A 67,875-nucleotide genomic window follows, 5' to 3' on the forward strand; every position below is an offset into this window, starting at 1 on the left:
TAGGAATTTATCTGCAGTTAATATTTTGGAAATATATTTAGACTGTATCAGTTACCAGAAGGCATTGAAAAAGCGGGGAAATGACTTGAACTGACTTATTCATTTGGCCTCTGGCTGGGGTATGGAGGATTGACTGCAGGGGCAGCAAGATGGCAGGAAGACCCCTCACAGCATCCCTTTATCTCCTGGTCACACAGCCTTGGATGGTTCTCAGATGTGGCGCTAACGCTCCCTCTTAACAACCCATTCTCTGGCGCCCTTCAATGACATCCTCATGCCTCCTTCACCTGCCATCCTCCTTCACCCTTACCAGGGCACTCCTCAGCTGGTCCCTGCCTCTGGGGAGCAATCCACATCCCCCCAGTCAATTTACACTCACGGGGATGCACTCTATATCCTCCCTAAACCAGAAAATACCACCAGGGCATTGGAATATTGTAGAACCTGTTTATTTCTTATATTTGACATTCCTTATTTTTCAGTGGGCCTAGAATTTCAAGCTCTAAGTTTCAAACACCCAAGTTCAATGAGCATGCATGGAAACACAATTTTGTTTTAGTATTGATTTTAGAAAGTTTTAAATAAAGCAGATGTTCTTTCCTAAACTTTTATATCAAACAATCTTAATAAGGACACAAACTCACTAGAAAATGAAGACATCAGTTCCTGAAAAGTCTTGGAATTTTGCCTTAATCCATAGCTCGAAAAGGCAAGCAGGAATGTTACAGAAACATTCCAATCGATTTTGCACAGGTCAGGGAAAACCACGTTTTTTCAAACATCTTCAAACATCATGTCCCTTATTTATTTACAACGCCAGATATGAGCAGACTTCTGGTGTTGGTGGAATGCAGCTGACCCCATAGAAATATTTCTGGCTGCTCAGTTACACTTTGAAGTCGTTAAAATTTTCCAGAGCAAATATCCAAAATTTCCGATAACGTGGGGTATGTAACGTACAGCAAATACACTAGGTTAAAACAGAGTCAAGTTCTTAGACACAAAATGGTAGTTTTCAGTTATAAAACCTACTACTATTATCCTTACTGAATAAAATGAAAGTGGCCGAGGCGGGGGAGGCTTTGAAAGCAGGATAAGATTCCTCATGACTTCCCTTGTGAACATGGGCCTCAGATCAGCCTGCAGTGGACATCAGAGAGATTCACGTTACCCCAGTGTGATAAATAATGAAACACAATGCATAATTGTCAGCAAGTTCTTAGAACCTTCTCAGACCCAAGCTACCATGCAGAATGCATTACCTCAGGCTCCACAGGGTCACGAGGGAGGTAACCAAGTGTTGAGAGGAGTAAATAGACAGTATTGTACCAAACTCCTGTCGTTATAACAACCCTCTAGAAAAACTGGAATTCCATTTTGCTCAGCTGCTTTCCTGACTCTGTTGGAAAAGAATAAATGGTCTTTGCAAACAGCAATCCTGAGCATATAAATTTAGCTTCTAGTCTTAGTTCGACCATAGACCTGGCGGCTTCACTTGTGAAATACTTTATCTTTTATTCTCACTTAACCTGAAAATATTTTCGTAATATGGAAAATGCATGACAAAATGGAATACTCACCAAAGAGAGGTAAAGACACAGAAGGCCCAATTATGTCATAGCTGTTTAACCAGGAGGGACTCTGGTACCCAGAGCGGAAACAGAACTGAGTGCTTCTATTGGGACAAATGTCAAACTCTCCTCCTTCAGGGACCAGGGAGATATCATAACTCTAAAGATGTCCCAAATTATGGACAGGTGAGGGAAGTCTGCCTCCTGTTCCTCCCGCCTGTTCGACTTCAGGCGCAATGTGGGACCTGATAAAAATAAATGTCATTTCCCAAAGTGCCCAACTAGTTTTCAGGAGCAATTCACAGTTCTGCCCATCTAGCAGTTTACCGCAGTTAACACAGCGCTAGCTCAGGAGGCAGAAGACGTGAGGATGGCCGTGACTCACTAATGACAGGCTATGTGACCAAAAGCCAGAGCTAATTGTCCTATTTAAGATCATTCTCCACTCCCCCTTAATCCCGAAATGCATTCTCTTTATTTCCTTTAGAACAATACAATTTACAATTATTTTTATTTCCTTATTTATTTGTCTCTACCTCCAAGACATAAATTACATAAAAGCAGATAGCATGTCTGTCTTGGTCAACTTTCTGTTTTCCAGGCTCTACCTGGCACTTCGGTGGTACAAAATAAAAACTTAGTGAATATCTGTTGAATGAATGAGTGAATGAGTCTTTGAACTCATTTTTCTCACTTGTGAATTGGGGGAAGGGGGATACGATCTACTTCACAGGTTTTTTAAAATATCAAATGAAATACTTTTTTTAAAGATTTATTTATTTATTTTGAGAGAGTGAGAATGAGAGAAAGAGAGCACATGAGAGGGGGGAGGGCCAGAGGGAGGAGCAGGCTCCTTGTTGAGCAGGGAGCCTGATGCGGGACTCGATCCCGGGACTCCAGGATCATGACCTGAGCCGAAGGCAGTCGCTTAACCAACTGAGCCACCCAGGCGCCCTCGAATGAAATCTTACATCTAAAGCATTTTAGGAAGTAAAGGTGTGTAATTAAAATGAGATGTTGTTTCTATTTACTTCACAGGAACACCTTCTAACTCTAGAGAAAATAGCATTCCTTTCTCTATAACCAATAAACAAATATTCTTAACGTTGTTTACTGTAATAGAGAGCTGTTAAACATGGGTTTACTAAACTTCAAAGTTAAAAAAATAATTTTATTACAGTAGGCAAGCAGATGGGAGAAACTTGCTTATTTTATATTTTATGATTTTAATTGATATAGTATTTGACTTAATAGAATGCAGCACCACTATCAGGCAATCTTTTATCTGAGTTCAGACACAATTCTTCATGAATTGAGGGAATGAACTTGAACACTTATGGCACACCATTTTTTTGTCTCAAGTTTATATGAAAATGCATTTGGATGCCTTTTTAGTTGGAAACCAGATGTTAAATTTTAATTCAGTATCTTTTTGGAAAGGAAAGACATTTAAAATACAAACCAGTATTTTTAAGCCACATTTGCTAGTGGCTTGGATGGACTATTTAAAGATTTCCTAAGAGCCTTGAATAATAAGACATGTCATCCAAAAAAATCTTTGTTGTCCCTTTGGGAATTCAAACTATTTAGGGTTACATAATACTACTTCAATACATATGAAGCCAACTGCTAATAAACTGCACAAATGTCACCATTTCAGCTAGACGTTCTCAGAAGAAAACATAAATATCTGAGATAGGAAAATAATTTTATTGCCACAACAACCCCGGCCAGATCTACGCTTATCTATGTAAAAGACCAACTGCATAAAGAAGTTCCAAATTTTATTTTTAGGAGACTATGAGAAAAGCATTCAAAAGGACATGCATGGGACATTTCTCCCACGTTTTTATTTAAAATTGGCATTTCACTGCTTAAGAGTTTAGTTATCTTGTGTATTCTGAATAATATCATTTTGAGAAATGCTTGCTGGAATTAGTTGTATTTTGTCATTAAAATCTGTTTTGGGTCAGTTCCATTCCATTGAACAGAAACATTTATTGGGCACTTACTACATGTTAAGCACTGCTCTAGACAGAGGGTAGGGGATCGCACAAAGAAGCTTGCACTGTAGTGGGGAGAAAGATACGCACTTGATGTCAGGACAATGTAGTTTGTGCAACCTTAGAAGGATAGAATGCTTTGGGGAGGAGCGTCACTGTCCTCAAACTAAGCAGATGGAGAAATACTTCCTGGGGCAAGAGCATCATCCCTGTGTCCTGGAGGACAGATTCGTACTGAGCCCCATATGGTTATTATAATCAAACAATCCCATTACTTTACCAAAGCCTTTCTTAATTACATTTTAAAAGCCCATTTTCAATATTTAGATCTTTACATTTCCCCTTCTCATGTTTTCCTTGCCTGTGTCATGATTTCAGGCACAATATTTCCAACACATGCAAACCAATAAACTGACTATTTCCTCACCACTCCTGCTTTCCACTAAAGGAGCTGAAAGAATGAGGTTTGGTTTGCCTTTGTTTTGCTCTTCTGATTGTTGCTTGGGTTGCTGGAACCTTCAGGACACATTGAAAGGCTCCTGGAGTTCTGGACAATAACAGAATTAGATTTACTAAGCCTCCACCCAATTCTCTGGTTATTCTCAGCTCTGCCTTCCTTCCTCACTCGACTGTTTCTCCTCCTGTTCTTACCTTTGACCATTCTGCCTACACACAGCTGCAGGATTCTCGGGCATTCTCACCCTCCTTGAGAAGGGTGAAGAACACGAGACATGAAAAGAGTATTTTTAACTAGTGTTCATACTCTAATGCTTACCTTTCACACAAGCTAAGATCAAAATATTCTTGGCTCCCAACACTTTGCACAGCAACAGCTAATAGTGGAATGAGGCTGAGAAAAAGTGGCCGGTGATTTGAAGTTGTGAGAACTGGCAGTCTAGTGATGACTCCAGGAGGACTGTAAAGAAAATGATAAGCAAATCTTTTTGTGCCTGAGGACACGTGCATTTTTTCGGAAGAAAGATCCATAGCTCTCATCAGATTCTCAGAGTGGTCTAGAACATGGGAAAATGGCTGAGTCAGTTGACTGGAAGTCATGATGCTCACATAATTCAGGGCACTTAACCATTCATATGGTGATGTTGAGGCTCCATCTTTCATCAAGTCCTCCTTTCTCTTTCAATACTTATTTATTTTTCTCTTTCTGGCATTAATTTTTGCCTCCTACTAGTCATGAGAGCAGCCTGGGAGCCAAAAAGCACATAGGTGCTGGCAAATCTGCATGATTCTCAAGGAATGATGAAGGGTGACAGAAAAAAGACTTGACTACAGAAGGACCTATGTGATCCATGCTCTTCTTCATGTCCCTTCATCCGTAATTCGGAGTACCTGCAGAGGGTCATGTAGTTCCTCCTCCTCTCCTGAACGATGCTTTGCCTCCACAAATATTGCCCTTCAGTTGCAAGCAATGCACAACAATCTTATAAGTACATATCCTATACTGCATCCCCCTCAAAGCACTCAGATCAGATGGGAACAAAGTAGAAAGATGGCAGCACTTTGGAAAACACACTTCAGCATAAATCTTCACATGTACATGAAGTTCTTCCATCACAGCACTCACCTCAGGATGGCTCATTGCTTGAAAGCCTTGTAGAACATCTTCAGATCTCGTTTAGTCTTATTAGTACAAAGCGAAGGTTCTCAACATTGGCTACACTTTGGAACCACCAAGGAAGATTTAAAAATTGTTGACACCAATGTTCCAACGTGAAGAGTCTGATTTAATTGGGCTAAAGCGATGGTTCTTACTCTAGGTCATGCAGCAGAATCACCTGTGGCTATTTTTAACTGACCCATTCTCTAACTCCAGAAATCTGAATATGAATCTCTGGGAATGAGATCTATACAACTGTAATTTCCAAAACTTCTCAGATGATTCTAATATGCAAAAAGGTGTTGGGATTCACTATTTTGCATTCACACTTCGTCATTGGTCCAAAATATTAATAGCCTGCTCTTTTCAAAGAAATAACCTCCACATGGATCCCGGTTTTTTCCAAAAACTGAAACTACCTCTCAGGATTTTTTTAAAAATTTTTCACAGACCTTCCCTAACAATATAGCAAAAATAAAAAAGCAGCCTCCGTGTGAATCCATTTAAAACCCTCCTAGGTGATTTCTTTTAAGGAGCCAACATTCTACTGGTTGCAAGTAGATATTTCTGATCAATATACACTGTTTTGAGGTCTTTTAAAATTACCCAAATGCATGGATTCTGCCAAAATATATGGCTTCTTCCATAAAATATATAATAGAATATGAGTGAACAACTATAGCGCCACATGAAAGAATACCTACAGGACAGTTCATTCAGGATTCCTCACTAGCCAATAAAAATAATCAAAAGTCCCCAAGTCCATGTCCTAATTCCTGGTACTGATGACTATGTAATCTTTCATGGCTGAAGAGACTTTGTAGATGTGATAAAGGTTAAGAACCTTGAGATTGCAAATCATCCTGAATTATCTGGGTGGGCTCAATCTAATAGCATGAGTCATTAAACGTAGAAGAGACAGATAAGGGGATTTGAGAGATGTGGCTTGAAAATGATCCTACTCACCTTTGCTGATTTTGAAGATGGAGGAAGGAATAACGAGCCAAGGAGTGAGGGCAGCCTCGAGAAGCCAGGAAAGGCAATGAGTAATTTTCTTAGAGCCTCCAGAAAGAAACAGCCCTGCTGTCGCCTTGACTTGAGCCCAGGGAGACCTGTGTGGGACTTCTGATTTACTATACAACAATGAATTTGTGCTGTTTTAAGCAACCTAAATGTGTGACACTTTGTTCTAGCAGCAATAAAAAGCAAATACAGATATAGTCCTAGTTCTGCCATCAAAGCACCGTTAACTGCTAAAGAAATCTTCAGATCACAATGCCTTCAACTCTAAGAGGAGATCATGATGTTGCAGTTTTCAGAATAAATATATTCCTTTATTAGTTCTAGTGATTTTTAGTAATTATATGCTATTCTTTACATTCAGCTAAAACTATCATCAATCGTAACATCAGTGGTTATGTTGTCATTTGTTTAAATTCAGCCACTCTTTGAACTCCATTTTTATTGTTATTTCCACGGTCCATTGAGCAAATGTTGACTGAGGGCCTGTACTTGCAAGGCATTTTCATTAGGTATAGATGGAGGTTTCTAACCTGTAATGACATATTCCAAAAAATAGTGTTTCTGATCCCAAATAGAAGAAGAAACTTAAGCCATTTTCTTTATTTTTCTAAGTTTCACCAATGTAGCTAGGACTATTAACTGGTTGGTAGTTTCTTCATCTCTTGTTTATTTAAAATGAGAATATGCATCATGAATTTAAAACACTTATTTTATAACATTGATAAATTAAAAAAATAAAGAAGAAGATAGCAGGAGGGGAAAAATGAAGGGGGGAAAGTCGGAGGGGGAGATGAACCATGAGAGATGATGGATTCTGAAAAACAAACTAAGGGTTCTAGAGGGGAGAGGGGTGGGGGGATGGGTTAGCCTGGTGATGGGTATTAAAGAGGGCACGTTCTGCATGGAGCACTGGGTGTTATATGCAACCAATGAATCATGGAACACTACATCAAAAACTAATGATGTAATGTATGGTGATTAACATAACATAATAATAAAAATATTTTTTTAATTTAATAAAATTTATTGTGACCACTGTTGAATATTAGTGTGGCAAATTGTATATAAAAATAAGGGAGCAGCAGGTGTGGTTATATAGGGACGGGATTGGTTGTACGTTGATGTTGGGTGATGGATTCACTGGGGTTCATTATAATCTTCTGCTTTCGTGCAGGTGTGAAATTCTCCACAATATGAAGTTTTTAAAAATACTGCACAGGAGGAAGCATGACCATATATTTTTTAGTTAATGCCAATTTAAAGGAAAGTTGAAAACTCCTATGAATTGATTCTTAAGTTTGTCCTTTCCTTTTTATGTTTCCCGTCCCAGCCACTATAGCTCAGATATTTATTACTTGATCCTTAGATTCCTGCAATCAAATCCTACCTAGTACCCCTTATTTCAACACCTCCCCAAATCCATTCCTCTACAACAGCCATCTATGCTTTACGCCATTCCAACATCAATAAACTTTTCAAGGGCATTCTGTATGTAAGTTCCTCTGTCTTATTTTTAGTTTTCCCACCCTTTTGGTACAAACTCTATATTTCATTTCTCTCTAACCCAACAGATTCTAGGAAGTCCAGTTTCTTTATTCTTCCAAAGATGCCATTCATTCTTGTTATACACGCACAATCTTTCTCCTCTCTATGTATTCTAATTCTACAGGTCTCTTAAGATTGATTCATTTCCCTGAATAATTATTTTATTTTTGGACATTGAAATAAGCAGAGGTATAAAAGATATATATATATATATTTTAAATACACATATAATATACATATTTTTATCTTAATAGGTCTATGGTATTTATTTAATTTGACCAACTTGATAGTGTCAATTACTGAGGAATTGGTCATCTGAATATGCAAAGTGAAGGGACCTAATAGAGTTCTTTGCTTTTTTCAATCTACTTTTTGGCATTAAATCTAAACCAAACTTGATAAATTCTATAATTTTGAGGAATTATGTAGAGGTAGTGTTTTACTTTTTGGTTGTCTCAAAGTATCTCTAAAGATAAACAAACAAATGATAAAGATGATGAAAAATGTAAGATAGATACTTTTATTTCTTTCTCTTACAGTTTGGAACCCAGTGCCCTTTTGAGATGTTTTTGCCTGCTGAGGACTAAGGCTGCCTAGAAAGTGATGAGCTGGCTGACTCCCTATACTCTGGGGCCATTGTCCCTTGTACAGTGCTTTCCAGAAAGGCCTACTTGGGTTAACCTCAAAGGAATGCAGTTTGCCTGGGGCCAAGACCTCTGCAGCACATCCATGAAAATCAGCAATGTAGCTGGGTATACAATATCAATCTACAGAGCAATACAAGGGCCCCTTGATAAGATAAAAAACATCTTAGGTCCAAGGCATCATGAGATTAAGGGTAAAATTGGATTTCTACTTTAAAATGCAATCATATTGGGGTGCCTGGGTGGCTCAGTTGTTAAGCGTCTGCCTTTGGCTCAGGTCATGATCCATTGAGCCCTGCATTGGGCTCCCCTCAGTGGGAGGCCTGCTTCTCCCTCTCCCACTCCCCCTGCATGTATTCCTTCTCTTGCTATGTCTCTCTCTGCCAAATAAATAAATAAAATCTTTAAAAAAATAAAAATAAATAAAATGCAATCATATTACCTAATAGTGGGTCTCTGTCCTCATTAAAAGATTCATGCAGAATATTTGCACTCTAAAAACACTAAATATTACAGTACTTTAATTTATATCAAGTTAAATTAGCTTTTGCATATGGGCTTTACCATTCTTTTGCTTTTCTTGAAGACTTGGCTGCTTAAATAGACAAAGACGTAGGAAAATTTGTGAACAACCTTGGAATCTATGTGTTCATGGGCTACTTTGAAAACCTCAATGGAGTCCGGGCGTGACTTCCACATGCAATTTAATGAGCTCCCTCTCCCTCATTTCCTTCCCTTTTGTTTGTAAACTCTTCCTTTAGCATCCCTGACACTACTCTTCTTGTTCTCCTACATCTTTGACTTCAAAATGCTTTCTCCATTCACCCATTCATACGGATTTTTAAAGACTATAATCCTTGACCCAGGCCCAACAAGCTCTCCCACTCTGTTCACTTTTAATTTCTTTTCTACCTGATCCAGCTACCAAGCACCCCATTTTCTCCCAACCAGCTCTCTCGGTCTCATTCCCTGCAGTTTTGTGCTCAGGTACCCCTGAGATACTTTCTCACTCTTACTCTCAATACTAGTTCTTGCTGGTGAGGATGTGGAGCAACAGGAATTCTCATTTACTGCTGGTGGGAATGCAAAATGGTACAGCCACTTTGGAAAGCAGTTTGACAATTCTTACAAAACTAAACATACTTTTACCATGTGATCTAGCAATCACGCTCTTTGGTAATTACTCAAATAAATAAAAAAGTTACATCTACCCAAAAACCTACGCATGCATGTTTATAGTGGATTTATTCATGATGTCAAAACATAGAGGCAAACAAGATGGCCTTCAATGGGTGAATGGGTAAACAAACCGGTACAATGGATACGTTATTCATTGATGAAAAGAAATGAACTATCAAGTCCAGTTTGCTAACTAAATGAGGGAACAATGAATACAATGAAAAACAGTGTGGCAACCACTATGTCTTACCTCCAAAAGTGTACTTTTTCAGCTTTGTGAGAACATTATAAATGATAAAGAAAGCATAATTTCTCTGACTTCCACTTTCATTAATTTCATCTCACCAACTATTTGACCGTGGTCTTCTTAGCAGTAAAATGTAGAGTCATGACTGCCACAATTCCCGAGATTGAACAAAAGAAACCAAAACATCAATATTCCTATAGTAAAGATACCAAGCTCATGTAGACAGGGGCACAATAGCTATTCTAAACCTTCATTTCAATCTTCATTACACTATACAGTCTTTCTTATTTTATTTTATTTTATTTTATTTTTGTTTTGTTTTATTTTTAAAAATATCTGAAGAAAGAGAGCGAGCAGGGGAAGGGGGAGAGAGGGGGGGAGGGGCAGAGAGAGAAGCAGACTCCCCTGCCGAGCAGGAAGCCCCCCCATGTGGGACTCTATCCCAGGACCCTGAGATCATGACCTGAGCTGAAGGCAGAGGCTTAACTGACTGAGCCACCCAGGCGCCCCTATACAGCCTTGATAAGCTCCTACTTCATCGAGAAAAAAGAAGCCATCTATCAGATGTGAACTCCTTCCGGTTCCCTCATTATCTATCATCCACTGAAAAGCTCCTTAAAAACCAGTGGTATATGAAGGCAGGGAGAATTGCAGAAGTAGCTATTACTGAGCACCTTCTCACGTACCAAGCACTGCACCATGCAATTACTCCCGAGCTCCAGTAAGAACATGGACCTCAGGGAGGCTATGTGGGTGTCCAACCCAAGTAAATTCTATTTTTAGAGCAGAGATTTGAGCCAAATTTCTTGGACTCCCAAACCCAAGTATGTTATTCCCACACCATTGACTCTATTCTAAAATTTTTTTTGAACCCAAAAGAAAGGTAGTTTAGTCAAAAGCAAATCTTACTTCCACCTTTCTAGAAGATTTTTATCTAGCACATCAGAGACTTAGGAGAATTAGACTAGTTGATCACTGAAGAAGGTAATATTGAATGCAACTTGCAAGGCACCATTGAGTAGTCTAGTTAAGGCTTAGATATTTTTAGGACAAAAGCAGTTTAGTATTCTCTCACAACCAGTAACCACTCCCTTCTAATTGCTATTAAGAAAGTAAGAAGTTCAGCAAATATAGTTGACAGGCATATGTTTAGAAAGTTTTATAAAACTAAAAAAAATTTGGTTTATCTTAATTTTGAAATGGTTATCCACATAGGTAATCCAATAAAAAACAAACAAAAAAAACCCAACCTCTTTATTCTTAGATGAATGTAAAGACAGTATTAAATCAATGAAATTATCTTTAGTGTTATTATTACTATACATGTGGTCATGATAACAAAGGGCTCAAATAAATCCCAGTTTAAATACATATTCTTTAATCTGTCACACCTGGAGTTGTTAGCAATGTTGACTTTAATAGAATGTCTTTTTATTTAGAAAAGTTTAACATAATTATGTTGAGGCTTTTAAGAATGGTCATAGATTGCCTTCTCCATCCTGTATCCCCATAGGACTTGTTTGAAAATTTTTTTCAAGTAAATGCTCATTTTAAAGAACCATTTCTCACTCTTGCAAGTGTGGCAGTAAATCATTTGTATAAACTTGAAACAACCTAGTGTGATTTTTATGGACATAACAATGGCAGTTCAACAATGGAACCCAGGGTGGGAGTACTGGCTGTTATAAATACATCACTAACAACGTCAGTGCATTTCCCTTGTCTTCCACACAAGTATCTCTGGGGAAATAGAAACTCTGTTACATGCTAACCTGAATTCCTGTCATTGTACTCTACACATCAGTCTCTCGAGTCTCGGGCTTGTGGCCTATGGCTGAGGTTATCATCTTAGTGAGCCACACACAGCCACTGACATAGAATGGAAATCAATAGAAAGGATATTATTTTTTCTCATATAGGAGAGACAAATGATTCACGAGCTCAGCAATAAATCAGAGTGAACCAAAACAACTGAGCAGTAGGACAAATCTTAGCTGGAAAAACCGGAGGTTTCCAGGGGAAACAATATTAAATATAAACCCTATCCTATGTGTTGATAACTATATTGGCTTCAAGTTTCTAAACCATTGAAAGTGATGACAAATCTAGCTTTACAACATGCCAAATGCATCATTTCCTTCCCTTTCCCCTCTACACCACACCCTCCCCCCACCCCAGCATTTAAGAAAAAAGCTGAGGACAGCAAACTCAGCAAGATTATACTCTAGAACTTCAGCCTAGCTTCTCTGAGATTTTGGCCTTTTCTTCAGATAACAACTGTTTTGTAGGGAAGCAGGTGTGTGATTTCTTTGTAGGACTTCCGACTTCGCTTTCTGTGATGTTTCTACATGCATACAACAGTTCGTGTACTTGTGGCTTTTAAGAGTCTTATTCTGTAATTATCAGTGCTTTGCACATGATTCAGGATTTGTAGCACATAAACCTCAGGGAATGACTAGTAGTGCCAAATAGTGATAAAGCATGACTATCTGAGTCTGATAACTCCAACAATTGTGTCATATCTGAATCCGGTTCTTATGCCTGCTTTGTCTCTTCAGACTGCATTTTTTTTCCTTGGTTTTCCCATGCCTTGTAGTATTTTGTTGTAAGCTAAACAAAATGTATCAGATAATAGGAACTGAGAGAAATAGGCCTTTAGTGTGAGATTTTCGATTAATCAATTTAGAAGTTGGACTATCTTTAATACTTGTTGTTACTGTAGGTGCCAGAGGCCTGAAATTCCTCTAGTATCCTTGATTTTTGTCTTCTCTCTTGACTTGGGCTTCCCTAAGTATTCTTCCTGAAAGGGAGTCTGACTTTTGTAGCTCTCAGCTATAATTCACTGTTATTATAGGGAACTCGGTTTACATGACTTCTGTTCTAGGGAAGCAGATATTGGCTATGCCTCTCTGAATTTGCCTACCTCTCCAGATTTTAGTGTGTCAGTTTGTCCTGTGATTTGAGTTCTCTGATGGGTTCTAGAAAAATTGTTGGCTTTCACTTTCTCTTGCTGTAAAGATGGAAGTGACGACTTCCGAATGCTTTTCAAAATATTGGGGCTGAAACCATAAGTCCACTTATAGTCTTGGAAATCAGCAAATAGGTTCATTTGTTTGTTTAATTTTGCTTTTAGCCATAGGAAGAAGGATTTCTATGTTTTCAAAGCTAAAAATGAAAATCAAGTATATAAACACACACACACACACACACTCCCACACAAGTCAATAAAGCTGTAAGTCTCTGAGATCAAAGTTATCAAGACAGGATAGCACTACCACAGCCCCCAGTTGTAATTCAACACCCTTCTAAGACAAAGAGCATTGAGCTCACAGTAACCCCAAAGCATTCACTCAGTCATTCAACAGGTGTACACCCTCCAAGATCTCACACTTGGAAATCTCCCTACCAAAACACAAAGCCCTTAAGCCCACCAACACTTCCATTTCTTTACTCCAGGCAGCCATAGCAAAAGTATGTACTTGCTGGCTTTTTAAATCCACTCCATGGCCAAGTAGTTAAGCTAAATTCATCCTAGCTTCTGGGGTTGGCTCCCACCCAACTTGCAAGCACCAATCCTCTAATACCTAGCTACAGTGGGTGACTTGCCGTTCACTAAAATATGCCTTTGCACTTTTACTCATGTAGTTTCTGCTGTCTGGAAATCTCTTCCACCCTGCCTTTTGAAATTTTATTCATTCTTTAATTAATAACAACTTTATGAATCCACTCAATTCTGTGAGTTTCTGTCTTTAAACTACACAGCCCTTTACTTATATCTCTATTATGCACTTAATCGTACTCTGCCGTTTATTTAAATTTAGGTACACCAACTTTGTCACCTCTAGAAAGTGAGTTCTAATTTCTTTTAAGAAGTAGTTTATACATGGTGCCTTATACATAGTAAAAAAAAAATCATCAATCTAATGCCTAAAGGAAAGATATTAAGTTTGTGCTGGGAAGAGTGAGTTACTAAGGCTCATTGAGTTACAGAATTCCAGAGTTAGGAAATGCAACATGTCCAAAGCAACATGTTAGATGAATATATTCAGGGAATGGATTCTACTGATAACTGGGTCCCTGTTTTAGATTGGTTCAATATCCAGAGCCAAGAATTCTCTAACTCTATTTGAGTGATAATCACTCTTGAAGTATTTTTGCTCATGCTGAGGCTCATTGGCCATCTTTCTATTTAGTCACACAACATGGTAAATCTTCCCAAAGTTAACTCGTATAAGATTGGCATTTTCAGCATCCAAAAGATGAGGGAATTTGAAATTTTCAAGATTTCACTTTGTCATCTGTTTAATTAAGTGTGGAATAAGAGAAGTTTCTCTGTGAACACTGTTTAGATTCTCTTAAGTGATCATTTAGCCTGAGCTTGACCATCTCCAGTGAGTGTCAGGGTTTCGTTCTCTCAGGTTTCCTGAAATTTCCTGTGTCTCTACCAAATTTGTTGGAATGTAAAAGAAAAGTTATATTATAGAAATTTTAGCAAAGTTCTGGTAACTGTCTTTTTAGAAACTTTATAGAAAAAAATTAAAAGAAAATTTTTAGAAACGTTCTAGAAAAAATCTATTTGCTTATTCAAAAACAAAAAAAAATTATGGATATGTTTCTGATTGCTGGAATCAAGAAATAAATAAATAAATAATGAAGTTGGAAAAGTCCATGGAAGAAAAGTTAAGATAATGAAGGGGAAGTTGAGGCTTCTGTGAGGAAAGGCCTAAAATAATTCGATATCATAAATCCGGAATGATAAGGGCTGAGAGGAGCATGAGATAAAAATGCATAAAGCCACTAAGTTATTAAATAGACCAAATATGGCTGAGTGTCTAAATTTTAGAACAATAAACTAAGGAATATATTTTGAAGTTTCACTGAAATCAAAAGCAGTACTATTTAGGAAACATTTAAACTGGTAAAATTACCTCAAAAGACCCACAGGGAAATTAAATACGCTAAGCAAGAGTTTCAGTAAAGCAATACATGAATTCCAAGGATTATAAAGAAAGAGATGAAATCCATGCGTATGTAAGTAGTGTCCATTATGGAGATTACTCCAAACGGTTAGATTTCTTTAATGCCGTGGATTTTAACAGAAGTCGAGGCCCTACATAGATATTTAATCTGATGAGAGATGGATAATCTAATAGGTTCAAGTCTATATACTAGAGATAATTTAGGTAAATCACTGTTCTCAACTGTCATATCCACACAGTAAAATACTGCTCTACAGGACAAAGTGTTATACATTTTTAGGCAAGTTTAGTCAAAGAATAGCTTTTGTGGGAGAAGGAGGGGTATTTAACTAGAATGTAATAACTACAATATGTAGCAATTGCTTAAGTCAAGAATCAATTTCTATTTTAAACTGAAGTTGCCTTAAATGGCAGCCTAACCATTTCCATCAACGAAAGAACTTTTATACAAGAGATGACAACTTATATCAGGCAGATCTTTGCAATGGCATAATACTCCCTGAACTAATATTATCCATTAAGATGAGTACTATAAAATAATTTAAGGGTAATTGAATCTGTTAAGAAAAAGTCTGTATGATTTAAAAAAGAACTAATGTACTAAATGCTGGCTAATTAAACATAACAAAAATTTTAAAAAAGAACTAATGTTGGACTAATCATAACATTTCTAAAAATGCCTCTATTCTCAATTTCCCTTTTCAGTTGATTTGAGATGGCATCTGCCCAACTACCTAGATATCTTCAACTAATAGAAAAAAATATGGTATTTCAGTTTTTATCTGGATGTTAGATGATACCTGGAACCTAGTGATTAACCAATAAGCATTTCATAATGCATGAATAAATAAATGAATAAATAGCTGTAGTAATAGCCAATGTTAACACAGTGTGCATTTCATAAGAACTTAGGACTGTATGTGAGAATTTAAGTCCAATGTGCTACCAGAATTTAAAAAAAAAGTCTAAGGAAGAGAGTCACATACATGTGTCAAGTGATCACAGCGTGCAAATCCTTTAGCATCATTATCTCATTTAATTTGCAGAGCAATTCTTTATGATAAGCATCATGGAGCATCTACAATGTACAAAACACTTTTTATTCATGACCTCGTTGACCCTTCCAACAAATTTGTGAAGAAGGTATTATTTTGACAAATATACAAGTGATAATACTAAAGCTCAGAGAGATTAGAAAACTTGCTGCAGGTCACCCAAGTTAGCTGTGCCAAGTCAGAATTCCAACCTAGTTCTCCGTCCACAAGAATAAATGTTCCACAAGTTAAATTTTGAAGTTCAACATTTTCATGATATCACAAGTGTTTTAAGATTGGCATATGAGTTGCTAGCATTTTGAAATTACTACAGAAACAAATATTTCCAAAAAAGGATATTGCAAAGCCTTTAAAATAGCCCTGTCATCAACATTTCTTAAATATGCATAATGCAGTACAAGAGAAATTTGCATGTTTTAATACTTGGCAAAACATCAAAGTTTGCTTCTTTAATGTGACGTATCCTTTAGTTGGTCATGACAGATTTATTACAACTGGATGTTTTCCCAAAGTCATTATGCTTCCTGATTTATTCATTTGTTTTAATCTTGGAGAGATTTGAATTGAACTCTAAATTTGTGTAATTAAAACATTGAAGTTGAGATCTGTCTAAACAAAGGATTGAAAGAAAAACCACTTTGGCAAACAATCGATCATTAGGAAGTTTCACTTAATAATTCCGTTTTGATTGTATTCGTTGTCTTTCCCAGTAAGTATGTCAGTGGAAGACAGACAAGGAAGCTGTGAATAGATGTTGACATGTAGTGTCAATGTGACTATGATCAAAACATTTGGTTAAGAGCATGGGATTGGAATCAGATGGATTTGGTCTCAGATTCTCAACCTGTCACTTACTTGCGCTGTGGCCACAGACTTACCTTCTCTGAGCATCAGTATCTGCATCTTTAATGCTGGGGAAATATCTACCTCACAGTGTTTTTTAAATAAGATTTTAATAAAGCAATACAGATGAGGAAATTAAGTGACTGATACATAATTGAAATGCCACTCAATAAATGGAAACTATTTCTATCATTATTATTTTAAATAATAAACCTTATTAAATAAGCAAGAGAGACTGGTGTTTCTCATATCTTTTTCATATGTTAGTGCATAGGTATGTCCTGATAAATTGGATAGAGGGAGAGACACTGAAAAGATTGGAAAAGAGGTCAAACTGTCTCTGATATCCACTTTACTGCAGAGTCATCTGCATTTTTGAGCATCTTTGGTCCCCCAAATCCTGGTTTCATCCCCTTATGTTTGTACCCTCTTCAGCCTTCTTTTCTGAGACAGACAACATTTAAACTTCAGCACTTCTGTCCCTAACTTTGGTTCTATTCCTACCCTGTTCTCAACTGGCTCTCTCTTCACATTTTTCTGATAATCTAATTCACCGAGATAGTTACATCTGTATTTTAAAATTGGACACTGATACTGTTTTGTCTTATATTTTATAAAAGAAACAATTGAATCTTTCAGGACACGGTTGTATAAAAATTAGCTTGTGAACTAATACCTCTTATTAGAGAGAGCTATTACTGTATGATCCGAGCTACCCTAACCATTATATTTAACTAGAGATGATTATTTTTAGATGATGATAGGATATTTAATTCCTATTTAATAATAATGTGGAAATTACTTCATTTTATGGAGACATAACTAATAATCTATTTTCAGGATAAAGAAACCCCACATGGTTTCTTTCTCTTTTTTTTTTTTTTTCCTTCAGCTCTTAAATACTGAGAAAGCAGCTCTTAGAAGTAGGGACAGAGAAGATACCGAGAAAGTATTAAAAATCAGATATGCATAAGTACAAACAAATGTTATCCATTTGAATAACTCAGACAGTCCAAGAAGCTATCAGAGGGAGTTTGATGCTAAATTGCTATAAAGACTCGGGAGGTAAATCCTAATCATGTCAAAGTTTTGGCACAAAGACACGTTTCAGGGTGAGTTAATAAACAAACATGCTGATGGACAGCAATAAGATCATGGTTAAGTTATTAATAAGACGGAAATTAGTGAACAGATTCCAAATATTTCCTACATGCTTATTTCCTTAAATATTTGTTTTATAAGAGGATAGTCCATGCCATTTTGTGTTTTCTCCACTCACATGTTTGAATAATTTTATTTTCTTTTTTTTTAAGATTTTATTTATTTATTTGACAGAGAGAGACACAGCGAGAGAGGGAACACAAGCAGGGGGAGTGGGAGAGGGAGAAGCAGGCTTCCTGCTGAGCAGGGAGCCCGATGCGGGGCTCGATCCCAGGACCCTGGGATCATGACCTGAGCTGAAGGCAGACGCTTAACGACTGAGCCACCCAGGCGTCCCTGAATAATTTTATTTTCAATTTTTATAAGCTGAGGACAATTTACTGTTGTATCAGGAAAAAAAGACTGCTTGTATTGTGGGTCACAGAACCTATTGGTGTGTGAGCTGAGAATTCAAAATAAAATTCTAAAATGATAAGGGAAATTCCTATTTAAAAATTCCTTAATACAAGTCTTTGTGGGAATTTTCACAAGACTTCCTTCACAGTGGAATTCTTAACATCTTAAAAGCCAGAATCTTCCAGATATCATTTATGTCCTACAGTGTTGTGGCAAGTCAAGTCTCTGTCCCCTCATAATACCCTAAACATAGCCACTCACTCTTGAAGGTGAACCTTGATCAAAGGCATCACATGTGTGATTGGATACAGTTTTTCACCACAAGTAAAGAAGAAAGAGAATCTTCAAAATCTAAAAAATCCAAAGAAAAAAAATTTTTTTAAGATTTTATTTATTTATTTGACAGAGCGAGACACAGCGAGAGAGGGAGCACAAGCAGGGGGAGTGGGAGAGGGAGAAGCAGGTTTCCTGCAGAGCAGAGAGCCCGATGCAGGGCTCGATCCCAGGACCCTTGGGATCATGACCTGAGCTGAAGGCAGATGATTAACTACTGAGCCACCCAGGTGCCCCCAAAGAAAATTTTAAAATATAAGATATAACAAAGATGCTCCCCAATATGAACATAATTAGCATTATGTAAATTGATTATCTTGCAGATAGATTGACTTTTTCATCAGCACATTTTAGTGAGTGATCAGAGGTAACACAGAATTCAGTCCTGGAAAGAAGCATCATCTAACTTAACATGGGCCAAAATCCCATAGTCAACAATAAGAGACAGAAAAATCCTTGTCAAACCTAAGAAATAAATAAGATCTAATGGCTGTGGGAGTCTACAAACTTCTAACCAAGAGGGAAGTGGTTCAATATAAAATGTTAGCAAAGATATGAAGACACAACCAAGGACACATTAATAAGACTGCAGTGTGAACTCCTGAGCGGCCTGAACCATGCCTGCCTCTTCATCTTATTCCTACCATGCATGTGGATAGTTAACACTTGTCTACTGGATGCATGGTTAAAAGAAGGAGATGGGGGAAAAGGGTCTGAGAGGACTGCATCCATTGATTAGCTAGTCAACCATTGTCCAAGTTCGGAAAACAGAATGATATTAAAGATAAATGAAAACAAAAACTCCTATCTGGGTGTGGTTTTGGTAGTTATAATAATTGGAGATCTTCATAACTACTTATGTTGGCTTTATTGTTTTTTTTGATTGTCTAAAGTACTTAGGACCAGGTAGAACCTACTTGCAAGCTGGGTTTTCCAAGACAAGAAATGATCACCCCAAATGGCAGGGCATGGACTCTAACCTAGAGTTGATACAGAGAGAAAGATGCAAAAGGAAACAGGTAAAGAAGTAGTATCCAATTAGGAACAGCAACATAAATAATTATAGGCCTGACAGACAGTCAAAATTGTCTCAGAAGACACTCTAAAGAATAAATAAATGAATGAGCAAAATGAGGATATGAGCTGGAGTCAATTCAACAAGAATTTTTTTAGGAATTTAAGCATCTAAGGAAAAGAATTATTATATAGAGGACAAATTACAAAGAAAAAGTGTAGCAAACCATTCCTCCCTCAGATATGAGATGTAATTTAAAAACTGGTAACCAAGCTATCATTCAAACACCATCCATGCTGATGTCCCCCCAACCCCCAATTAGGGTAACTCAGCATCAAAACAAGCACACACATTCATTTTGTAATTCACTAATATTTCTCAGAGATAAACACCTCCTCCCAACCCCCAGAAAAGAGATCTACTAATGGCTACTACCTTTAAATTTAGGCAATGTATTCACTTAACCAATATTCCTGAAAGCCTATCATATGCCTAAGGCACAATGAATATGATGATGAACAAGAAAGAAAAAGTTCTTATCTGTGTAGGCTTATATTCTAGTGGAGTGAGATAGACAGTCAAATAGAAAAGTATAATTGTAGTCAGAGGTAGAGGAGACAAGTATTAGAATAGGGTTTATTTTAGATGGGTCACTAGTACAGTTCTTACTGATGGATTTTGTATCAGTCATAACTATTTTGACTACTATATTTGCTAAAAGATGCCATGCTGAAACTAATTTTGTTGTTTTGTAACTTTGTACAAAACTGATTTTGTAAAAAATACTCCACTATGCCAGCCCTAAGGAAAGGGAGGGCTAGAGCTAGGCTTCAAAAAAACCAGATGGAGAAACTCAAAGTTAAAAAAGCTCTTCCCTACCCCCCTCGGCTAGTTGGCTACATTGTCCTAATTGTACACTCACTCCTGTCATTTAATGGAGGCCACCAAGATCTCCTATGAAAAATTATTTCCCTGATCTACTTAAAACAACAATCACCACGACAAAGAAAACAACAAAACCTTGAGAAGGCATTGGTAGGACAGCTTAGGTCTGGTACCTCCCCATCAATCAGCGATGGCTACCAAGGCAGGGTCACATGGTACAAAATGGATATTTGGAGGATCTAACCCCACATGTTCAAGACAGTTCCCAGAGAGGAAGAAACATCTATGGGTCAGAAAGCTTCTGCAAGAATATCAATTATACTCAGGTTGATTAAAAGTTTTGGGGTTTTTAAGAATATGCCTTGCTATGTAAACTTTGAGAAATTCCTCAGCACTCTGAGAAGAGTCAGATTTGGGGTCAAGACTTTAACGATAAAGTCTAATAAAATTAGCCACTTCATCAATGTCCTTATAGTACTTAAAGTTTCATTTTATTTTAGGCTCAATTGTGCATGTAAGTATTTTAGATGTCGCATTAAAAAACAGAAATCTGGCTTTACATAATGGCTTTAAGAAAACAGACTGGAATTAGTCAACAACTATCATGACATTGGGCAGCAACTATTTAGATGCTGCTTGTCAAAAACAGCATCTGGAGACAGAATTTCTGTTTCTCTTTGGCGTACAAAAACCATTATTTTGCTGCTAAATATAGGCCTATGTATGATACATATTTAGTTTGGGTCTTTACCTTATAAGGTAAAAGGAGGTGTGGAAGTGTCATAAAATAGATAGTGCTACAAATTCAACTGGCACCAATAATAAGACCCAGCTGTGCACGTTAAACTCCTCAAACTTGAGGCACTGCATGTATTTAGCAAGGTCTCATTATTTCTGAGAACAGCTCAGACTTGCTAACAGCTCTGTTTTGGCACATACCAGATTAATCAATAAATGCTGGATTTTTAAAAATAGCTTTTTGTATGTACTTTTCAAAAGTTAGTAAGTTACAAACTATTAAAATTTCTGACATGATTTAGGTCCCAGATATGCCCTAATGTGGATGGTCTATGTTCACCATCGTGGAAGTATCTATCTGAAACCATTTCTCCATCACAACACTATTGTCTTCCTGAGAACAAACATCCAAAGAATGAAGAAATCATTTATACTAATTTGTGGTGCCATGTCACAGATGTTTAATAATATCAAATATAAAATTAAAAAGAAGTATTTTGAAGTAAAAATTGGAACTAATACCACTGTGCTCCAGTTATTTATATATTCCTCTCCAAATGTAGCTTATTGGGGCACCTGGGTGACTCAGTCGTTAAGCGTCTGCTTTCAGTTCAGGTCATGATCCTGGGGTCCTGGGATCGAGTCCCGCATCGGGCTCCCTGCTCAGCGGGAAGCCTGCTTCTCCCTCTCCCACTCCCCCTGCTTGTGTTCCTCCTCTCGCTGTGTCTCTCTCTGTCAAATAAATAAATCAATCTTTAAAAACAAAACAAAACAAAAGTAGCTTATTGGGAGAACACTTCATGCATGATAGTACATTTTAAGGACTTGCTAAAGTTAACAAGGCATCTGAATCTATGTAGCTTTGTAACTGATGCTAAATATGTTATCTATATAACTACTTTTCACTGCTTTTTCTTTTCTTGATAGGTTTTCAATTGGTTATTGTTGAGTTGGTCATAAAGACCTTGACCACATCTTTGAAGGCCAGTGGAACAATCACCGAGGTGGTCAGTCTTGCTCATTTCACGATTATCATATAGTTCTTCATCAAAAGAAGGCAAGCGAGCACAGCAGCCAATACCAATGATTGCACCTATTTAGCTATCAATAAATTCATAAATACATCAAGCAAGCAAACTCTTGCTAAAGAGACTCCATCATGCAGGCTAAAAAGTATTAGAAAATGTATTAATAAGAATGATCTCTGGTATTTCCTAGACAGTCATTTTATTCCAGGCACCATAGAATTTAAACTTTTCAATGGAAGCACTGGTCTTTTTCTTCTTTTTTTTAAACAGAGAGAGAGCTGTATGTGCACCGGTGCATGGTGTGGGGGGAGGGGCAGAGGGAGAGAGAGAGAATCTTAAGTAGGCTGCCTGCTATGTGTCCCACCTTGCGACCCACCATGCCATCCACCATGCGTGGAGCCTGAGGTGAGGACTGATCTCTTGAGCCTGAGCTCATGACCTGAGCCAAAGTCAAGAGTTAGACACTTAAATCAACTGTGCCACCCAGGTGCCCCAAAGGAGGCACTGGTCTTATTTTCCCTTTTACCCAAGAGACATATGGAGGTAAAATGGTTCACATGAAGCTTCTCAGCTAAGTAAATGACCAGGATTCAGAGCTGCCGAAGTTTGTACTCTTTTCTCTTTTCCACGCCACATACCTTGAAAAGGGACATACTTCTCTCCTGTTTCTAGTCCAGGGGTTGTTATCAGAAAGGTATTGGAAAATTGACCTGCCGTGTACAAGTCAGTTTTCAGGGCCTTGATAAATATGTAGCCCACATCTCTTGGAGCATTGGTATCTCATTGCTCCAAGATAGATCTCAGTCCAACAATTTAATAGCAAATACTAGCCACAGAAGGGAAAGTCTATTGTAATGTGTTTTTAAAAAAAATAAAGGTCACTTAAGAGAACAGAAGCTATATTGTAAGACCAAGCTGAAGCCAATATAATGCTAAATATCAAAGAATATTCACACACATGTATGGATGCAAAGGTACATGACCAGACTTTATATGTTTATCTTATCCCCTTCCAGATTTTATATGTTTATGTTACCCCTGTCCCCCGACAGTCCCCCGATTTGTGACTGGGAAGATAAAATCCTGTATATTTTGGTCCTCTCACTCATATGCTATGAGAATTTCTAATAATCAAAACATTTCGTGGTATTGGGCCCACATTATATTTGCTCATGCCACAAACGAGACCTTTGCATTATTATTTTCTGTCAGTCACTTCCAGAAATCTATTGTAAGAAACAGCATAATGACAAGGGCAGGAAATGAATCACTAACTTTTTGACCTTCATCAGTGTCTGCACCTAAAATTTAAAGCTGTTACATGTTGAAGTACAACTGAGTTTTTCAACTCAAAATGCTTGTTGCTGAATCAATCATCGTTGCTAACGGGCTAGGCTCTAAGTAAATTGATACTTATAGAAATTAATTTAAAAGTTGGGGGCTGGAAAATGGTTGTTATTGTTCAATTAGGCATTAGAAATATTTTAAGAAATTTTTAGGAAATTATATTTACACAATTTGGTGAAAATGTTACTAAGACAATGACATTTTTGCCTTTGCTTCTTATCCCTACAGCAAATTCAGCTTTTCCCTGGAGTAAAGGTAGGGACAGCATTGTTCTCAGATTTGATTTTCTCTTGACTTCCCAGAAGCTGTGCTATGTCTGGAATTCCAAAGGAAAGAGGGCATTTTTGTTTTTCAGGCAAATACATTTGCATTTGTATACTTCAGATTAAATAACTTAAATATGTGTTTTTAGAGCTAATTTTAAACCAAACACACTGTTGATGCCTCCAGTGGTAAACATTTTCAGGAAAAGACATTCCCCTTGAAAACAAAGCTCCTTAAAATATCATGTGCTCTAGCTAATTTTACACCAAAAAACAAAACAAAACAAAAACACTGTCATGAAAAAAATATATATAAAATATTTGGTAACAATACTGAAGCCACCCTGGGGTGAACAAAAGAGATGAAACATTTCCTCAGGATATTTCTTGTTGGTAAATGAGGACCACCAAAGATCAGGTCACTTGGTTCGTGACATAAGATGGTGGTTAACATTACAGCTTTGAAAATATGACACATTACAGCAATATGCAATATTAAATCCGCACATATAGGTATATATAATAAAAATGATATCTTATTTATCCTCCAAATTTTTATGAAAGATTAATTTAATTGTTTATTTACTTGCTTGCATATAAAAGATTAAATATATCTAAGTAACAATATTGCTTTTTTTTTTATAAATACTTGACTTCCTCACAACACATGGATTATTCATCGTGAATATTTAGATGGATGGATGGATAAAGGTACTAGAAGAAAAGAAATCGTGACAGTCTTAAGATATTATAGCTTTTACTCAGGATAAATTTTATCCAAAGCATCCCAATGATGATTGTCTTCACCTAGTTTTTCAACTCCCTTGAAATTGGAAAAATATCATGAAAACATTTCTATGAAATTCCTGATTGTCAAATTTACTAAATGCCAGGACCAGTCTCTTATCAAATTATCCAAAAGGGAGAATTTGTCTTAAATTTGCCTTGAGTAACCTCCGCCCCCTCCACCCCCCTTTCTGCAGCCGTTCAATTTCCTTTATATGATGGGTGATTTCCTCTTCATGGTGTTTCTTCAAGGTTGCCAGATGTTCTTCAGGGCGTGCTCGGAAGTATCGTTCCTCTTCATTTTGCTCTCTCTTTCCCAAGGCCCCACCTGCCTCCCGGATCGAGCGCGCTGGAGTCTGACCGTTCAGAGCTGAAGCCTCGGGCTTGTACGGCCCTAACGCCCCACACGCCCAGCCGCACCTGGGCGGCCAACGTGGTGACAGCCATTGTTGTTGTAGCAGGACTTCTCCAGTCACCCCCCCCCCCCACCCCGCGCCTTGACCTAGGTCCTAGACACAGACTTGCCCAATCCGCACTCTTCCCCCCAGATGGGTCGGGTAACACCCTTCTTGTGCAATTTCAGGTCTGTCCAGTTCCCACACCAATCCAGAACAAGGCAAGATATAGTTCAAGAGTCTAATCCTCAACCTGTCTCAACTTAGAAATCTCTGAAGTCACTCCAGCTTCCAGATCAAGGACCTGAGGTCTCACCACTCCCGCTGTGATCCTTGACTCTCAGACTTCTACCACCAGGAATGGAGAACTAGTTAATGGAGAACAACCTTTCTTTTGAAGGTGAGAGACAGATAGATGATAGATATTTATCTTACATGTGCGTGAATATATTTTAATTAGACTGAAGCCATCAAAGTGTTAATAAACAATGAATTCCCAAGTTCTCAAAGAGGTGGGAAATCCAGAGAAATGAGCCTGTCATTTTGAGATCACTTTTGTTGTCCCAAGCACTCAATCCTAAAAAGAGGAGGGCTTTTTTCCAGCCTTACAGAACCAGGGGGACAAAAAGTTGGAGTCCAAGATGCTCTATAGGTGGGAGCCCTAGTAAATGGCACCATTTTGGGTTGTGACTCAGGTGTTCTTTCTTAAGAGTAAGGGTGGGTCAGAAGTAAATGAGCTCCCACATGGGCTGAAACTGAACTTCAAATCATGTGCCAGTAGCGTGCGCACAGAACATCAGTGGCTTCCCCCACTACACCCACCCCAGGGAAAGTTTTGCTGAAACCCTAGCAAACAATTCCTGCTCATCAGTCTTGGTCAAAGGTTTTTTTGCTCCCCAGTCCCTACCTGTGTTTTCCTGCTTGCCAGCCTCAACCCATCCTCTCCCCAGCAGGATGCTTCCTGCTCACCAAACTTGGCCGGTGGTTGTGGACCATCTATGGCCCAGGATGACCCAGTGAACTTCTCTGCTACCCAGTGGGCCACAGTCACACCCTGCACCTTGTGGAGGAGCCCTCCTTTCTAAATGTTGACCTATGTTTGGTGCTATCTCTCAGCCCTAGGGTATTCTTTAGAGTTCTCTTAGTAATTGTTGAAGGCAGCTTGAAAATGTCTCTAAATCACCCCCACCTCCTGTCCATACCCTTGTGCAATCTCTTCCCCTGGAGTGTGAGCTGGACCTAGTGTCTTGCTTTAATAAATAGAATATGGAATAAGTGATGAGATGTCACTTGCAAGATTAGCTTACAAAAAGACAGTGAATTTCATATTGGACACTCTCATTCTCTGGCTTGCTTGCTCCGAGGAAAGTCAGGTGCCAGGCTGTGAGCTATGCTATGGAGGAGCCCACATGGCAAGAAACTGATGTGTCTGACCAGTGAGGATCTGTGGCCTGCCAACAGCCACATGAGTGGACTTGGAAGTGGGTGGGTGGGGCGGCTGCCTGAGTGAGCTGGAAGTGCACCTTCCTCTGGTCAAACCTTGAGATGACTACTGTCCCAGGCAACCCCTCAGTGTGGCCTGGTGGCAGACTTGGAGCCAGTAATGGACCATCCCCCAGTTCGCCTCTACTGTATCCTTCCAGCCTGCCTGGTATATGGCACCCAACAGCTTGAGCCTTCTTCCCAAACTCCATTCTCACATCAGCCGGCCACTGTCTGGCTGTCCAGTGGAATTAATTTTCCACCCTGCCCCCCACCCGGCAATTCTCTTTACTTTCTCAATAGGAAAAACCTGCTCTCAAGAAAGGATCATAAGTATCTTAGTTCCTGAATGTGGAATTCTAGACATCAGAAAGCCAGAGGAAAAGGTATGCTTCTGGGTGGCAATGAGAAGTGGTAAATCTTCTCAGAAGTCCTGATATTATCATACCATATTATCAAGTCCATCACAGGCCACACTGCCCAAGGGTAAATCCCTTCCCATTGCAACAACCAAAAGATTTTTCTTTTCTCACGTAAGCTATGGAAAATCATCAAAGACTGATGTTGCAATTTACATTGGAAATTAACTTATTGATTTGTTCATTTGTTTGGCATCAATCCTCCCCACTGTATCAGAGTAGGAAATAAGAGGGGGAAAAGAAAACAGTAATTTCAATCCTGATATATTTAGAGATAGATTTATGTCATTTTATATTTTAACCATTCACATTTTTCTATCCAATGATATTATAAACAGTTTTCTGAAAGGAAGTTTACTTTAAAATATAAATATTGTAATTATAAAATGGTACACTGCTATGGAAAAGAGTATAGCAGTTCCTTAAAAAATTAAACTAACTAATTAAAAAATTAAAACTACCGTAGTATCAAGCAATCCCACCTCTGGGTGTATGTCCAAAAGAATTAAAAGGAGGTACTCAAAGAGATGTTTGCACACTCATGTTGGAGCTGCTATAACAAAAAACACCAAAGACTAGGTAGCTTTTAAACAATAGACATTTATTTCTCACAGTTCTTGGAGGTTGTGAAGTTTAAGATCAAAGTTTACAGATTCAATGTCTGCTAAGAACCCACTTCCTGATTCATAGACCACCATCCTGTTGTGTCCTCACTTGGTAGAAGGGGCAAGGGAGCTCTCTGGAATCTCTTTTATAAGGACACTAATCCCATCCATGAGGGTTCCACCTCCCAAAGGCCCCACCTACAAATACCATCACATTGGGGATTCGGTTTCAACATGTAAATTTTAGAGGCACACAAACATCCAGTCTAAACATATATTCATTCTAACACTATTCACAATAGCCAAGAGGTGGAAGCAACCCAAATAGCCATAGACAGATGAATGGATACACAAAATGTAGTATACACACAGACAGAACATATGAAATGTTATTCAGCCATAAAAAGGAGGAAGTCCTGTCACATTCTAAAATATGAATGAACCCTGAGGACATGATGCTGAGTGAAATAAGGTAGTCACAAAAAGACAAACACTGATGGCTTTGCTTACAGAAGCCATCTCAAGTAGCCGAATTCACAGAAACAAAGCACAATGATGATTACCAGGGCCCACAGGGAGAGGCCAAAGGGGAATTGTTATTTCAAGAGTACAGAGTTTTAGCTTTGCAAGATGAGAAAGTCATGGAGGTCTCTTACACAACAATATGGATACACTTAACACTACTGAACACCATAAAACAAGTAAACAAAAACAATGTAGATATTCAAAAGATGAACCACTCATCTGGATTCCCTATTGCTATCCCTGTCTGCTACTTGGTACCCAGTACCTCTGCAGTGGCCCCTCAAATATCAACCTCACAAACCCTGGCTGCCCTTGGAGGAAGCGTGTCTCCTGTGCATTTCCTGTAAGATTATGTGAACAATTTCATTTGGATAATCCATAGATGATGAAGCCATTTCAGAATGCCTGTCTCCACAGGTAGCAACAAATGTTCTTCCTAGAAGGCCTGAAAGAGAAGAGACACTTTCCTGTATTTTCATCTCTAAGAGGCATCCCTAGAAACAGCCTGATAAAAACTGGGCACAGCTTTGAAAGCCCCTGATGATCCCTCACTTTGATAAAAGGACACCATAACTCTGAGCTATTTGCTTTAGATGAAGCTGGAAATCAAAGTATTTGTATAATGTAAACTAGAGAAACTTTCAGGGATATCACTGTTTCCCTTGACATTTTGGTTCAAGTAGATCTATTTTCCTAAAACTGGGTCTTAAAAAATAGGAAACTTTTAAAAGATGTCAGCAGATTTTGACTAAAAAGATTCCATTAAAATCCAAAGCTTAACTATTAGCAGAAATGACATAAAAATAACTTACTGATGGGGCACCTGGGTGGCTCAGTTGGTTAAGTGTCTGCCTTCAGCTCAAGTAATGATCCCAGGATCCTGGGATCAAGCTCCATGTCAGGCTCCCTGCTCCATGGGGAGCCTCCTTCTCCCTTTCCCCCTGCCCCTCTCCCCCATGTTCGCTCTTTCTCTCTCTCTCTCTCTCAAATAAATAAACAAAATCTTTTAAAAAAATAACTCACTGATAAAACACAATCGTTTGAAAAAAAAAAAAGAAACTTGATGTGACAATTCTCCATTTCTTTTTATTTTTCAATTCTCCCTTTCTGTGCCTTCTAGCACATTCTACGTTGTACTGCAACGAATTTTTCCTTTCTTTAAAGAAGTAGCAACTCTCCTTGATTCAACAGCAGATTATTACATCTCCAAGTTTCTCTTTCTCCTCTATTTCTAACTTCTTACGACTATTTCACATCCTTTTAGACACTCCATTAGGGTATTAAAAGAGTGGCAGTAAGAAAGATGAAAATTAAAGAAAATAGTTGGAGGTAGAGATGACCCATAAATTCATCATAAATCATTTCCCATATGAAATAACAGCCCCCGAAAGGAGTGCCTTACACATGATAGAATTGTTCTGATAAAAAGTACTGCTAGTGTTTGGTCCATGATTGAATGGCCTGAGAGTAATTTACATAAATGTCAAGGGTGCGTTGACAGAGCAAGAAAGCACAGGCCGGACTGCCTGCTTAGACTGGAATTCCTAACACATTTTCAAAGTTGTGCCAAAGAGCTCTTGTGACAGGTTGAAGGAGTTTGCAGACCAAGTTACACTCTTTTTTTTTTTCTTTTGTCAATGCTGGTATTAAAAAATACATCAAAGGAGGAAATACAAAACTTACTTAAGCTATAAGCAGGAAAGCAAATTCTTTAATTAAATCTTTAATTAAAGTAGACCATGGCGTGAAGTAGCTGAATTATGCTGCTTTCCTCAGAAAGAAAAAAAAGGAAGTGTGACCTTCCTGTTTCTCATATTTTCTATAAGCAGAAAAGAACTAATTAGGTCTTATTTCTAATTACTCTAAGTCTATCAAATTTTCATGACTATGGGGGCATGGACTAGAACTAGGCACTATAGAGGAACCATCGATAAAGTTTCAAGTCTTAGATTCTTTCTTTTATAAGCACACTTCTAATTTATGAATTATGTTTCAGTTACAGAAGCTGATAATATGTATAAAACAGGTTGATAAAGCAGGAAGAAAGTCTTAATAAAAATTTTAATAGGAAGAGTGACCAAATCCAAACTATTCAACTTTTGCTGCTTTCAAAGAGTAAATGCATTTTCAAAAAGCCCCATTAAGTATGGGTCCCAAAGGTGTACCATTTGTCAAAACTCTTCAAACTGTGCACTTAAGCCCTGTCCATTTAACTACACCTAAAGTATACCTTAATTTAAAAAGTATCCTTAACCCTAAGGCCCAAAGAGCTATGGTCACGTAAAATTAGAGAAAAGTCCAAGAGACAGAAGTGCTCAGACTGTTTGCAATTGATTGGTGCAGTCACTTTAAATCTTCTTTATGCCCTTACTTCAACCATTATTTGATCACTGGATCTGTTCCTAGGGAAATGTGTGGAGAAGCACACACCTTGTCCCTCAGCATTCATGATTTAAAGAATGCAAGGTAGATTTCGAAGGGTACATTCATATCAAGGGGATTACATGAAAATATTCACCTTTTTTGTGGCTAAAAGGTCTTTTCTTTGTTCTCTTACCAGGGGAAAAGGTTTGCTTTGGGCAAGCTCCCCATGGCAAACCTCTTTGAGGAATGAATTCTGAAGTGCATTCAACCATGTCTTCATGACCTTCTAGTTCAAGCATTTAAAGGGGATAGTGGAACATTGTCCTTCCCCACTTTCTGTGTTTGATGGGTGATTTTAGCCAATCTGGGATTTTGATATACTTCCTAGGACACTTGAAAAAGTATCTTTGTAAAAGGAACTTTGTAAAAGATTCCATATTTACTAATTAAACAACGACAGAAATGCTTCCTAAATGCTAAATTCAAAATCAATTCAAACTGAAAAATTTTCAGGAAAGGATTCTTAAAATTTGATACAATTTTTTGCTCATATTTACAAATTAAATTTATACTGTGCTTTACTGGTAAACTAACAAATAGTTTATCAATAAGAGATTTTAAGTCACAAGGTGAAAAAAAACGTCGTTATCTGTAGTAGTATGGCCCAAGGCATGAGTAGAGAAAGTAAAAAGAAGAAGGAAATTAAAAAAGCACGGGACCTCACTTTCTGCTTGTCAGGCTGCTCTTCCAGGGTCACTTTGTCCGTCAGACGTCAGACTGGCATATGAGAGGAAGAAGTAACTTGAGACATCACCTAAGCCTTTCCCTCCATTTTACAAAAGGAGAAACTGAAACTCAATTTCTGTGATTTGATTAAGGTCCTTCATGAGGATCAAATAATAAATCTTTTACAAGGGCATCTTTATATTTGCACTCAACTCAAAGTTAAACTTCAGTTGAGTATTACTGATGTCTAAAAAACACTGCTTTATACAAGTAAGAAAAAAATCTCTTTAGACTCAATGCAATTAAATTAATCAAAAGCATGGCCTGTGCAACCAGATAGTCTTGGGTTCGAATCCTAGTTCCACAACTAACCAGCCATGTGACTTGAGTGAATTTCTGAGACTCTGTTTCATTTCCCATAAAATCAAGAAAAACATCCATCTCAAAGACTGCTGGCGGGGAGGGTGGTAAGTGAGATCCTATGAAAATGAGGTGCCTAGTACAGGTTGTAGGACCCATACATAATAGGTAGCCAATATTGTGTTTTAAATTCCAGATAAGGAATGTATATGTTTACTTTAAAATTTTTGGCTCTGCTTCTGACCTTATGAGTACAGCACCAAAACGTAATTGAATACTTAAAATGTAATTATCAGACCTGTAAAAATTATTTCTTGAGCTCAACGGTGGCAGGTATTGCGATGGTACAGAAAGAACCTGTCATTCTGTTCCTGTCCTGAAAAAGGAATCAGTTCACATGAAACCGGTAGTGATCCATAAAAGTCTCAATGTAATCAAGTGCTCAGTTGTGTTTAACAGTCTTAAAAGAAAAGAGAGAGATCCCAGTAAGGCTCAGAACACCAGCATACCTCGTTTTACTGCATTTCCCTTTATTGCCCTTCCCAGATGCTACGGTTTGTTACAAATTGAAGGTTTGTGGCAACCCTGCATCGAGCAAGTCTATTGACACCATTTTTCTAACCGTGTCTGCTGACTTCCTGTCTCTCTGTCACATTTTGGCCATTCTCACAATATTTCAAACTTTTTCATTATTATTACATTTGCATCACTGCAATCGCATGATAAAATTTTATCAGGTGAAGAGTTGCTTCTCAGATATGAGCCAAGAAAGTGGTTTCTTGAGAAGGAACCGACTCCTGGTGAAGATGCTATGAAGATTGTTGAAATGACAACAAAGGATTTAGAATATTACATGAACTTAGTTGACAAAGCAGCAGCAGGATTTGAGAGGACTGATTCCAATTTTGAAAGAAGTTCTACTGTGGGTAAAATGTTATCAAACAGCATCACATGCTGTTGAGAAATTGCTCGTGAAAGGAAGAGCCAAGTGATGTGGCAAAAGTCATGTTATCTTATTTTAAAAAATTGCCTCGGCTGCCCCAGCCTTCATCAGCTGTCACCCTGGTAAGTCCATTAGCCATCGACATCTCCACCAGCAAAAAGATTACTATTTGCTAAAAGCTCCAGGGATGATTAGCATTTTTAGCAATAAGGTATTCTTAAGTTAGGGTATATACACTGTTTTTTGTTTTTATTTTTACATAACACTATTGCACACTTCATAGACTATAGTATAAACATAACTTTTTTATGCACTGGAAAACTAAAAAATTCATTTGGCTAACATTTTTGGGGTATTTGCTCTATTGCAGCGGTATGGAGCCAAACCAGCAAGATCTCTGAGGTGTGCCTAGACATCCAGAACTTTGTGCACCAAATGTGAATGAAGGTGGTGGTGAAGATGGGAGAATGAAAGGTGCCTCATCAGCAGGGGCTCCATGCATGATGTATGACGAGAAGTCTTATGTAAGAAGGGCAAATCCCAAGCAGCAAAACAGTCATACTCCAAATGCATCTATATGATTCCTTATTCACATGACACTTTATATTTTTACTTAGCTATGAAGCAATTGAATGCTGACCTTGTTTTTTTCCCAGACAGGGAGGATAAGTACTACGCCCAAAGTAGCCTGATTTGGAATTAGCATTCACAGCCCTAGACCACATTTCTCATTCCTTTAGCCTTACGCTTTCATTATGTTCTTTAGACCATATTTCACACTTAAAAGTTCACCTTTTTAAATAGAAATTGACATTCTACCTCCACTTTCCCAGGAAACATTGCAGAGAAGACAAAACTCTAAGATTCTTGTCCCATCTATGCTATTAACTGTCCGTGAAGCCAAGAATGAGCCCCCTAGTCTCTAGGTGAATTATTACATGGGATGGTTCCTCCTGGGCATGAAATTTTACAGACAGAATAGGGATTTAGTGGAGTGGAGGACAGCAGAGTAATATCCAATGTGCACTGCGCAGCCTGAATCTGACCTGTTTTATACAATCTTTGGGTAAAACTGCCAGTCACCATTGTTTCTCTCTATCCCATAAAAACTGAGTTCAAAAATGGATAAGAAGAATTTATTTTATTGCTGAAATACCACCTTGAATATGAATGGCAGCTTTCTGATTATTTATATGTCCCCTCTGGGTATCAAATCCCTGAACAGTATAAAAACATCCCAGAGATGGCCTGACAAAACACTTGAGGACTAGCAGAAAGAAAGGAGAATTGCAGCTGCTAGAAGAAATGAAGGAGGGATTTTAGTCCTCTCCTAGGGCAGTGACAGGGCTGGAGAAGAAAGAATCGTGCTCTTCTGTGCTGGGAGCAACGTGGACTTGAAATTTGCCGGCAAATCAAAAACAGCAAAGAGCAGAGCCCCCCAAATCAACCAGGCCCATATATCCCCGCGGGGTACTTAATGGAAAGCAAAGTCACACTCCTCATGAAGAGTCCAGGTTAACTTAAATACAGAACCCTGTTCGGGTCTGGAGCCCCCGCGCGTCTCTCTGGCTGCGTGAAAACTTGCCCTTGGTTTAGGCCGGTCGTTTGAGGAACTCAGAACTCCAACAACCAACAGGCCCTCGCGACGCGTCCCTGGCCGGGGACTGCCCTCTCCAGCGGGCAGCTCCTGCGGATGCTGTCCAGGCATCGCCCAGGGGGAAAGGTTGCAGAGCGGTCGGAAGGCGCGGGAGGAGTCTGGCGGTGATTGATGGGGAAGGGACGAATGAATAAAAGTACTTGTCTAGGGACAGCAAAGACCCCGACCGAGCAAGCTGCGGAGGCTACTTGCTCTGGCATTCCCTCAGCGTTTCGTCAGAGCCAGACCCGCCCGCGGCTGAAGGGAGGCGTGCTCGCCCCCGGAGCCGGCTGCAGGCGAGCTGCGAGCAGAGCTTCCCGGGAAGGAGGTCCCCGCTCGTCGCTGTGCTCCTGGTACTCCCGGTTCGCGAGGTAAACACTCCGGCTTGGTGTGGAATTAAAATCAGTGATTGAACCTTGCCCTGGGGCCTCAGCTCGGGTTAGTAGTTGGGGATATATATATTTTTTAATCTAATAAAAAAAGATGTATAGAATACAATGAATTGTGTTGTTGGAGTAAAGGAGGTTGGAGTAAAGGAGAGCGCATGAGAGTCAGAAGCCACTTAGAGGGGACAGAGGCTTCCGACTTAATGCTGATACTCCCCCAAGTCGGACGAGTTGCGAAGTGCCAGAGTCAGCCGGTGCACTCCGGGGGGCTCTGGGGCATTCCGAGCGCAGGCAGCTGGGAAGTAGCGGCTTTCACTCGCCCGGAGGAGTCTTGGCGTTCAGACACCGTGTATCCGCGCTCCCTGCGGAGCAAAATGCAGAGATTGGCATATGCCCTTGGCCTCTAGCTGCCTTGATTCCCCAGTTCCCACGGGTCTCTAGTCAGAACGTGTGTGTTCCTCGGGGCACACCAAGGAACTCAGAGCTCTGCCTTGGACACTCATCCTTCTCGCCCTGGCACACCCCTTCCAGAATGCCCCGCCCCACTGCGAGTCACTTATCCCTCGGGGGAACTCCAGGGAGAAAAAAAACACGGGGGAAGCTGGATCGGGAGGGACAGTGGACGGGCGCAAGAGGGTCAAGCGCACCAGTTCAGCGCTGGCGCGCAAACTTGAGTTACATTTGCGCGCGGCTGCGCTCTGCCGGAGCGGGTGTGCAGGGGCGTGGCTGGGGTAGCTGACCCAAGCGTCCTGTCTTTCTTCTCTTGCTGGTCTCCAGACTCCAAGCTGCAGAGCAGCCACCCGATGCCCACTGGAGCAGGCAGCAGCATGCAGCCTCTGCTAAGCTGGCGCGGACGCGCCCTGGTGGCCTTGATCCTCGCCTGCGGCGTGACGGGGGTCCAGGGAGAAGAGAGGGGATTCCCGCCGGCCGGGGCCACTCTGCCACTTCTGGGGCCCGGAGACATAACGACGCCCCCCACTGAGGTTTCCTGGCCCAAGGGTTACAACGCCAGCGTGCAATGGTCTTCTGCGCCGCCGCAGATGCCTAAAGCAGGGAGAACACCTGGAGCCCCGCCACGCACCTTCTCCCCTCCCCCCTGCGAAAAATCCACCGAGATCAAGGAGACTTTCAAGTATATCAACACGGTGGTGTCCTGTCTGGTGTTCGTGCTAGGCATCATCGGAAACTCCACACTGCTGAGAATCATTTACAAGAACAAGTGCATGCGAAACGGCCCTAATATCTTGATAGCCAGCCTGGCTCTGGGAGACCTGCTGCACATCATCATTGACATCCCCATCACTGTCTACAAGGTAAAGGGTTAATATCGAAGGGAGGGTACCTAATTAGGAGGAGGGAGATGGGACGCTTACTCAAGAAGATCCATCGCCTCCTAAAGTCAGTTATCCAGGGAAATAAATTCCCTACTCGTCTTCAGTAACCTTAGGCTAAGCCTCTATCAAGTGTAGTCCTCAGACCAGCAGGATCAGCATCACTGGGGAACTTGTTAGAAATGACATTTTATGGCCTCACCTCCGACGTGCTGATTCAGAAACTCTGGGATGGAGCGCAGTAGTCTGTATTTTAACAAGCTCTTCATGTGATGATGATGAACTGTAAAGCTTGAGAACCACTGGTCCTGAAGTATCTAGTCCCTAAGCCCAGCTCACCGGGTCCATTCTCTCTGCAAAGGTGTGGTCCGTGGATTGGCAGGATTGATATCACCAGAGAGTCTGTTAGAACTGCAAGTGCAGTCCAGACTTAGAAAAGCAGTATCTGCATCTTAAGATACCTAGGTGATTCATATGCACATTAACCTTGGGAAGCATTTTTGGGGAGGGCTCTGGAAGTTCAGGGGATGGAATGGGTTTTTAGGAAACAAATGGGCTAGAAGAAAGAGACCCAGACAAGTGAGTACACCAACACAGTTCACCTGCTGTGAATGACTGTAGTGTACCGACTCTTTATTGCAGGTCTACAGTGGGCCAAGCACTGAAATGGATAGGTTACTTCCCTTTACTACTTTTGACAACCCACAAGAAAATATTTCTCCATTTTACAGATGACTGATAAGATGTTCAAGGTCTCACAGTTAGTAAGAGATGGAGGTGGGAATCAAGCCCAAATCTATCAAGTCCAGAGTGCAAGTTGTACCCTCATCGATTACCTTGTGAACAAACCAAAGGGGGCTCAATGCAAAGTCTCTAAGGATTTCAGTAGCTAACATTACTGTGATTACCACGGGTATCGGAGGAAACAGCAGGGAGAGCTAGGGCTGCACATAAACCCCCACACTATTTGACTCCAAGTGGCTTTAAAACTCTAGACATATCCCAACGTCACTGGGCCTCAGTCTCCTCAACCCTACAATGAGGTTGTTAGCGCCCACTTACTGGGGTTTTGTGGTGCTAAGAAAAATAGCCTAAGTGAAAGAACCAGAATATTTTAAAGGCCCAACAGAAGGTTTTAAAGGCCCATGCAAGTATGTAAAACTCTGCTTACCCATCATGCTCAGTAATAGGAAATCACACAGAAGAACAGAACCAAAGTGTAAAGGAATGGGAATGTGCTTTGGGAGTTTGCCTGAAGGTAGTCCAGGGCTCAGTACAAGGGGAAAATATGGCATGGAGGGCTGGAAAAGCATTGTTGGTGGCGGGGAGGGGGGGGGGGACTCAAGATCTTTGTTGAGAAGGAGTCACCATAAGGCATGCCTTTAAGTCCTAACCCAAATACCCATTCTTTAAGGGAATTTTAGCAATTTCTGAAGTTTAGAAATAGAATTCAAATTAAGAGCCAGGCTCTAGAAGGAAACACTCCCACAAATGGTAGATAAATAGAAGAAATCCTAAAATCTGTATGGTAACTGGTTCTTCTGAAGTCTGAGTGTTTCCTGGGAGAGGCACAGTCTGAAATGGGTCCCTTAAATGCAGTGACAGTTCTATTGGAGCCAGAAGTGATGCCCTTACTTCTTTAGGGAGTCCCACAGACCAAGTCTTACCATTCCAATTTTGACAAAGGATTCCAATTCAATTCATCAAAACTAACTTGAGAAACTATAGAGTACAAGGGGCTGAGAAATTGTTAGATAAGCACAAGAAGAGCCCTCTGAAAAGGGAGATTGCAATCTGGGTTTGCTAGGCTTGCAGAGAACTTTGTGAAAGGTCTCTCTGGGGAGGTCTCAGAAAACCCCACATGTCCAACTCAGTCTGAGACCTTCTTAAGTCAGCCAGCAGCTGAAGTGCTATATGGAAGATGGGGTCGAGGACATTTTCTTGTAGATGGGTTGCTTCTAGGCCGGTTGAAATCAGCTCTTCCAGGACCATCTTACTTTGTCTGTCTGGTCAAATGATTACACTTGGTCAACCCGAGGATATCTGACTCCCAGGGGGGCACATAGTTTTTACTTTCATTTCAATTTTCTTTATGATTTGCCTAGGAAATTACATCATTTTGCCTGAAGCCATTCAGTCTGCTAAAGCTGTATTTTTACTTCTGAAGTAAACAGACTAATGAGTCATTACAAATCTGGCCATCTAGTCATCTATGTTGGTCATAAACAAATCCATCGCAAGGGATAAGGTCCCATTGCCAGGTTTGCCAACATGGAATCTTACATGGGAGCCTTTGGTTTATTTTTATAGTGTACATAAACATGTGTCACTTGAAGCATAATATAATAATAATGGATGCCATCTATTATGCACAGGTTCTTGGTTTATTTCACTAAATCACTGCAAGAAATCCTATGTCATCCCCGTTTTATGGGAAAACTACGTGTTGGAGAGGTGAAGAAGTAACTTGCCCAATGTCACACCACTGGATAGTGATGAAACTAGAGCTCCAATGCATCCATCTGGTCCTAGAAACTGTGGTCCTCCCTGTCCCTCTGCACTGAGTGAACTCAGACCCAGCGTGCCCTTCTCCTGCATGGAGTATTGTTAGAACTTCATTTGAGTGCACTGGTGGAATTATATGATACACTAACACACAATAAGATACTTGGCAAATGTTTTCAATTCTAATCTGAGTCATTTGAAGACTTCTTTTTTTTCAGATTTATTTATTTATTTGAGAGAGAGCATGAGTGGGGAGAGGGGCAGGGGGAGAGGGGCAGAGAGGCAGAGAGGCAGAGAGAAGCAGACTCCCCACTGGGCAGGGAGCCCCATGCGGGGCTCGATCCCAGAACACTGGGATCATGACCTAAGCCGAAGGCAGACTCTTAACCGTCTGAGCCACCCAGGCACCCCCATTTGAAGATTTCTATCTCCTGAAATCCTCTTCAGATGTTCTGCAATATATAATATGGATAATATCACTGTTATTCTAGAAGCTTTATTTACCAAACACCCAATTCAGACTAGTTAAAAGCCATTTATTCCCCTAAAGAACTGTGATAACATGTAAGTAAGTTTTTAAAAATGCATTTAGAATTTCAGCATAGTCAGGCATGATACTTAACACAAAGTAACTTAAGTGAATTATGAGTGCCATTTCAATTTATTCTAAAGTGGGAGACTTGAATCTCTAAACCAGTGGTTTCTAATTTTGTTTCTGTGGGGTTTTACAATTCTCTTTCAGAATCCAGTTTGTTGTATATACTACATAAAATTTATATATATATATTATAATTAATATGGCATATTAACTTTATGTATCTATATATAAAACAAACAAATTTTCGTTCTTATCATACACACACACACACACACACACACACACAACATTCACAAAATTCTGAGGGGTTCATAGAACCCACCCATCCCATCTGTTGGCACACCCAAGGGACCAGAAACGTCAGTGTGAATCTATTACATTAATCTGGAATTCAGTAAATCCAGTGTTCAAAAAAGTTGGCAAACCCCAAAATGTCATAGTCGTTGCTACTGCTGGAAATTGAGACAGAACTTCACAGGGAGGGGCTGCTGTGAGATGCTGACAAACCTCAGGCTATAGATCTGTTCTGCCTTGACTCCCTCAAGGCACTGGGTCTATGGAAACTCCCTGGTAGAGTCAGTCCTTTCACCAGGTCTCTTGTGTCGGAGAGGAAATCCTGAGACAAAGTCCAGAGCGGTGTCTTAAGACACCCAGCAGAGAGAAGCTGTTGCAGTGCTTCACATATTCACCTAAATATGCTGAAAAGAAGAGCCTGGCTTACCCTTCTCAGCAGCACATGCTAGGGCTCTAACATGCTACGATACGTCAGGCCGTCCAGGTGAAAATGAAAAATGCAGCCATTCAAAGAGGACATTTAAAAGTATATATGTATATTTAACACATATAAACATACATAAACGGACAGGTGAATATCATTTGGCACAGTGCCTGGCACATAGTAAGCAAAGAATAAATGTTACTAGAATGTGTGTGTGTATGAATAAGAATGAACATTTTGGGTTTTTTTTTTCAGCTTTTGCCATTATAAACGTGACTACAAATAATATATTCATACAAATGGCTTTGTACACATGTGTGACTATATCTGAAGGGTAAATTTTTAAACTAGAATTCCTGAACCAAAGGATATATGCATTTGTGATTTTGATAGATATTTCTATATTGTGCCCCAAAGTTATTATGGTCCTCTTAGTTTGAATCACTATTTTATGTAACTTCTCCATACAGATATACATGTATTAATGCTTATCTCTAATACATACACAGATCACCTGCCAACATGTGCATGGTCCATATCTATACTTGAACTAAAAGCCAGGATTTATAAGTATCTGTCGTGAGGATGAATCTCTCCTCATTCACAAGCTAACTGTGTCCTTCCTGTATAGACTGCAATGAACGCGGTAACCTAAATGTCTGTTGCCCATGAGAACCTACCTAACTACTAAGTTGTAGTAGCACCAATATCAAAGTTGTCAAACCTGTGTAAAAAGCAGAAAGAGCTAGGCATGCTTCTGGATGCTGTGAAGGTTTTATGTTGGTTGGTTGGTTGGTTAGCTGGTTGGTTGGTTTGGCTTGGTTTGGTTTAGCAGTGGTATTTAACAAAGCTTGGTTGCAAGTTGAAGCTAAAATTTATTTAACTTCTTTTAACTTTTCAAGCAATTAAAAATTCTTGAGCAAATAATAAGTTTTTAAGTTATCTCTGGATTTTACTTAACAGTTTCACTCTGTGCTATATTTGCATGGGTAACTGAGTTAATACAGTTAATTCTCAAATACAACTTCCTTAATGTGTAAGCAAACTGCATTTGCAAACAAATCTGCCTGTGAACTGTAAGACAGTAACCGATAAGAACATTAGTTTGATAAAGATCCACATTTAATCAGCTGTCCAGTGATGGTGGAGTGCCATTGGATGGCTTTGCTGTTAAGATTTTGTAGTCTACTATTAGAAGCAAAGGGCCTGCCTTCATAACTCTGATAGGCAAAATCGCTGATCTTTAATATTTAACTAGTTAGAGTAGGGTACACCTAACATTTAAATGCTGGCGTGTAAAAATGTGGAATTGCTTCACTGAATCCACAAATGAGTTTTGAGTGAAGTGACCTTGACAGGTAATCAGACATTTCCTGCTTGTGACACTGTATTTCTGAACAAACTTACCTTTCTCACTTCCAGTCTTAGACTATTTCTAGTACTTAACAAGTTTGTGTGTAATTGACTAGTTTCACAGTTAGAAGTCAAAGTCAATTGAACACCATCAAATTTAACTTTTGAAATTATAATTTTCTGGTCAATAAGTGGGGGTTTATGCACATAGAACAATACATGAAGTAAAAGTATCATTGGATAGGGAGTCTGATTTCTTCCAAGATAATAACACTCTTCCCATCCCCAGTTAAGTAACTGAGCTATTTTACTGAAATTTTAGTAATATTTAGAGATGTTCTAGTAGCAGAGGTTCTTTGAACCTAAAACAGAACCTAGATACCTTGAGATTCATTTACTTAACGCAAAGAAAATTTAAGGAGCACCAGTTCAACACATTTAAAGTATAAGCTTTTTATTAAAAGTACTAATCAAGAGTTAGACTATTAGTTCTGAATGACCTAGAATCAACTAACAAATAAAACTAATACCCCAACACCCACCTAGCATAGTGCCTGCAACAGTCAATACCAGACAGATGCTTGTTGACAAAAGATGTTATGCATAAAATGTAAGGACAGTGGACTTTTCTAATCATATTTTTTATAACTGCTCAGATGAAAAAAGGGGGAAGTTTGCTCCTGTTCTTATATGAGGACATTAGTCATAATTAAATAATAGGTCAGTAGCATAATTCAAATAACCCAGAAACTCGAGATTTCATATTCCCAATCCATTGCTCCACACGTGGATTCCTGTGACAAAATGATTGGCAAACTCTTGGCCTTGGGCAATGAAAGTTCCCTAGGTTAACTTTACCGTACTTCTTGTATTTGCCTTTGATCTGCCACTTGGTCACTCCATAGATCCAAGCCTCTTAAAATATCAAGGCAATGTTTCTTTTAATACACGAAGGCTTATCTATCAAAGGTTTACATCTTTTCTTTACTCACTTTAAATGAGTTGGTCAAGATTGAAGATATTTCCATAGCTATACAAGAGGATGACAGAGCCAAAACCCTGTTGTTTCAAGGCTGGGGAGCCATGTTCTTCTTTTCTCAAAGAAAAACCATATAAGGTTATCTCTGTGTGGCTAATATGCTATAGTTGATTAGTTTTAGAGAAACATGCCAAATGCTAATAAATGATTAAGTGCTTTAAAGGGTGTTGACAGATAGAGCCTGAGTTGAAATAAGATTCAAGATGTAATTTATGATGTGAAACATTCTCTTTCAAGACTTTACAGAGTTAAGACGAGGTTGATTATGTTTTGGAAATAGCCGAGTGTGGTGTATTGGGTATACCTTAGCCAACAAGTTCTCTCATTTTAGACTTCGGTTCTTCCCAGTGCTTTTATCTTAGAGACTGATTATTGCTCTTTTCCTGTAGACTCTCTGGTGAAAATGTAAACGAATAAGAAAACAGCCAAAGTGTGGTGGTACGAGAGAGAAAGAGGCTCGTGCTTGAGTCAGAAATGTATTAGCAAAGTGGACTGACACAATTCTCCGCCGTTCTCTGGCCCCAAGACTCTCAGCCATACCCGGGCCCCCTGACTTGTGTCCTCTCTCTACTTCTTAACTCTTTAGCTCCATTGTAGTTTCCAGAAAGGAGGAAAATTATTCTCTGGATGTTTACATTGTACATATCTTCTTCCCCCCTCACTCAGTGTTTTCAAATTATTATAAAGGGCTTTTAGATTCCAGAGTAATCAAATGTCTTCTCATTGTAGCTTACCAGTGTCCCCTAAGATAGTGTCTGGATAGAATTCGGTTTAAGACGTGAAATGATTTAATAAGGTTTGTGGACTTCACAAAGTTTGCAAGTCTCTTTCTGAGCCATGAGACCATCGAGTTGTAATTCGTGCTTCTTCAGGTGTCATAGTGATCTTAGAGGATACAGTTCAGATAAGTGAATCTACTAATATGCTAGGTTTGGAAAGAGCATTTCTTAATGCTATTTGTTGAATTCTTCAGAATATGTAATGTGTCAGTGAGTTTTTAAGCACAAACTATGGATATGTTTTTAAGTTCAGATAATAGGAGTGTTGTTATTGACTGTTATAGGCTTGGAAATAGATTTCATTGGCCTGTTATAGACTTGGAAATAGATTTCATTGTAACACTAGTAGGAAAATATATTTAAAGTGAACTTAAATTTCTCCTAAGACATTTATTATTTTTTTTAATTTTTTATTGTTATGTTAATCACCATATATTACATATTTTGTTTTGGTGTAGTGTTCCATGATTCATTGTTTGTTTATAACACCCAGTGCTCCATGCAGAATGTGCCCTCTTTAATACCCATCACCAGGCTAACCCATCCCCCTACCCTCCTCCCCTCTAGAGACCTCAGTTTGTTTCTCAGAGTCCATCATCTCTCCTGGTTCGTCTCCCCCTCTGACTTACTCACCTTCATTCTTCCTCTCCTGCTATCTTCTTCTTTTTCTTTTTTCTTTTTTTTTGGGGGGGGTTTCCTTTTTTTTTAATTTTAAGTTCAATTAATTAACAATATAGTGTATTATTAGTTTTAGAGTTCAGTGATTCATCAGTTGCATACAACCACCCGTGCTCATTCCATCACATGCCCTCCTTCATGCCCACCACCCAGTCACCCCATCCCCCCCACCTCCCCTCCAGCAAGCCTGTTTCTTTCCTATGCTTAAGAAGTCTCTTATGGTTTGTCTCCCTCTCTAGTTTCATCTTGTTTTATTCCTCCCAGGTTTTTGGTTTTTTTTTTTTTTAACTAACCAGAATCATGCTGTATGTATTGTTCATGTGCTTTTTGGAGATGTTCTCAGCCTAGCACACTCCTTTTATCCATTCTGTATTCCACAGAAATAGATGTTTGGGTTGCTTCATTCTGCTGTTATAATTATTCCCACTTTTGTGCACAAACTTGGGTACAGGGGCTGAAATTTGAGGGGAACAGTGTCAACTTGAGCCCTTGGCAATCTGAGGTGAAGGCATGTTGACTTGGCATTTAGCAGGTGGCAGGCCGTGCACACTGACTCGGGCAGGAGGGCGGCTGGACCGTGAATTTGGGACCCACAGGCCGATGGCATTGTGTGTGACAGGGACGTGGCTGGTTTTGCTTTTAATTTTTGTTTTTCTGGGAAACTTGATCACTCCCTCTATTCTAAACGAAAGCCTTACTGGATAGAGTATTCTTGGCTGTAGATTTTTTCCTTTTAGCAGTTGGAATCTATCATGCCACTTTCTTCTGGCCTGCAGAGTTTCTGCTGAAAAACCCACTGATAGCCGTATGGGGTTTCCTTTGTATGTACCTGCTTTCCTTTCTCTTGCTGCTTTTAAAATTCTCTCTTTCTCACTACTTTTGGCTGTCTTATTTACTTTGTGTCTTGGTGCAGACCTCTTTGGGTTGGTTTTGTTGGGGGCTCTCTGTGCCTCCTGGATCTGGATTTCTCTTTCCTTCCCCAGATTCAGGAAGTTTTCAGCTATTATTTCTTCAGACAAATCTTCTGCCCCCTTTCCTTGCTCTTCTCCTTCTGGGATCCCTATCATGCGACTGTTAGGCCTGACAGCGTTGTTCAGTTCCCTGGGTCTATTTTCATTCTGTGTATTTTTCCCCCCTCTCATCTGCTCGGCTTGATTGCTTTCCATGACTCTGTCCTCCAGGTGGCTGGTCCTTTCTTCTACTTCCTCTTGCTTGCTATTTATTCCAGATGGTCTATTTTTATTTCCATTTAGTAAATCCAATAGCTCTAACTGGTTCTTTTTTACATCTCCTAGCTCTTGGTGGAGGGTCTCAAGGAAGTCCTGCAGTCCTTCCTCAATTCCAGCGAGAATCTTTATGAATGTTACTTTAAATTCGCTATCAGACATATTACTTATCTCCGTTTCGCTTAGGTCTTGTGCTCTGATTTTGTCCTGTTCTTTGATTTCGGACACATTCCTCTGTCTCCTCATTCTGTCTCTTGCGTTGTCTGTTTTTCTGTTAGGAAAGTCAGCTACGTCTCCTGCACTTGAAAGTAGTGGCTCTATGAAGAAGAGGTCCTGCAGTGCAATGTCTGTTCCCCAGAAGCTGGTGCTTCAGGGGGTGTCTCCTATGTGTGTTGCTCCAGGGGGTGTCCTACCGTTGTGGCTGGGATGTGTTTGCCTTCAGTCCTGTTGTCTGTGATGGCTCCCTGCCTGTTGTGGGCAGAGTCTGGTGCCCGTGGTGTTAGTGGGCTGCTCCGGGGCTGCCTCGGGCTTGAGTCGAGTCAGACCAGATGTTTGCGTGAGATGCAGTAGCACCAAACTGCAGGCACTGTCCCTGTGTCGTCCCCGGAGAAGCTTTTGTTGGTGGGTGGGGCCTGCAGTCAGACCAGCTGCCTGCCCTCAGCCCACTACTGGGGTCACAGTCAGACGGGTGTGTGGTTATCTTCCCCTCTCCCTGGGGCAGGACTCACTCTGGAGTGGTGCTTACCTTGTCTGGGCCACGCACACACTGCCAAGCTTGTGGCACCACTTTGACGGGATCTTGCCAAGAGCGATCAGAGGGGGTGGATCTGCTTCGCTGTGGCCTCTTGTCTATGCCGGGCTGCGGAGAGTCTGTTCTGCCAGTTTTCGGGCTGCTTTTTGGGTTATTTATGCCGCCGTGGGTGCTCTCTAGGCGGCCACGCGGCAAGAGGTCAGCACAGGCACGTCCTACTCCGCCATTTTCCCAGCAGCTTCTGCTCTCTTTTTCTTTTTTCTTAAGATATGTTGCGTTATTTGTTTCAGAAGTACAGATCTGTGATTCAACAGTCTTACACAATTCACAGCGCTCACCGTAGCACATACCCTCCCCAATGTCTATCACCCAGCCACCCCATCCCTCCCACCCCCGACCACTCCAGCAACCCTCAGTTTGTTCCTGAGATTAAGAATTCCTCATATCAGTGAGGTCATATGATACACTAAGACATTTATTTTTGATCTTCTTCTCTCTTTGCTTCTCCTGGAGATTTTGTTTCAAGAAACTTAATTCATCTTCATGGAGTCATCATTCCATTTCAGCAAGTCATAGGAATGTTTCCAGAGCAGGAAACACCCCCTGTTTTGGGGTGTGCCTGCAACAGATTCCCGGAGACAGAGTCTCTGTCTCACACAACTCCAGGGGGCACTGTTTACATTGTGGTCTGTTTCAGTGTCACCCTGGGGGGGATAAGCTGGCATTATTTCTGACCACATATTTCTAATTCACACGACCTAATCCTTAAGTGATTAAGTGTGTTTTAATGGATACAGGATGGAACTTGTAATTGATACGTGTCTCTAAGGGCACAGGTACACCGTATGTCAAAAAAATATTTTCTATGTACTTGACCATCAGCTTACTTTAAATTCTGTCCCTATATGTGATTTAAAAAAGAAATGGAAATCCCTGAATGAGGGTGCTCTACCTTTAAAAAGCCAGTTCAAATGCAGGAAAAACTCTTATCTGCTCCAGGAAACAGAGATAAAACAGAAGAATACACCCTTTCCCAAAGTTGTGAAACACAACTGCTCCATTCTTTACCTCTCTTGACTCTTATTGTAAAAACATTTCTATAATACCAGCCATTTAAAGGAAATGTTCACAGCTCATCACAGCAATCTGGCCAAGTAACCCTGGTTGTTGTTAATACGTGGCTCACCCAGCCTCTGAAACGATCATCTCCTACAGCATCTCCATGCTTAGGGCATCCATCTCCACCGAATTTACAACTCACGCTCCTCGTAGGGTCTCATGAGATGGTGAGAAACAGTAGGTTTGTTTTATGTCAGTCATTTCCCTGGCAGCTTTGAGTAGGAGAGGACGGAGAGGAATTTTTGCTCTTCACCTTTTCTAGCCTGCTTGGAAGGCAGAACTCCAAAAAGAGAAGAGCCAACCATCACTCTCTATCCCTCAGGACCCTGGCTTCATGTGTCAGGAAGACCTGATCTGGAAGGAGGAAGGAAGGGCATGAACTAGATGATACAAAAAAATAAATGCATAGCCATCTCCGTTCTCTAAAGAATTTGCTTCAAATGTGAGAACTGAAAGTTCATGACAAAAATTTTAATCACAGGATTTCTGCCTTACGATCGCATTCATTCTGTTCATCCCTCCACGTGCTCATTCACTGCTAATTAACAAGCTTTTAATGAATGACCACTGTGGGTGCCAAGCACTATGCTGGACATTATAAATGTTACAGAATATTCTGAAACGCAATAAACAGTTAAAGCTCAGTATATAGTCTTAAGTAAAAAAAAAATAGAAAAAGAAAATAGTACATATATGGTTAATGAGGCGATTGAACATTTATTAGTGCAGGACCGTTAACTTTCGAATTTCCTGACTTTATGGGGCTTGATTCCTTTGGGCATTAACAATGGTATGTATTAACTGGGGTTTTTTTCCATTTAATTTCTCAAGAGTGTAATTTTTAATTAAAAAGAGAAATGAAAAATGTAAATCCCCCAGTTGGAGAGACTTTGTAGGACTCAACAATACTTATAAAGAAAGGATATTTATTTCCTGTTCAAGCAATTTATCCTTTTAGAAATTAAGAAAAAAACTCCATAATAAAAAAATAATTTTTAGGGTGCCTAGGTGGCTCAGTTGGTTAAGCGACTGCCTTTGGCTCAGGTCATGATCCTGGAGTCCCTGGATTGAGTCCTGCATCGGGCTCCCTGCTCTGCAGGGAGTCTGCTTCTCCCTCTGACCCTCCCCCTTCTCATGTGCTCTCTCTCTCTCATTCTCTCTCCCTCAAATAAATAAATAAAATCTTAAAAAAAATAATTTTTAAATGTAATATAAAAATAATGTATTTGGATGCTATGGCCTTTTATCTTTCTCAAACAGCTATTCCAACATAAAGTAATGAACTCATGGTCATCTTTGAGTAGAAACCTTATAATCAGTATGATCACGTCTTTTTTTAAATCTAGTGTTGATTATTTGTTTTTATTCATACATACAAAAGAAATGTTCTAGAGAAGCAGGGTATAAGCTGTAGGGAAAGGGATCAGCACAAGCGTGGGCTCTCATTTGTCAAATGGACACCACATTGCTATAGGACCTAACCGTAACAAAAGCTCTTCTTTGGATGAGCCACCATGATGTGAAAACCAGTAACAGTTAATGGGAGTATTTTCGAACTGGCTCACATTTAATAAATGGTAGGTAATATGTATTCAAACTTAATTTTAAGCAAGGGCTAAAAATTTAATTCATGTGACAGGGACCTGGAAACAATACAGAACTCTAACATTGACTTTGCAATTAGGGAGACCTGTTTGATTATGTGCTTGATTTGTGTCCGGTATTCAGATCTTGCCCTTAGGTTTTCTAATCGAATGGGGTAAAGTCTCAAAAAAAAAAAAAAAAAAAAAAACTAAGCATAAGGAATAAGAGTGTATTATTGCTGGGTTTAGAGTTAAAATTGCTTCCTCTTGCAATAAAGAACATCAATTTCCCCAACAAAAAAGAAAGCTATATTGTTGGACTTCAAATTAGGTGTAGGATGTCATAATTTTTGTCAACAAATAGTGAAATAATTAATTTCCAGTTATCATAAAAATCTCTAAGAACATTGTTTCACCAAAATGTAAAGATGGCATTTTGGTTGAGAGTGATTTTTGTTTTTAAACTTAAGTAGCTTTTCTCTCACCTTCACTCAGAGTTTTGTTTACCTCTAAACAAGAGGTTGGTGTCTTTGCATTTTAAATAAGCTCCCAGCACTAAGTTGCCCAAGACTTACTGGAAGGCATTAAGACCAAGATGAGCATCAGTAGTGGGCCTGGTTTCTGTGACTGGGTGTCTGGCTTCTCAGCATCTCCACAACGCCTTCTGATTGGAGAGAGGCAGGGGTTGCCAAAGTCACCCTTCTCATTAGGAAACAATAGAAGTGACAACCTGCACTTTGTCTCTCATCTTTTGTGGCCTCTCAGCACCAGCAGCATTCCGGCCTGAATTGAAAGTCTGAAAAGCTAAAAGCTGATGAAGGTTAATTAATACTCCCTAGTTCGCAGTTCCTTTCCCTTTGGAAGGGTAGATTAGAAAATTGTAATCCTTCAGTTATGATTAGGTTTCTGACTATCTCTATGTTGAACTTGAAGAGAATAGTTACAATTTTCAGTTTGTGTTTCCCTGTGCCCTGTGATAACTTGGGTCAGAGGTTGGGCTGCAGGCCTCCCAGTGGTATGAAGAGCAATCATCCAATTTCTAGGCTGAGCCAAAAACAATAGTAACCTCAAAACAGGGCCGGGATTCAGTGCAGAGCTCATTTCCATTGGCCAGACTTCTTTCCCTTCAGTGGCCTGAACACTCATTCATCTTGATTCATCTGATGGCTGTACCTATGTGATACTAATATTTGCATATTTGGATATGATTTGAAACAAGATATTTGAAAATTTCCTAAGTTTTGGATATTATATGAATAAAATAGCTAGGTGAGGGCGCCTGGGTGGCTCAGTCGGTTAAGCGTCTGCCTTTGGTTCAGGTCATGATCCCAGAGTCCTGGGATCAAGCCCGAGCCCCACGTTGGGCTCCCTGCTCAGTGGGGAGCCTGCTTCTCCCTCTCCCTCTACTGCTCCCCCTGCTTGTGCTCTTTCACTCTCTTTCTCTCTCTCTTTCTGTGTCAAATAAATAAATAAAATCTTTAAAACATTTTTTAATTAAAAAAATAAAAATATTCTAAAGAAACAAAATAGCTAGATGATTAAGAGATATTTTATTCTCCATCTAGATATTTTACCATTGACACATAGCTATGGGTTTACAAATACTAATATTGATTTAAGTCTAAACCATCTTTTTTTTTTCTATGGTCAGTTTCTTCAAAACAATGTATAGACTCTAGAATCAGACCGTATGGGTTCAAATGTGGATCTGTTACTTAAGTGAGTAATAAACCAAGTTACAAGGACAAGTAACCATATGAGTAATAAACCAAGTAAACCAAGGCCAAGTATATTACTTGTCTAATGAGGTAAAGCAAATAACCTCGAAACTTAGCGGCTTGAAACAATACACATCTATTATCTCACACTTTGTCTGTGGGTCTAGAATTCAGGAACCAGAGTGGGTGGTTCTGGCTCAGAGTCTCTCTCTCATGAGGGTGCAGTTAAGATATTTCCCAAGTGCTGCAGTTTTCTGAAGATTTGCCTAAAGCTGGAGGATTCTCTCATTCATACACCAGACACATTGGTGCCAGTCATTTTCAGGAAGTTCTAGTTCCTCACCGTGGTGGCCTGTCCATAAAGGGGCTTGAGTGCCCTCTTGATATGGCAGCTGGTCTCCCCGAGAATGAGGGATCCACCAGACTGCAAGGAAGAAGCCACAGGCCTTTTGTGAACTAGTCTCAGACATCACACCTCATCCCTTTGGCTACTTTCTGTTCACTAAAAGCAAATTATTAAAGCCAACCCACATCTCCGAGGGAAGGGAAATGAGGCTTCACCCTTTGAAGGGAAGAGTAGCCGAGAATTTGTGGACATACTGAAAATCAACACAGCATGTTAATAAACCCCTAAGTGCCTCAGTTTTCTTCTCTATAAAATGTGCGCCAGTAGTACTATCTTACAGGATTCCTTTGGAGATTTCAGTGATATTATATGTGTAAAGTGCTTAGAATAGTGCCTAACCCATCACAAGTGCCATATAAGTGTCAGTTTTTTTCCTTTCTTTTTTTTCCCCCGATCCATCTAAGGATAATCAGAATTGTTAGAAAGAATATTGTCTGGTTAATTTATAGCAAGCCGGTCTGGTGGAGTCCTTGGAACTGGTTGGAAACTTTTTAGTCTTATGTTTCCAAGGGCAATTGGCAGTTCATAGTTGGTTCAGACCTGAGGTATCCTGAGTCTTCCCCCATTTCAGTAAATGGTCCCACCATTCATATGACAAACCTCTTAAAATGTCCTGACTCCACATATCTTATATCCAACCCATAACAAGTCCTGCTGGCTCTACCTTCAAAATATATTTCATCTATAATAACCTGTTCTATTCAGCCCCCGGTCACCACAAGCTCCAGCTTGACCCGACATTCTATTCCACATTGAGCAGCCACAGTGATCTTTTTAAAAACATAAACAAGACTGTGCCATTTCCCTGTTGAAAAGCTTGCAATGTATTTCCTTAAAAAATTAGTCCAACTCCTCCTTCTAGAACTTCATCTCCTAGCCACTATAGCCTTGATAGCCTTCTTCCTGTCCTTTCAGCCCACTAGGCTTATTTACTTATTTTTACCCCAGGACCTTTGCACTTGCTCTTTCCTTTGTCCAGAATGCTCTTTGCATGGCTTACTTTCTTATTTTAGTCTGGTCCCTTACATGTTGCCTCTTCAGAAAGACCTTGCTGAGAAACCTATCAAGAAATTACTTAAAATCCCACCATACTTTCTTCATATGATGATTATACCTGTGTGACACCATATTGAATATTTGTTTGTTTTTTTTAATGTACCTCCCTCATTAGATTATAAGTTTTATGAGAGCAGGAAGTTTGCCTGGTTTATTGATATGCATCCTGTACTCAGAATGGTGTCTGGCATATATTGAAAGCTCAATAAGTGCTTATTGAATGAATGAATGAATGAAGGAATGAACAGAATTCTGAATCAATTGATTAATCTAGAAGTCACAAGTAGAGACTAGTCAGACCCACAGATATATTTTTGTTAAGACAATATTATATGACAGTGTTTTTTAAAAATATGAGTTAATTGACACCTTTTATAATTATGAGGTTTTATATAAAAATTCTAACTTTTTTGACTAAAATCAAGAAGTTTTTTGTTTTGTTTTGTTTTGTTTTGTTTATTTCTTGGCAAAAATCATGTCATGGTTTTTGGCAGCTTCTCTTTTTAGCTGGGATTTGCCCCATACCTCGCCACTCTCTATTACTGACATACCAATGACTTTCCTACACCTGGCTCCCTCCACCCTCTGCCTGGCCCTGTCGATTTCCAGGACCCTAGATTAAGCATATCTGTGGTAAGTTTGCCAACATCTGGCCTACATGTCAGTGTAACTTAGAAATGAAATTGATCTCATGCTGGGGCTCCAAGTCATATTCATACTAGACACAGTTCAGCCTTTGGTGCCATTATAAAACAATCACCCAGCTTGACAAATCCACAAAGGACCCTCACTAGTGAAAGGACAGAAAGACTCAATTGTGTTTCAAAATAGTTTTCACTTTGGGAAGATTATTCTTTAAAACATTTTTTAAGGGCGCCTGAGTGGCTCAGTTGGTTAGGCGACTGCCTTCAGCTCAGGTCATGATCCTGGAGTCCCGGGATCAAGTCCCGCATCGGGCTCCCTGCTCAGCAGGGAGTCTGCTTCTCCCTCTGACCCTCTTCCCTCTCGTGCTCTCTGTCTCTCATTCTCTCTCTCTCAAATAAATAAAATCTTTAAAAAAACCCACATTTTTTAAAAAATCAATTTGAAAAACTTTATTTTCAAAACCTCATGAACACTCAATCCAGATGTTTACCTAAAGTGATTCATTAACCAGTGTGGGGCACACCCAGTTGTCCCAGGAAAGAAAATAACTGAGCTTAACAACAGATGGTTGCATAGTCTGAAGTCAGACGAAGAGAAATATATGTATAATAGCAAGAACTCTGTCTTTTTGCTCATTGTAGAGCCGGTGCCTATATATTTTAGGGGTTTGAATATTAAGCATCCGCTACGTGGCAGGAACTACATTAGGCAGTTGCATAGGCCTTATTCTGTCTTATACTCCAGGGATTCCAGAGAGCAAAAATGAAATAAAACAAACAAGTAAACGTTATAATACATGCAATAATTGTTGATAAGTGCTATACATAAAAAGGAAAGTGGAGTAGGGTAAGAGAGATGGGAGCCTGGCCGGGTACTGTACTAATAATGTGGTTAAAGTAGCTCATGTTGAAAAGATTAGCTTTGAGCAAAACCTGAAGGAGGCAGGGGAGTTCACCAAGTGGATCTGTGGGGAAAGAGCCTTCCAGAATAGGGAGACACCTAGAGTAAAGCCCGAAGGCAGGAGTGTGCCTGGGGCGTTCAAGGAGCAGTGAGTAACTATTCCCGCTGAGTTATTGGGCCGTCAAGTTGACTACAGTAAAGAATAAGTATACAAATGCACACACTGTTCTCCGTAGGAGCAGACTAGTCTCCCCAGCTGAGGAACGTTTATTATCTGTTATTACCGTTTATCGTCTGTATTTTGGTTTGGCCATGACCTGAGCATGTGAGAGACTCCGTGACTGTGTAAGAGCTGTTTGCAGGGCAGCAGGCTCCGTTTTCTAAGGGGAACTTACAAGACTGACCCCAGTTGGCCCCATGGTAGTGATCCTGAGCCTGAGCTACTGTGTATGCATAACAAATTCTCATGAACTGGCTGTGTTTTCTTTATTCCCAACCACGCTCCTGATCCATATATCGAACACTGGTGCTTTTCAAAGGGGTAGTCCATGAGGAAAAGAATAAGAACTGGAATTGCTTATCTTACTCCGTATGTTAATTTTGGTCCACTAAGTAATGCGGTTCAGAGGGCACTATGTGGCTATCTCCCTAACAGACCTTCATGTCTTCACAATGCAGCTGCTTGCTGAGGACTGGCCCTTTGGAGTTGAGATGTGTAAGCTGGTGCCTTTCATACAGAAGGCCTCCGTGGGCATCACTGTGTTGAGTCTATGTGCCCTAAGTATTGACAGGTAAGGGCGTATATTTAAGCCAGTTATATCCTGAACACTATACGAGTGATTGCTGTGTTACTTAGAAAATAAACTATGTACTTCAATAAAACAGGCTCTGCCAGCTTGACAGATAATTCTGTTTTGTTCTTCAGATATCGAGCCGTTGCCTCTTGGAGTCGAATTAAAGGAATCGGGGTTCCGAAATGGACAGCAGTAGAAATTGTTTTAATTTGGGTGGTCTCCGTGGTTCTGGCTGTCCCTGAAGCTGTGGGTTTTGATATGATAACCTTTGACTACAAAGGACGTTACCTGCGAATCTGCTTGCTTCCTCCTACTCAGAAAACAGCCTTCATGCAGGTGAATTTTATCTTTTTCTTTCCTTTCTGTTCTTGCCTTATACATATTTAGCTACGTTCCCCCCTGATCCTCCCTTCTTGGGAAGCTATTGATTGATGACTGTCCTTGGCATAAATTAAGAGTGTAAGCCCCAGGACTGTGGGGCAAAGGGTGAATAATGACCCATGCTGCAGGAAGCTAGGTCACTACTGTGCAAGAATTCCCCAGTGCCCATGGATACAGATAAACCAAGTTCACATGAGAGAATCGATCTGAATTTATAGCTTCTCTACTCAACTCCCCCAGAAGGACTGACAAGTACTGCATGTTTTGCATAAGACAACACAGCGGTCATCAGAGGGAGTGGATGTTTCAGTGAATTATCAAGTAGAAGATGCCCTGATGTGGATGGATTCTGAAAGGCAAGCCTGTCCTCTCTCTAAAGGGAGAGCCGCCATTGCAAAGAATTTTTCATCTTGGCCCTTTATTCAAGAACGTTGAATCAGGAAATAGGGGGGACATGGCAACATTGGTATTTGTAGGCAGATCTTAATTTAAGTGTAAAAAACTCTTCCCACCAGAATGGGTCAAGAGGAGTTAGTGTACTTGGTCCAGGTGTCACCCAGGATTATTTTCTATTTTACATATAAGAAGACCATACACAACTTTAGGGATTGCATATATCATGGTAATGAAAAGAATTAAGAGGGACATTAATGTGAAATTGAGAATGAGATTGCTGAATTCTTGTTTCCTCTCAGTTAAAAGGGAAAAGTACTGCATAGATTACATAAATTCTGCTCCAACAAGATATATCTGGAGCAACAGTTTAAGAACAAAGAAAAAAGAGCAGAAATAGAATAAGAGAAAAGGCATAAGTCATAAGCAGCTTTGATTTTCCAATTGGTAAGTTAGATTTATACATTTCTTAGCAAAATGGTTTGTATAGACCTTTCCACATCGATTTTTTTCCAGAAAACAGGTTTGTTAAAGAGTGAAAGCTTCCCTTAAACACAAGGATGTCCTCACATATTCAGATGTGGTATTTTGCACAAATGCATTAAGGATAATTTGCTTATGTGAAGGCAAACCTATTTGGAATACCATATATTTTTAATTTTGCCCAATTGCTTAAATTTTTGTGCATAATTACAGCACACTGCCTTAGAGAGTTAAAATGCTCTTTAGGGAAAGTTTGTTTCGTTTAGTGTAAGTATTTAATTATTTGTTCAGTAGATGTGGCCTGAAAGATTCTATATAGCCTTTATGAAATGGATCTACTCTAGAAGATAATTATTCCTTGATGAGTATGTTGGCTGTTTTTTTTTTTAATTTAGCATTTGGCATATAAGATTTTTTTTTTACAGAGGAATGTTAATCATACAATTCTCTTTTCTCCATAGTTTTACAAGACACATAAAGATTGGTGGCTATTTAGTTTCTATTTCTGCTTGCCATTGGCCATCACTGCCTTTTTTTATACCCTGATGACCTGTGAAATGTTGAGAAAGAAGAGTGGCATGCAGATTGCTCTAAATGACCACCTAAAGCAGGTAAGAGAACAGAAATATGTGCTGACCCACGATTACAATGACGATTATGAATAAGAAAAACTAAAATTATTATACACGAGAGCATATTTCCTTTTTCTTGCTTCTGGTATTTTTGAATATCTATCTAGAGATACTCTATTCTACATAATCTAAAAGGATCTAGAAAGAGCCATTACTTTTTCAAGGTGAATCTGTAGTCATTTTGGTTCTAATTCATATTAACTATTCAACTTAAAGCTCGGTGTTCAGGATTTTTACAAACACCACTGACTTTTTGTAAACAATATTAAAGGCTCTGTTTGGGAAGAGAGACCGCTGTGATTATCTGAACGATCTATTTAGTCTCTTACTATGGTTTTATTTCAGAGACGGGAAGTGGCCAAAACAGTCTTTTGCCTGGTCCTTGTCTTTGCTCTATGCTGGCTTCCCCTTCACCTCAGCAGGATCTTGAAGCTCACTCTTTACGATCAGAATGATCCTAATAGATGTGAACTTTTGAGGTAAGAAAGGGAAAATAGCCAGAGTTTTGTAGGTAAATGCCATTCAGCAGGTTTTTCTCATCGATCCCTTTCATAGGCAGAGAGAGGACCATTTTGCCAGCCCTTAGGGAGCAATTAAGATTCCCGTTTTTTATCTTCACACCTATTGTAGAGGAAAGAATCAAGGGGACTTGTGAGAACACTGGGAATGGAGAGGCAGAGCAGTTAAAATGATGAGCGGGCGCCCCAGTTGGAAAGATCAGCTCCGATTCTCCTTGGCACTTTGCAAAGCCTTCTTCGCAGCCAGCTCAGTACTTCCAAATGAGATTTTATTGTAAAAGAGAGAATTTGGGCATGGGCGGAGGGTCATGATGGCAGAGAGAGACAGAGGGAGAGAGACAGAGAGAGGAGTCATCCTTAGCAAAGAGCAGTGATAAAGCCATAAACTATGTATATGGATAATTTCTTCTCTTCACAAAAGTCTGTGAAGTTTTGTTCGGCAGTTTGTCAGGAATACATGCATAAAGCAGCGTATTATTCACAGACATGTTTTGGGTCATTTTTTGCAGCTTTTTGTTGGTGTTGGACTACATCGGCATTAACATGGCTTCCCTGAATTCCTGCATTAATCCTATAGCTCTATATTTGGTGAGCAAAAGATTCAAAAACTGCTTTAAGGTAGGAGTATTTCAAAATAAAAAGCTCTTTTTGGCCTAGCACCAAATATAACCTTTCCAAACTATTCATACTTCTATCTAAAGAGATTTAGTGAATTGTTTTACAGCTTTCCCTTGATTTTTTTTTAAATATGAGTTCTATTTCAATCACTGTACTTGATTTCTGCCTGTAAATCCTCGTCACCTACTCCTTACCGCCTCAACTGATCAGTGGTACTCATAGAAATGCTCAGAAAATTAGCAAAAAGTACGTGCATTAATGTCTGACAGATATCATCTGGTCAAATAAGAGTTAAACATGAATTAAATGCACCGTTACCATTTTTTGGTAGGTTTTGGACTGTGCAGCATGGTTTGGATTATAACTCAGTCAGTTGCAATATTCATCTGGACATGAGAATAGCAAGTCAAGTGAAGACATTTAATTCAGGTTTTACCTCCTCTTTCCCACCTTCCTGTATAGCCCAGATGCGCTACTTGATGTGGAATATGTGTCATTATTCTTGATTTGGCTGCTTGCGTTGTGCCATCCATCCATCCATTCCTTCCTTCCTTCAACAACCTAACATGAATGAAATGGTCCCCTTCCCTGATATGGACATGATCCATTTATCCCTGGTAGTTCGTTCCTGGAAAGAACTAAGCTTCCTTGTAAAACTAAATTGGTCTTAAATCCTTTGCCCGCTCATAGACTCATGGATCACAGAGTTAGAATAGAACATTCATCAAGTTCAACTCCCTCATTTAATAGAACAGAAAACAATGGACCTTCCACTTTCTTAGACATAGAGATTCTCAGAAAGCAAACAGTAGGAACAAAGTTTTGGATTTAAAAAAAATCCGAGAAAAGAAATTTGGTTGAATGGAAGTGAGACATTTATATACTCTATAAGTTTATTGTGTGACAATATTGAAAAGGCACACGAGCATAACATGTGGCTGACAAAAACTGGCAATGTAATATTAAGTTCATTGACATGGGAAGATGTTTATGACACCATCAGGTGAGAAAAAGCAGGCTATGGAATAGTACACACAGCCCAGTTTTATTAAAATAAATTGTACACACACTTCTACAAACATGCACATACACAGTCGTGTGTATTGATGTGTGTGATATTTCTATTTGCATAGGAAAACGTCTTGAGGTATGTATTTATCAAATATTATGAGAATTTCTCGAGTAATCAAGAGTAAATATCAAGCCCTAAGTGGCTTTCCCCTTTAAACTTAATGAAAAGATGAGTTTTCATGATAGACATTTTTTCTCTGTATTTTCTAGTTTAAAAAGTTACCAGACATGACTTACACGATTATATGTTGTTAAAGGGAAAAATAAGAGAGCATGGAAAGAGGCCGAGAACTCCTGATCATGCCAAGAAAGTCAGAACCCTAGAAAGTAGGAAGAGTCACCCCTGCGTCACTGGTGTCACTGGTATAACGAGTTCCTTTGCTTTGTACAGTCGTGCTTATGCTGCTGGTGCCAGTCATTTGAAGAAAAACAGTCCTTGGAGGAAAAGCAGTCGTGCTTGAAGTTCAAAGCTAATGATCACGGATATGACAACTTCCGTTCCAGTAATAAATACAGCTCATCTTAAAAGAAGGCATATTCACTTAATGCCATGTTCTCTATTCTGGACAGAAGTCATTAAAACAATGAGGCATTTGCCAAAACAAAACAACTGTGTGCTTGCACAAAACAATGTAAGAATGTAAGAGTGATTCTTCTCAACACTCACAGTGACACATGACATTCTGTGAGCTGTTTACAGCAGGAGAAGATGAGCAGTGAGAATTAAGAAAGCCTCAGCGTGAAAGCACTTCCTGTTTTACAATCAGCACTTCAGCGCAGCTCCTGATAGCTTCCGGTATACTCGTGCCCCACTTCCGTTTAAGCTGAGCTCACTCTGAATTCCTATTAAAGAAGTTTATTTTTTAAATTAATGTGAATCTGATGGAAAGGAAAATGGTGTCACTGTAAAATGGAATTTTTAAATAAAGTTTAAATGACTCAATTTAAAATTTAAAAATAAAAGCCTTCAAAAGAACTTTTTTATTCATGGTGTCACACCGTTGGTTGGACAATGTAAAAGCAGTTTAGCTGGTGTATTTTTGTGACACTAGAAACCTTTTTGGAGGATCAGGAGGTAGTATCAGAAAGAGAGATTGAGGTTTTTGAAAATCGTTAACCTTTCTACGTTCAGATAAGATCAGATGTCACAAAGGGAAAGAGAGAGGAGCTTTGGAATGCTATCCCCAAGGACTGCTTTGAAATCTCCCATTCATGTACTCTGCAGAGAAAATGTTACCTACAATTTGGGGGGGATTATTAAAACATTCTTCCTTCTTTCACTATTGTAGTTCAAACACTATTTGTTTAGTTTTGTCTTCTGTAAATACTTAGCTACAATATACGACATGCAGATGATTAAACAAAGGGCTGGCCCCAGCGTTCATACCTTTACGGTGGAGAAATGCCAGCAATGCCATCATGGACAGGATGCATGGTGCCTGGAGCCGTGTCCACAAGGCCCCGGAGAAAGCAGCATCCTCTCCCACAGGCAGGGGTTAAAATGGTCTCTGGCATAGGTCTAATATGATAATGACAATACTATTTTTTAAAATCACACAGATTAATCCATTTAACAGCTACCTGTAAAGCTTATTACTAATTTTTGTCTTGTTTTTGTAAATAACTACTAGAAAACAGTTCTCGACGTGGTGCTTTTTTGTCACATACAGGCAAAACTGCTTTTTGGGACTGTAAGAGCTCTTTGTGTATTACTGCCTCATTCTTTCATCTCCCCAGCAAAGTGCCTTAGGTTAACTTGGGATGATATGTGTGTGAAAATATGTCCAAGAGAGAACGGAAGGGAGAGGAAATGAGGTGGGGTGGGAGGAAACCCATGGGGATAGATTCCCATTCTTAGCCTGACGTTCGTCATTGCCCCGTCACATCAATGCAAAAGGTCCTGATTCTGTTCCAGCAAAACACAGCGCAATGTTCTCAGGGTGACTTCAGGAATAAATTGGGCCCAAGAGCTTTAGCTCCGTCTTAAAATATAACAGAGTTTCTTTTTTTTTTTTCTCTTAGTAACCCTGGGCCACATGTTGGAAATGAGCTAGCAGTGTGGTTCTCTGTCAGCACCTAATGTGATAATACAGTAAACCAAAACCCAACAATGTGGCCAAAAAGAAAGGACAATAATTAATTCACATGCCACATGGATTCTATTTACAGATCACTCACGGTCTTGTTGATTATTTCCTCCCCAATCATTTTTTCAGATGCTTGTCAACACAAAAGACATTTCAAACTTTGGATTTTAAATTCACTTTGGGTGACTAATATCTTCCCAGTTCACTAATATACTTTTTGTTCTTAAGTTTTAGCTCCTTTTTATTAACCTTGTACTGAGTTTTGGTTCTTCTTCCTCATTTACATCCCAGCACCCTTTCCTTCTCCATATCAGACCGTGGTCTGTAATCACATCTTGCCAAGTTTTGAAACTGCACACGAAGAGTATATACATGTACTATTTATAATGAAATTGCATTCAGTAACTTTTCTAAAAATTTTTGATTTCAAAATGTTAACAGACTGATAAAAATTGGTAAGAAACAAACATGATCTCTTGACATAAAACCGATATGGCCAAAGGAATACAGTTTATAGCAAAACATGGGTATGCTGTAGTGAAATTTATAAAATTGTAATATAAGCATGTAAAATAATTATATATTTTGTTTTCCTGTGGTCACTTAAAGTGGCAACTACTGTAGTTGCTGATTCCTTATTATGTAAACAAAATCAATAAAAATTTAAATTGTTTAAAAAAAAAGACCAGCTTCTTTTTTACTGCACAGGAATGATTTCTTAAATACTAATTGATTAAGTGTTTAAAGGTAATACAAATGTTACAAGTAGACATTATTTATGTTAAGCATACAATAATCAAGGAAGTATAAAAGTTATTAAATTAAAATGCCAGGTTTCTGGTCTCCGGGCCGGTTGCCATCCTTGTTGTTGTTGTGTTTGGTTGTTGTGAGTAACCAGATATACACACAGACATTCAGTTTTCCAAGGCTGATTATCTGGATGCTAGTTTCCAATGGCCCCTCCTATCTACCTATCTCTGGCTGCCTGCCTTTGGAGCATTTCACTGGTTAATCATTATTGTATCAAAGGTGAAAGGTGAAAGGTTGAAATGAGCTTTTGGGATTACTCACTTCATTTCACAAGTTTCTTTTGAGTGTTTGCTATGTGTGAGGTAGGATGAGATTAATAAAATGCAAGTTTCCTATTTGATAAGAGACAAAGTAATAAAAAAATTTTAATACAATGCAAAAGGAAATGAGCATTAAATAACCATCTACTGACTGCTCTTGAGGTTCATGGGTTGTGTCTCTTAGCACATAATCCTTTTCTTTGTCTGACAAAACCCAGCCTAGTGTTCCAGAGGTTTCTATGAGTGACGCCTGACCTTTGCTGGATTTCAGCTGCCTAATCTCAGCTGAGCATTAAAGATAGAGGAGTTTGGAATTCCTGTGCTCTGTGAGAAGTGAAGGAAGGGCAAGCATAAGCAGTACCCTATGCGGGTCACTGACAAGAGCCTCCCTTCTCTTGAACGGTTAGTTGTCAAGTTATATTAATAATAATAATGCATGTGCATTTCGTTATAGTAAAAGTAGACAGAATAAATATAGTTTAGATTCTTGGAAGAAAACCAAAAGATGTGGCAGCCCTAAGAAGGAAATGTCCAGAAATCCAAATACCATAGAGGCCAAGCTTTTGAAGAGAATTCTGGATGACTTGCTTTCAGTCATTAGCCTCAGAAGGGACAACATGAAATAATCAAAAGATTGAATGAGTATACTCAAATTGGAAAATCCCAATGGACACTTCCAGGATTCAAGGTTCATGTCAGCACAAGGAATAACCCCATCATGTTAGGAAGGCACCATGTGTAATGGAAAAATCAACAAAAGAAAAAGAAAGAGAGAGAGAGAGGAAAGAGAGAAAGAAAGAAGAGAAAGAAAGAAAGAAAGAAAGAAGAAAGAAAGAAAGAAAGAAAGAAAGAAAGAAAGAAAGAAAGAAAGAAAGAAGAAAGAGAGAGAGAGAAAGAAAGAAAGAAAGGAAGGAAGGAAGAAAGAGGGAGAGAGGGAGGGAGGGAGAAAATATAATTGACCTCAAACAAGTCAATGAACATCTCAGAGCCTCAATTTAATTATGTCAGGTTAATATTATAATTACAATATTATAAAACATAGATATTAATATCCCTGGCCTAATTCTTAAATCAAATCAACAAATTTCTAGTGTACTTAACAGGGTACCCTCTAAAATATAGGCATATACAAATGAAGAAGACATAATCCCCACCTATTAGAAATTTACAGTCTGATAGGAGAGATAGACAAATAAATCAAGCAGCTCGTATGTTATAGGTACTGGTATAGAGACACATACATGGTAAGAATTAGGGAGTTTAAGGAAATTCACCAGAGGAGTTGGTACATGAGTTGAGCTTTAAAGGAAATTTGCCAAGCAAAAAGTCCATAGCTCAGGTGGTTAAATGACTATCGTGTGGGAGAACTGAAAGGGGTGGACAAGCATGGCCAGTTCAGGGAGAGGTCTTGACCCCAGCATGCTGAGGGAGGGCTGTGAGAAGTGGGGCTGGAGAAATAGGCAAGCCGGGGGGCCTCGTGTTCCATGCAGTAGGGTTCGCCCTTCCCCATGGCCAGTGTTTCTCAAATGTCTGAGGACTGCACACCACAGGCCCATCTGGAATGTCTGTTTACAACACAGACTCCTGGCCCCCAACTCTGATTCATATCATCAAAACCTCTGGGGTGGGGACCAGAAGTATTTAATTTAACATAGATTTCAAGGAGGTCTTATGGATCTAAAACTGGGGAAGCCCTGCAGTGTAGATATTTGCAAAGCACTGAGCATTTTAAACAAGGAGTAACAAGATGAGTTCTGTTTTCATAAGACTACTTTGGAAGCAGAGCATGGATCAGAGGGCCAACAGGCAGAAAGCAGTGAGACGAGATAAACATCTCCTGCAACTGACCCGATCAGAGCTGAGGGTCTGAGAGAGGAAAGTGTGTAGGGAGAGTAGAAACAGGGCGGATCAGCTGAAAAGATAGCCATCATGGCACGCTGACCGACTGATGTGGAAGTAAAGCTCAGTTTAGAAGTTTCTGGCTGAAACCCATTACCTTAGATCAGAGATCCGCAAACTATGGCCCAAGGGCCAAATCCAGCCTCATGGCCTGTTTTTGTAAATAAAGTTTTATTGGAACACAGTCACACCCATTTGTTTACATATAGACTAGAGTTGCCTTTCACAACAGCACAGCTGAGTAGTTATAGCAGAAACCCTGTGGTCCACAAAGGCTAAAATATTTACTATCCGGACTTTACAGAAAAAATGTGCTGACCCTTGACTTAGATAAATAATAATAAGGGAAAAGAGAGGCAGCAAGTGAACTGGAGAGAAGGAAAGAGTTCTGAGGTTGGAATGAATTCTGTTTGGGATATAATGAGCTTAAAGTTATCCTGCAGCATCCACGGAGACACTTAGGGGGTGTCTCCTAACTCCTTTGTTTTCCGAGAGAAAACAAAACAAAAGAGAAAAATGTGCTGAGAGCGGTTTCAAGATACTAAAGATATTAAAGAAGGGGATGAATGAAATGTTCAAGAAGAATCAGAAAAAGTAAGGGAAAAAGGAAAGAAGAGGTGTAGAATAAAACAACAGGCGTCACAAAGACAGGAGGAGTGGGCAGAGACGAGAAATTCAGAAGAGGCTGCCGGGAGCAAGAATGATCAGGGCCACGGAAGTCAGGGGGAGGCAGAGCAGAGACATGGGTGGGTTATGAATCAGAGCAACGGGAGAATGAAAAGCGACTTTTTGAAATTGGCAATTCCAGACACATGGGAGACCACCTCCCTAACAGCCAGGGCACGTGTGCGTGATGTAAGGTGATGATGTATCTGTAGCTCCTCAGCTCCCCATTCACTGGGTACTATTTTCTAGATAGATCATAGATCATGTCACCATAGCAGTAGAGAAGGCTAAAGCTTTTGATTAAAGATAGTGTTTTAAACATATAAGCTTTTTTCCTCACCCTCCTTCCAAACTCCATTAAAATTACAAAAAAAACAAAAATAAAAAGGTATAAACCCACGAGGATAGAGATGAAATGGCAGACATCTGCTGACTAGAAATGTTAACAAATTTGTGTAAGATAAACACCAGATGATAAAGGACAACTTATTCAGATTTCAGTTTTCTTTACTAAATGTCTGCCGGGAAGCCAGGAGTGACTGGATCATAGCTCAGAAGCGACTCAGGAATTGGAGGTGGCAGGTATCCTTGAAAGCTAGGGACCAAAGTGAGGGCAAAAACAAAAGAATTGGTTAAAAGTCTAAAAGAGCAGACTCCAGCATCCATCTCTAGCCTGTACGATGGGTGATTATTCCCTAGTCAGGTAAAAGCCATACGGCTTATTCTCTGGAGAGTTGTGCCAGATTTTCCATGGACTTAGTCACAACAAGGACAGGCTGAAGGTGGATGTGAGGCCCCTTAGTGGAATCAAAAGGATTAAGCAAAGATCTGCCTCATAGACTGTGAGAGCTTAGCCCTCATCCCACACCAGGCACCCAGAAGAGCAAGGAGCAGCCTTAGATGTCCCAGCCAAGGGTTGAAGATTCTGTTTGAAGCAAATAACCAGGTCAAGAGGAAGATACCTATAGATATCAATATTGGGGTGAGGAAGGTTCTCATCCACATGGGTTGTACGCCTGCTCCATTCTACCCACATAAATAGAATTTCCAATTTCCCTCTTAGTGCCACACTTTTAAATATGAATGAGCAAGCTAAGGCCAGCAGACATTTTAGGAAAACTTCTGACGTGAAAGACAGACCTGGAACAAACAAACAAACAGGCGGGGAGACTGAGGAAACAGAAAAAGTGCAGGGAGCCCAAATAAAACTCAAGAAAACAAAAATTAATTTTCCCAGAGCAATAAGAAATGAAGCAAAAATGGAATGCTATATGAACAAAAGAAGCATTCAAAGATCCAGAAAGTGCTCCTGGAAATTGAAAATATGTTTGCAGAAATAAAATACAATAAAAGAATTTCGAAGTGAAGTTGAGGAAAGTAGAATGTAAAGCTACTCTACCAAAGTATGCTTACACAAAGTAAGGGAGGAAATTAAGAAATCCAGGAAACAGGTGAATCCAGAACAGGAAAAACTCAAAAACGATGCAGGGGCAGGTGTGGATTATGTTCAACCCACCCGTCTACAATGCACTCAATCTAGTTAAGAGCTGAAGAGCTAAGAAAAGATATCTCTAAGAAAAAAATAGAAGAGATTGACCGTTATATTTCACCACATGTATAGGAGTTTGTAGTTTCATGAAAGCATCTAAGGATAAATGAATGATAGTTCCATAGAAAGGAAGCTAACAAAAAATAATTAGGCAATTATTAATCCCCCCCAATTTTTTCCTTCAGAGAAAAAAATATATAAAATCATAGAAGTGTGACTTGGATGTAAGCAAATTTTCTTTGCCAAAATAAACATGCAAGTTTGTTTTAACCAAGATTGTGATATAAATAAATTGGAAGAAAAGGGGAAAGGAAAATAATACATTATATCTTAGAAAGCTAAGTCTTAGTTTTCTATGACAAAAGTCTAATCCCCACTTGGAAAACAATTGGGAACCATCTAGGAAAGCTGAAGATACTCTAGGGTAGGGCCAAAATTTCTGCCTGTAGAGAAACTGCTATATGACCAGTAAATAGATACCAGAATATTCATAGAAGTATTGTTTGTTTCCACAAAAAATAGAAAAACCCAAACTCCACCAGTGATCATTTAAAGAGCCAAATTTGGGGATATATCCATACAATGGCATGCTCTACAACAGGCTTCTCAACTTCAGTGTTATTGACATTTCAGGCCAGAAATTTCTTTTCTTTATTATAATTATTTCTTTAAGTATACATGTTTTATGCCCTTTTCTGTATATGTGTTATATTTCACACTTCAAAAAGCAAAGAGAAACAGGAAGTTTATAGATAACATCCAATTGAAAAATCAAGAAACAGCTGGGTATTTACCCCAAAGATACAAATGTAGTGATCCAAAGGGGCACGTTCACCCTAATGTTTATAGAAGCAATGTCCACAACAGCCAATTATGGAAAGAGCCCAGATGTCCATCAACAGATGAATGGATAAAGAAGATGTGAATATATATATATATATATAGTGGAATATTACTCAGCCATGAAAAAGAACAAAATCTTGCCGTCTGTAGCAATGTGAATGGAACAAGAGGGTATTATGCTAAGTGAAATAAGTCAATCACAGACAATTATCATATGATCTCACTGATATGTGAAATTTAAGAAACAAAACAGAAGATGATAAGAGAAGAGAGGAAAAATAAAACAAGATGAAACCAGAGAGGGAGACAAACCATAAGAGACTCTCAATCATAGGAAACAAACTGAGGATTGCTGGGGGCGGGGTATGGAGTGGCTGGGTGTTGGACATTAAGGACAGCACGTGATGTAATGAGCACTGGATATTATTTAAGACTGATGAATTACAGACCTGTACCTCTGAAACTAATAATATAGTATATGTTAATAAAAAATAAAAATAAATAAATAAAAATAAACTCAACTTTAAAGAATCAAGAAACATTAGTAAAAGTGTGTTCCTTAGAAATGTAAAGGGAAAACTATGAAAATATATGAAAAGTATGAAAAAGCTAAGAAAAAAATGGGAAAGAAGTTATTTTAGGGGTATGGAATTCACGAGAGCAAAGGAGTTGAGGTAGGGGCAGGAGGCTACTATTATTCATTATAAGCACTTTTACAGCAAACTAGGTGCATGTATTAGTTTAATAAATATAAAAATTAATTTTAAAAACTGGAATAGCAGTACAATGAAACAGGTGGACGCATTTCTGGATCAGAAGCTTGGTAGCCATGCTGGCTAGATTTTTTATGCTTCTTATTAATCACAATGGTGTTTACTATACGCTGAATATCTGGATTCTTTGGGGTTGGCAGAAGTATAAACAGCTTATTTTACTAAACAGGCGATATAGGAGCATTTATGTTGACTAAAGAACTATTAAACAAATAAATCCCAAAGCAGATTTTAAAACTACAATACATTCAATATAATAAGCAGGCAAATTCAAATGCCTTCCTAAATTAATTCTTGCAAGTTTAAACTTTTTTTTTAAAGATTTCATTTATTTATTTATTTGAGAGAGAGAATGAGAGAGAGAGAGCGAGCATGAGATGGGGGAGGGTCAGAGGGAGAAGCAGACTCCCCGTTGAGCAGGGAGCCCGATGTGGGACTCGATCCCGGGACTCCAGGATCATGACCTGAGCCGAAGGCAGTCGCTTAACCCACTGAGCCACCCAGGCACCCGCAAGTTTAAACTTTTTAGCAAACCATAGAAAACATGGTAGAAGGAAACCATGGTGGGTAGTTGAAAGTGAATTTCATTTCAATACATTATAGGTGGTACTACAAAAACTATTTTTTCAAGAGGTTGAAACGTAGTATAACCGACAATCTATGGATGAGCATAATCCTGGTGCACTTTCAGACCAGGAAAGCTTTAATTCAATTGCTTAAACTGACACTGTAGTCCAGTATGGAAATTCATTGTCTCAACACTTCTTTAAAAGATTGTGGAGAAAGCCAAGTAATAAATCTGAAATGAGCACCGCTGTTCATTTATTTCTGTCAACAAACCGAAAGTCAATCACACAACATGGAGTTTGGTAAGGAACTCTGAAAGGAAAGCACAGAGGAACCCAGAATCAATGGTACTTAGAGATGGCTTCCTAGCGCGAGTGATATGTAAGTAAGCTGAAGTCTGAGAGTGAGTAGGAGTTCACCGGAAGAGGACAAGAACAGGGAAATTCTTCCAGGAGAGAAGACAGCATGCACATGGCCTAGAGATGAAAGCAGACATGACCCCCAAAGAGGAGTGTGTGTGTGTGTGTGTGTGTGTGCCCCCAAAGAGGAGTGTGTGTGTGTGTGTGTGTGTGTGTGCCCCCAAAGAGGAGTGTGTGTGTGTATGTGTGTGTGTGTGTGTGTGTGTGTGT

At 39.4% G+C, this 67,875-nt stretch overlaps 1 protein-coding gene and 1 pseudogene across 4 annotated transcripts; one reads left to right on the forward strand and one right to left on the reverse strand.

Moving 5' to 3' along the window:
- Positions 1 to 24,781: 24,781 nt before the first annotated feature.
- Positions 24,782 to 25,121, reverse strand: LOC112826338 (ATPase inhibitor, mitochondrial pseudogene; annotated as a pseudogene).
- A 9,120-nt stretch (positions 25,122 to 34,241) lies between these two features.
- Positions 34,242 to 58,768, forward strand: EDNRB (endothelin receptor type B). Of its 4 annotated transcripts, none has more exons than XM_025874884.2 (8): positions 34,242 to 34,549; positions 35,275 to 35,810; positions 53,581 to 53,693; positions 53,828 to 54,032; positions 55,415 to 55,564; positions 55,931 to 56,064; positions 56,613 to 56,721; positions 58,184 to 58,768. In XM_025874884.2, the coding sequence occupies exons 2-8, from the start codon at positions 35,301 to 35,303 to the stop codon at positions 58,316 to 58,318; spliced, it is 1,356 nt and encodes a 451-aa protein (XP_025730669.1). In that variant the 5' UTR covers positions 34,242 to 34,549; positions 35,275 to 35,300; the 3' UTR covers positions 58,319 to 58,768. The 4 variants fall into 4 exon arrangements, with proteins under 4 accessions (XP_025730669.1, XP_025730668.1, XP_025730670.1 ...); XM_025874883.2 differs by having other exon boundaries at positions 34,242 to 34,482; XM_025874885.2 differs by lacking the exon at positions 34,242 to 34,549 and having other exon boundaries at positions 35,086 to 35,810.
- The last annotated feature ends 9,107 nt before the right edge of the window (positions 58,769 to 67,875 follow it).

Source organism: Callorhinus ursinus, unplaced genomic scaffold (genome assembly GCF_003265705.2).
Source record: "Callorhinus ursinus isolate GAN/ISIS: 27379988/994484 unplaced genomic scaffold, GSC_fseal_2.0 scaffold7, whole genome shotgun sequence".
Classification (NCBI taxonomy): domain Eukaryota; kingdom Metazoa; phylum Chordata; class Mammalia; order Carnivora; family Otariidae; genus Callorhinus; species Callorhinus ursinus.

Bases quoted from the DNA above. Each gene is read 5' to 3' on its own strand.
- EDNRB (XM_025874884.2), top strand. From the start codon at position 35,301: ATGCCCACTGGAGCAGGCAGCAGCATGCAGCCTCTGCTAAGCTGGCGC. The intron at 35,811-53,580 runs GTAAAGGGTTAA...TTCACAATGCAG, and splicing joins TCCCCATCACTGTCTACAAG to CTGCTTGCTGAGGACTGGCC. The intron at 53,694-53,827 runs GTAAGGGCGTAT...TTTGTTCTTCAG, and splicing joins TGTGCCCTAAGTATTGACAG to ATATCGAGCCGTTGCCTCTT.